Source organism: Tyto alba, unplaced genomic scaffold (assembly GCF_018691265.1).
Source record: "Tyto alba isolate M040663 unplaced genomic scaffold, T.alba_DEE_v4.0 Super-Scaffold_33, whole genome shotgun sequence".
Classification (NCBI taxonomy): domain Eukaryota; kingdom Metazoa; phylum Chordata; class Aves; order Strigiformes; family Tytonidae; genus Tyto; species Tyto alba.
The window spans coordinates 8,678,538-8,748,739 of NW_024881308.1; the positions used below are offsets into that span (position 1 = coordinate 8,678,538).

At 50.5% G+C, this 70,202-nt stretch overlaps 3 protein-coding genes across 4 annotated transcripts; 2 read left to right on the top strand and 1 right to left on the bottom strand.

Moving 5' to 3' along the window:
- Nucleotides 1-12,359: 12,359 nt before the first annotated feature.
- Nucleotides 12,360-21,502, bottom strand: SPATA2 (spermatogenesis associated 2). Its single transcript, XM_042801185.1, is given in 4 exon segments — nt 12,360-15,313; nt 15,316-16,075; nt 17,855-18,280; nt 21,250-21,502. Coding segments are annotated over 3 exon segments (1,569 nt in total). The 5' UTR covers nt 18,173-18,280; nt 21,250-21,502; the 3' UTR covers nt 12,360-14,822.
- A 693-nt stretch (nt 21,503-22,195) lies between these two features.
- On the top strand, nt 22,196-28,348 carry RNF114 (ring finger protein 114). Of its 2 annotated transcripts, XM_042801201.1 has the most exons (6): nt 22,199-22,375; nt 22,996-23,146; nt 24,206-24,312; nt 24,959-25,073; nt 25,974-26,081; nt 26,306-28,348. In XM_042801201.1, exons 1-6 carry the CDS (start codon nt 22,239-22,241, stop codon nt 26,369-26,371), a joined length of 684 nt encoding a protein of 227 aa, XP_042657135.1. In that variant the 5' UTR covers nt 22,199-22,238; the 3' UTR covers nt 26,372-28,348. The 2 variants fall into 2 exon arrangements, with proteins under 2 accessions (XP_042657136.1, XP_042657135.1); XM_042801202.1 differs by lacking the exon at nt 26,306-28,348 and having other exon boundaries at nt 22,196-22,375; nt 24,959-25,156; nt 25,974-26,055.
- A 4,509-nt stretch (nt 28,349-32,857) lies between these two features.
- SNAI1 (snail family transcriptional repressor 1) lies at nt 32,858-36,530 on the top strand. The gene is made up of 3 exons (XM_042801300.1): nt 32,858-32,959; nt 33,633-34,136; nt 35,325-36,530. The coding sequence occupies exons 1-3, from the start codon at nt 32,881-32,883 to the stop codon at nt 35,504-35,506; spliced, it is 765 nt and encodes a 254-aa protein (XP_042657234.1). The 5' UTR covers nt 32,858-32,880; the 3' UTR covers nt 35,507-36,530.
- Nucleotides 36,531-70,202: the final 33,672 nt, after the last annotated feature.

The window sequence follows — 70,202 nt, forward strand, 5'->3', positions numbered from 1 at the left end:
GTAACTTCAGGCAAGTGACTGAAATTCTGCCTTGTTACTTCCATCATGCAACACCAACAATGCACCTTTCACAGCTCTTGGGGCGATATGAACCTTTGTGGCCATAACTGAGATGAAGAATTAGGTCAGTACAAAGCCTCATTCGTACTTCCTTACATTAGAGATAAAACCTTTCACTGACAGAGCTGGTATTTAACTCCCTGTGAAAACCCTGCTATTAAACTCATTTACTAGTAAGCACTCAACAGGATGGATAACTGACATGATTTCCCTGTAGTCCCTGACTGGCCTGAGAATAGAAAACCCCAAAGCTACTGGCACACTGATGTTCTAGTCAGGTCTGCCACAGAAATTTTAAATTAATATCAGCAGCTGCCAGGCAAAATTAATTCAGGACAATCAACAAAAAGATTTTTAAAGTTTATAGTCTTCAGTAAGTGACAGACCAATATCTCACAGAATTAAGTATATTATAAGGAAAGGTCTATAAAAATAAACTGTGATAAGACCATCATTTGTTAAGGAATAGAGCCCATGAAGGACAACTTGGGGATTATTTCAGCTTAAAACAGGGATCTACAAATAGATTAATTTTAAATACAATGAAAAGCACAGAACTGATCCACTAAATAAAAAGTGTGGAACTGAAGAGAGGGCTTTTGGATTCTGCTCAAGTGGCTGTTTTATGCCCCTAACAGAGAGGCTCAAAGGAACTAAATACAGCAGATACTTTGTAAGTCACTTCCCAGCTCCACTGCCATGCATGAGCAGGCTGTCTTAGTGAAACATTATTGTCCCTACTTGGCAGAAAATTTGTGAAGACCAGTTGAGAGGTCTCTGAGCCAGCCAGCTGCAGCTGAAGTGTTGCATACTACCACTCTTGGCCTTCACTCAGACCACAAGAGCATTTAATTTTAGAGAGCAAATGGAGAGCAGAGAATACATGTGCTGATTTCAATTACTTTCATAAAGCAGACAGTGTCCTAAACTTTAAAAAAGACAGACCTACAACGTAATCAACAAGGTCAAAGATATTTCCCTAAAAGTGTGTTCCTAACACTTAACCTCAATAACAGCAGATTGAAAGGTAAGTTCTCTTTCAAAATACTCTTAGTCAGATTCATAAAGACAATCACCATAAATAGACAAAGAAGAAAGTTCTGAAGCAAAATTCTGAACATAGAGTGAGGTTCTTCTGTAAAGCCTCATCCCCTCTCTCAGTACCCTACAGTTACTTGGCTAGAGCAGGGATGTAACAAAACAGTCGCAGTACATCATGCTAATGAAATTAATCTGGAAAGCATTACTTTCCGTTCCATTTCTCTCCCTTTTGGTGAATCATGTCATCTTACTGCGCCTCTGTTTCCCCACCTGCAAACAGCATTGATGGTATTTATTTTGCGCACTGTGGTATGAGATTCTGCTTATTACCTATCTGTGCATGACTCTGAAATCTGCATGCAATAAGTTTTTCAGCATGCCAGTCACATATTCTCCTTTGGTATCTCCCAGGCACATTTTGTACCTACTAATCCTACCCATCAGTCTGTTGTGCCTCACTGTGTCAAGTGTCTTACAGACGTCTGTGTCCATCGCCTCCTCTGTGTGACACTGATTGCTGCATCATCACCTTAAAAAGTGGGGGGAGAAATCCCACTACATTTGTCTGACACGATTTAGCCACACTGGCTGATTTTTATCAACTCATATTTCTCCCACTGCTTTGTGTTCTCATTTCATTTTATCGCCACTAGATTCTTAGCCAGCCTGACTAAGGTCAGACTCACTGGCCTATAATTTCCTGAGTACGCTGGTGCTGAAGAGGCAGCTCAGCATCTTTGCAAGTGGGTTAAGGATGGATTTGAAGGGTAACATTTTGCAAGAAACAACGCTAGGTGATGGCATTCATTTAAGACAGATCTATGCTACAAGCTACACATGCTGTTGCCCAACTTCCTACCATCTGTACACCAAACTTTCAGCTTTATGTTAAATAGACATTAATCCCATGCTTGTATACTGAGATGGAGGCATGAGATAACACATATGTTGCTCCTGAGATGCACTTCCCCCCCCCTCACAATTTGTGCTTGTGACTGTAATGGAAATATATATTAAAATATATGTTTCTGTTCTTGCATTTGGCTTTTCAATGCCACCCACAATTCCCAGTGCCTGAATATTCTGGCTTCTCACATCCCACTTGTCCGCTGTGCTTTGAATGCTGCCTGCTACTTAAAGTCCAGCTGGCCAGAGCTTAACCCTTAACTTTTAAGATCCCTTCCCAGGTTCTCTGAAAATCAGCCTTGTTCAGCTCCACAGCCCCAGACAGGACACTGCAAAGCATCCCGGGGAGCACTCTGGGGGCTGGATCCCACCCAGTGTCAGCAGTGCCGGGAGGAAATGGCCAGCACAGTAACCAGGGTGCTATCTCTTCACCTTCCCCTGCCACAAAGAGCTCATCTCATCCCTTGCCATCGTTTCTCAGCAGTCAAACTTCAGTGAAGAGACTGAAGCAGAGGGGAGCACGGCAAACATCTGTGGAGCAACAAGCTAAAGGTCCTGGAGCAGGTTCTGATGCTGGGAGTCAAGGGTTAGCACGTGCCTTGGGGTTACTTTCTTAGGATCAGACAAAATCCTGGAAATCAAAAGGCATAAAACCCAAATAAAAGTAGGTAGCACTCAGACCAGCTAAGAACCATCTGCAGACTGTAGTTATCCCAGTCACAACAGGAGATATCTGACAGTCACCTTTAAACATCAGTACAGAGAAAACTCTTCCAGCTCATGGCTATTTCATAGCAATGATGAGGGCTGAGCTGTGGGGATGGTGCAACGGGTCTGTGTGTTTCATGACATTATCTCAAAGGGACCAGATGTGCTGATATCAAAGAGCACTTACAGCTCCTTGTGTCCTTCAACTGTGATACCTCCTCTATGCCACATAACTGCTTGCTTTTGCCAACAAAACTGAAAACATTGGCATACTTTTAGGCTCTTACGATACACTGAACGCATTAGGCCTGTAAGACTCACTTTCTGCAAAATCTCTGCAAGTGTGCAGACAGATCCATTAACATTCACCACGTCTCACATTTGCATTGCAAAGTGGAACTGGTGCACCTAGCACTGGCAGACCAGTGCATGCCTCACGGCCTTTACCACAAACACACAGGAGCAGAATCCTAGTGGCACTAAGGTGCATTGGTGCCAAGAACTTGGGTTTGGTCCAGGAAAGGAAAAATTTAGTATTCTAAAATCCTCTTAGGTCTGCCACTTCACTAAACCATTCTGCAAGGTTCTCTGTTTCATTAACAACTCCAAAGGCTGATTTTCTCAATACTTCTATCTCTTCCAGAGGTTCCAAGGGAACATGAGCCTCAGTTGCACAAGGATGTTGTTCAGTCTGCAAATGCCACACGGCCATAAGACAAATCAAGCACCCAATATACGCAAATGTAAGTGCATGGAGACCTGTGTGCTGTGGTTTTGGAAAAGGCTCCACATGTGTGAAATGACCTGACAAGAAATATAACCTCTGTAGTGGTGAATAAGGCTTCATCCTTATAAGTTATGGACTAGGTTCTCAACTGGCATAAATCAAACACAACTCTAAGTGACACCAAAGGAACAATATATAGTGGCTGACAAAGGGTTGCAATGCAAAATCAGAGACAAACGTAACCAGAAAACTGGTTATTGTTCAGTATCTTTCCTTCCCAGCCCCATATCACACACAGATGCCCCAAATATCATCTTCTCTTCTCTGAAGGACACATACTTGTTTTCTTCTTTGCCCTACCTGCTCCTCCCACAGGAACTGAAAGTTACCCACCAGTTTGACAAAAACACTGCAAGATACTATTCTCCTTAGCATACAGTTTGTGCTAACTCATATCTTAAGCTACAAAAGAATCCATATCTTGTTGCTCAAAACGTCATGGAAAGACATGAGAACTTGCATCAATCCCTCCTGCATGTTTGCTAGCTCTGTGTGCTTCTTAGCCCCGAGAGCAGCACTGCTGGCAAGAGCTGCACGCCAAGCACTCGGGCACAGACGAAGCCACCCAGCCCCACACCAGGCAGCAGCGTAGACTGGCCATTTCACATTCTAGAGTTAATTCATTTTATTTTTGTTTTAACCTTTTTCTAATGTTCAAAGTCTATTTTGAACACATGCAGACTTAGTATCTTACCAAGTTACTTTATTTTAGAAAAAACACATGGCAGATTAATTTCCATTAGAAATGCATCAATTTAAATAGATTTTTGGCTGGACTTTCACATTGTTCCTAATTAACATTCACTTTGAAATTTATCAACTTCCTTTGCTACTACCTAGCTTTTCCATATTAGAATATAACTAGTATTTCAAGGTAAAGTCACTTTTGCATGCAAGAGTCATTAGATACCACTTTGTTATCGGGCTCAATTTTTAAGCCAATTTTTTCTCCTCTCCTCTAAAGGACTGTCAGGCCAATAACTTTCTCCCCTTATCTTTCTACTCATACTGCTCTTGGGCACTGGTGTAATTTCTTTCCCACATTTCTTTAAAAACTATCAAGCCATGGAGTAATGAGCCTTTCACACCTGTGGTTTTATCTGGTATTAGTTGTGTACCCTCAGTTCCTATCCCTGGTGCACACATCAGGTTTAAACACATTGCAATCTGTGGTCCTCCACTAGCACAAAACCAGCACAAAGATTATGGTGCGAGGCTTTGTCTTCAATATAAAACTGTGTCAGTCAGGATTAGAAGACAGTGCCTTGGCAACTGGTGCATAAGCTAGTTCAGTGTCTCAATCAAGTTTCTAGCAGACAATTTTCCCTAATCAGACCCACTTAAAAACCTCTTTGTTTGATGGTGATGGGAGAGCTGTTGACAGAACAGAACTGGAAATTGGGCTCCCTTTCACAAAGCTGCTCCTGGGGCAAAGCTGACGGTGTCATGACATTAGTGCATCAGGGAAAAAACTTTTCAGCTATAGCCCATGGGGGAGGTTGGTGACATTTGGACATCCACAGCAGCCAAGCTAGTACTTTTTACAAGCACCATGTTCCAGGGAGTACAGATTGAGAAACTGGGACATGACTTTCAGTTTGACAGGGAAGGTGTCTGCTGACAATGAATGAACCTCCCTGTGACTTCAAGCTTTGCTGGGGGAAAAGAAAAGACAAATTTTAAGTGCCATGGAAATAAAAATACCCCATCGCTTCGTTTTATCCTGCCACTCTGAACAAATGCAGTGTTTGATTTTAAGACTACTTTTCAGATGGCCATACGATTTCTGAACAGAAAATCCACAGTGCTGAGCATCAACAGAAAAATCACTGCCTCTAGTTACTATCTAGTTATGTGGAAAATATTTGACTGAGGAAATAAAGTCCTTCATTGGAGAGCTTGAGTGATAAGCTTCAGGCAGAAAAAGCAGAATCAAATCAGTGTCAAATCTACATTCACTCCCAAGACATGAGAGCATCCTACTTGAGCTCAGTAAAAATCATTTTGCCAACAGGTTTTGAGCCCGTTGAAAAGAAGTAGGAAGTACAATGAAAGAAAAAAAAAAAGAGGATTTTTAAATCAAGCGCTGAAAAGTATCAGAAGATGCCTACAACCTACCCAGAGACTACTAACTCAGGAACAGTCAAGAAGCAAAATACAGCGATTATACCTTAGGCTTGTACTACAACCAGGAACATTTTGTTTCTATCATTCCTAGCAGGTAGAGTTCTTGGTGGCAACATCCTGTTGGTTTTGCACTTCTGCAGCTATATGTTGTTTCCTAGGATCTCTCATTTTTCTTTCCCTCAGATCATGTTTATAGACCTCACAGTGTTTTAACACATCTCAAAAATTACTTTACAGAAAACAGGCTATTTTCTTCCTCAGCTTTACATTGTATTGCAACCAAACCCAAGTAGAACAATGGCCACACACATATTCATGTCTCAATCCTGCTTCTGCTTACCAAACTCTCTGAAGAGCAAGACCAGACAGACACTAGGTTCCAAAGGTATCTAGACCATACATTTACCAGGCTATATTTTAAGCAGTGAGCACTGAACCAGAAAGAAAGAATTTAACTCCAGCTTCAGGCAGAACTATGTTAAAGACAAATTTGTGCCAGAAGTTTTACGTGTGAGTTACTAGTATCTGAATACTGCACCTTCCCTCTTTCATTAGGAAAGGAAGTTCTTGGACAGGAGCATCACTTTATTAAGCAGCACATAATGCTCACTGTAGTATATATATAGCAGCACAGTTATCATGCTCTATTTCACAGCATTAAAATGAACTATTCTCAAAGAAGAAGAAATCTTCATATCAAAGAATCAAACACCACAGGCTTCGATGCTACCAGAAGAGATTCTTTTAATTTTTGATATGTCTCTAAATAGTCCAAGACTTTACAAGTCGCAATGGAAAGTGAATCAGACTTTGATTCCTGAAACAGGCAGAAGTCACTAAAATAGTCCAACCAAAAGGCAGTTTTGAAACCCTAGACACAGTAGGCTCTTCACAGAGCCTGGCAGTGATCTGCAGAGTAGAGAACACATTTCAAATGAATCAGTGCTCCTCTACCTGAATATTGAAATGCAGGAGTAAGAAAGAGGAAAAAAGGGATCCCTGAGACTGACTGTGCACATAAAGCACTTTTCAAGTTTGAACAAACTGAAGATGTAAGACCTTCCCCAGTAAGACAAGGGCTACACATAGAGCACATGCCCCCTTTTACCCATTCTAAATCTTATTTCTGTTACTGATTTACATAAAGAGGTTTTGTATTCTTAGGCTGAAATTCTCCACCGGACACCCAGGAGCAGGAGACAGAGCCTAACGGCATCCTCTGCTCAGCTAACACCTCCCCACTTCTGTTCCGGAGCAGCACCAGGACAGGCGATCCCCTGAGCAGCACCAGCACTGCGGAGCACCATGGCCTCCAGCACTAGTTCTTAGGGCATGGAAAGCCCAGGCAGACACTGAATAAAACATCCCCTTAAACCAGGTACAAAGTTTCCTTAAATCCTTATCAACACAAGACCCAAAATGCCAGATGACCTAGATGGGAGCACTGTCTATAAAAATCTGTAGAGCAGGAAACAGTATTCCTATAACATGATGCTGTTCTGTCACTAGGCTTCATCTTATTCCTTAATTTCTACCCTTTTTATCTTTAACTATACCCTTGATCACACTGTGTGTTCACTGCATAAGATATACATAAATCTTCTCTCAGAAGCTGGCCGAATTGATCTTACTCCTCCAAGACAAAGTCTCACTGTGCTCTGTCCTCTCAGCATGAAAACGGCCAGGCACAAGCAGTAACCAGTACCAGAGTGCCATCTATAGCTATTTCACATGACTTCACAGCAAAGTAGAGTAGAAAATGCACACGCAGGTTCATTCCCCTTCCTGGCATAAGGAATGCCCTTCAGAGAAACTTCTGTCATTAAGGTCTGGAGAATAAGATCATTTAATCATAGCAAAAGACCTAACAGTAGCTGCCCCGAGGGGTTTTAATTCTCCCAGAGTAAGGGACAGAATGTGGGGAATAAAGCCCCTCTCCCCATTCTCCCCTAAAAAGGAGAGGCAGAGCATATGCATACAGCCCACTGATTTCTGCTAAGGTGGCCCACAGCCAGCTTATAAAACAGGCTTGTTACAGCTATAAGAATACATTTTCTCATTTAATACTGTGTGAGTGAAAAGATGCTAGAACAGGTTTGTATTTTTAAGGCCAGGAGCCAAGCATAAAGCAAAAAGAGCTGGAAATGGATTTCTCCCCTTGGTGCACATCCCAGGACTGATAAATGAGCCACCTCCACCAGCTCCTTCCAAGGGAAACTGAGTTCCTGGGGAGGTGTTTCACAGTGGTGCTGAGCTGACCCCTCCGGACAGAAAGGCTTATGGCTAACCCCAGCAAAGCAGCCTGAGGAAACAGGTTTTGAACAGGTGATGTGGCAGATGGCATCCTTGTCCCCTTCTGCTCCTGCCACTGAGTCAACCTGCACTAGCTGTGGCTAGCAAATCCATACAGCCACCCTCTTCCCTGGGCACACCCAAGCACTTGTGCTGCCAGGCACAGAGCGAGCTGTCAGTGGCACCCTGGCGATTCCCTCCACCACCCCTTTGGGGTCATAACCCAACCCTCTCCATGTGAGGAATTACCAGCTCCACTGCATGCTTGCCTGTAGTGCAGTATTATGTCCAAAAACCTAGCCAAACAAAAACCCCATCACTTCAGAGTTAGACAAGCCCACCTACACATCCCAACCAAGCCAGCAAAGTGCTGTCAGGTGTCTGCTGGCTTCTAGTGTCCGAAATTGCCAAGGAACGGTTACACAGCTATTTCCAAGGGCATTGCCACCCAGCCATGCTCCACCTAGGAATGCAGGGGGAATCTTTGTGCCAGGACTCGGCTCTTCAGGAGTTCCTCCGCCCCTGTGCTAATGTGGGTATCTAACAGGGTTCCTCTGCACCCTTTAAGGGACCACACAGATTCTTGTTATTAGTCAGTGAGCTTCTACCAGCTTCTGTGGCCCTGCTGTGGGACCACACACACACCCACCGTTGTGGGTGGTGAGAGGGACACACAGAGGCCACACAGGAGAGAAAGAGGCCTCTCCCCTCCATCACAGAGCTGCCTTGTGGGAAGGTTCACCATGAATATACTACTTAGCATAAGTGCACTAAGACACGGAAACAGGCTGCTCCTTTTTAGACTTGCTGGCTGGTAGCATCTGTTTGGATTAACAGTTCATTTATTAGGGTTTGGGGTTTACACATGCCACTGGCAAGGATCCACAACTGGGTCACTACAGAAGCTCAGTCTTACCTAACTGGAAGGTAAAGTGCAGAGCAGAGTTTGCACATGTGCAATGATGGAGAGACGTGCAGAGGTCATTGCTTTGGTGAAGACAGTTCACCAGTACTGGTCATGCTTTAGAAAGTTGGTCTGTGAAAATCTGAGGTAAGGCAGTTAAATTAGAGCTTGTTGCACACAAGGCTACAAAACAGATTTTACTTACTCTGGGGGAAAGCAACATTTTTCACTAAGGAGTTGATGAGCAGTTGTGGGTTGATTTTTCTTTTTCTTTTTTTAAAGCAGGTTGATGATGAAAAAAATCTCAGAACAGTATGACTATCATGAGAATGATTTCTAAAGCAGGAAGCATGACAGCCCCACACCCACAACAGCAGAAGCAGCTGCCACATGCAAGTTGTCAGCCACACACTGCAGGTCTGATCCTGCACTACTTACAGCTACTTGGAGCTTTGACATGGTCTTCAATGCAGTGAACTGCACAATGCAGAATTAACTAAATGTTCATTATAAGAGAAGAGAAACAAATAGGTGGCATTACCCAAGTCAGGAGGTACTTCACATCCTCATCTCAAAGCAGGAACTGCTCTGAAAGAGCCCAGCCTGAACAGTCGTACCAGGACCATCACTTACACTCGGGACCTGCAGCACTAAGAATGGATCCCACCGATAAGAAATATCAGTAATCAAAACAATCTCTAACCTCATCTGAAGTTCCCTGCAGTATGACTTCAGTGTCTCCCAGATTCTGAATGCTAGAAATGTCTTTTTGATGCTAAGGGGGGGGGGGGGGGGGGGGGGGCGGGAATCAGAGCGGGTTGTTTCATTTTTATCTGGAACATTTCCACCTGCCCACCTCTTTTCTGCACAAAGCCTTTGCAAGTTCAGTGGAAGTCCATGCCTGGCTTTAAGCACCAGCAACATCAGAAGATGCTGAGTGTCAGGAAGATTTCCATAGCCCCTTTGACTCTGTTACCACAGTGGAAAGCCAGACCCACTGCTGCCAGCAGAGAGAGGATCGGAAGTAGGGGCTGCTGGTTGTAGTGGAGGACCAGCAGTAATCATAGCCTCTGACCTTTCTGTTCCTCAGGGTAAGGCAACAGCAAACCCAGCTCTCTCTGAAGGCGTCTGTGGCAGCATAGCCTGGATGGGGGAAGCATTTTGCCTGCATTTGAAAAAGCTTGGAGCAACTCTGACTTACAAAACGGCAGAAACCAACTGGCAGCACCCCACTGTCCCGAGCAAGGCAGCGTCTCCCCTACTTGCAGGGACTCTTAAGGAGATGAGATCCTCTTCTGCGAAGATCAGGACAGCAAAGCAGCCGGTCTTAAAAAAAGCAACAACTCATAGCAATGCCAGAGCTCCCATAGCCTGTCTCACACTGTGAAAGTACCAAAAGCAGTACAGGATGGGAAAAATAAGGAATTATGATGATTGCTCCACTTTGAGCACTGCTACGTGCTGTAAATTCCTGGTTACAGGTCAATATCCCCACAGCTCAATGTAGGCAACCTAGTACTACAATTGCCTTTTCTGACTTTGGCACAGTCTGGTTGCAGGTAGCTGCCCACCAGCTCACCTCTAGTGCTTACACAGCTTACCTTGTCACAGGGCTCCAGGTTCCGGTCTGAAACAAGGACCCACTACACAGTATAAAATATGCTAAGATATTTTCAATGCAGAGCACTTTCAATGCTGTAAGGAACAGCCTTGCTTTCCACACATTAGCACATTGAAATCTGTACAGCAAGCCTGTCAAACAAAGCAGCTGCTCTCTGGCTCTCCTACACCTCTCCTCAGATAGAAGAGATTCAATTATGTGGCATATCTGCAAGATTTTAGAGTTAAGAGCTGCTGACATATCACATACTTTAACCTTATGCCTTCCTCTAGGCACTGCATAAGAAGATCTGATGTACTAGTCTGTTCATTTTCACATGGTGGCTCAATGCAAGAGGTAGCCCTCGGAGTTTGTTTCTCACAGCAGGGGTGTAGGAGTACAAAACCAGAAAGCTACTTAATTCCCTGCCCCTACATTTTCAGACTGGCAAAACAAGTTACAGAAAATATTTTCTAGGGGAATATGATCAACTGTAGAAAAAAAGTAACTAAAAGTAACTGCAATGTATAAAATTAAGTAAAACTGGACAAGAGCTCTAAGACATTTACATATTTACAATCCTTAGATAAACATGACCACATCCCATGATTTTCAAAAGGAAGCATGGAATATCCTTCACAAATAAGAGTCAGGAATATTTGTAGCCCAAGTCAGGTGCCACTTAGATACCACAGTAATGGCCATGCTAAAAAGCCTAATCAACTCCCACTGATTTCAGAGAAGTAACTAAATTAGAATCAAAACAGGTACATCAACATGTTACCTTAACTTGCAGTCACCTGCTTTTCCCAGTCACTCTGGCAACATAACAATTATCACCATGCTCAGATTAGCTTCCAGTTTCTAAACAAATACCAGAAAGGTGAATCTTCTCCTAAAAAGATTCTACAGCACAATTAGCAACATGTATTAAATGCTTGTAATCCAGCCATCTTTCAGAAAAGATAAACTTAAAGGAGCTGTCAGTTCAACCATCAAATCTAACCTACTTGACAGCGCACTGATCCTTTAAACTTCTGTTGAGAGTAAAAGACACAGCAGACACATGTATAGGTCTGTAATCAGAAATGTCAGACAGTAAAACAGCATAAAGTCTTGTTTTATATGCACTAGAAATGCATCCACATAAGAAGCGTAAGCAGGGTAAGATAAGATTTCTTGAAAGAATATTTTAGTTACCTTGAGCCTGATTTTTATAATCATCACTGATACTTCCAGTAAACCTCAACAGATTGTAAGATTAGAGGACTTGTAGAAATGGCACTTCAGGCATTTAAGCATTCACCTGACATGCTTTAACACAAAGAACAAACGAAAAAGAATAGTCTAGTTTGGAACTTGAGAAATTATCCTGCTCCAGAGCTAGCAGGATGATAAAAGAGCCAGAAGGCCTAACTCAAGTGCCAAAAAGTACACCAGTAGTATCACACATCTTCTGTGAGGTGCAGCTTATGTGAGGAAGCTAGTGAGAAAAAGTGCATATGACATTGAGAGTCAAGGCTGGAAATCAATGTAGGTTAGCTTCACATCACACATGAAACCTGCTCTCTACCCCACATTAGTCTGTCTGCTGCAGACTGCTGACATATTGGCTTACATGCTCTTAGGGAACAAACTGAGTCATGCTGCTAAGACTTGAAAATAAATGTTTTTTTAAAAGTTCTGAATTCTGCAAGCAGTACATCCGATTTCATGAAGCTGAGGCTCATGATACATATACTCTTGCCCGTTTTTCCCCCAAGATTACACCTTTGTGCACCAACTCATTCCTGCATGCAAAACGCAGTTGTGAAACAGACAGCTACATGCACTCAACTTTAAGAAAAGTTAAGCCTTTTCTTAAAGGCCTCTTTATTTTTAAATTCCTTCAAAACATAAATTAATGTAAACAAATCAGATGCAAAACACCTGCATTTTAAATTAGCATATATTTTACTGTATCAATCACAGCAACCTCATACAGTAAGATACACAAAAATAGAGCATGGTATCACTTCAATTCAACACAGTTTTGTACTACAGTATTCCATGACATATATACACAGGACTTTTCTTTTTCAAAGCAAGTATAGTCCCTGCTATGTTCACCGTAAAAATTACGTGGCATCACAGTTTTAGTTATTCACTGTAGTGTGAGTAGCCATATGGAAATTGAACTAGTGAACTAGAAGATACACTGTAGAGCAGCCAAACAGGCATGACACTTCAGAAAATGAACAAAACCAAAATAACCACCAAAATGAAAACCACCCTTAGACTGTATTTTAATAGTAAAATTGTTTTTAAATTCTTCACTATGTACATAATGTATCTACATTTGTGTCATATTTATATATATATATATTTATAAAAAACCATACAAGATTTTGAAAACCTTAAAATCATTCACCTAAACAATATTTACCCCAACCTTCAGGGTCAGCAAGGCAATACTTGCCTATAACATTATGTTCAGTTGCAGTCGCTTGATTCAGAAATTTCCCTGATTGCTAAACACACACCATTCACTTTGTTTCTTAGTGCAAACTGTACAGTAACTTATTGTTCTCAGCCCTCTGTAAGACTCTGGTTTCATCTTATTTCCATAACACTTCTGACACCCATTTATGGCTAAAATTATTTTAGCTATTTTACAACATTAGCCTATATAGTTTCCCCCTCTACCTACTTCAAGCCCTCCCCCCACCCCAAAAATGTAAGACAAACAATCATTCATGCATATTTCTGTCACACAGGGATCAATGGACATTTAAGTTTAGAAGCCTAGACTCTAACAGTGTTTAAAAAACCCCTAAGTGTGTAATTTTAGTGCAAAGTGGACTACATAGTTTACATCTCAGCTAGAGTTCTTTACAGATATTTTAAACACATTTAATTCTGCACATCAGATTAGGTTGCCTGATATTTTGTTCTAACTAGCTAGTTGGAATAAGGAAGTTAGAAGGATTCTTGTGGGTTTTCTTTTAATAAAAAACTAAAGCCTATTCATAATCAGGTGTTGTTTGGGGGTCAAACTGTACAGAGCCTAGCACAACGGAGTCCTGGTTCTCGGCTAGGGTTCCTATGTGCTACAGTAATACAGATAAATATTATTATCTGATTCACATCCATAACTGATGAATTTACTTTAACAGGAGTCACAAATGAGCTCTGATTTTTAACCAGGCCAGTGCTTTACTTGCTGGACTACACTACAGACTTCACAGTGAATTTGAAAGCAAGCATAACATTTATACTTACAATTTCCATAACCACAAATGAAAAGCGTGCACTGAGAACCAAAATCCTGCAATTCTTAGACAAGACTCCACTTTGACTAGTGGTAGCCTTATCAGAGGGGAAAAAAAAAATCTCAGATTAAAAACCAAAAATTGATCAGAGCCAAGAACAGACTGCCACAGTGACTATAACAAACTATGAAATACAGTACAAGGAAAAACAAAGAGTCACCTGAACAAATAACCCAGAGAGACTTCATAGTTATAATGATTCTACCACTTTTAAGAACTCAACATATTAAATATTTATTAAAAATAAAAACTGTTTCCAAATTACCTATTTACAGTACAAAGAACAGTACTTAATACATGTGCAACAGAAAATAAAGAAAAATCAGTACTCATCTGGAAGGACAACACTCTAGGCATAATTTAAGTGACATGAACACAGGTTCACCTTTTTAAAATACCATACAGTAAAAACCAGTAGGATGATATTGGCCACACCAGAAAATAAAGCACATATCGTCCAGATTCAGATTATATAAGATTGAGATAAACATCTGGGAGATAAGGGGAGAAGGAAAACATGAAGACAAAAGGAAGAGATGCTGCGGTGTTTGCATTTTGGAGATCAAGAAATGCAGACACACTTCAAAAAGTAGTCCTTGTTGGCAAAACAAGCCATTCACATACTTGCACATTTTGAAGTCATACTTTATCAAAAACCAGCAGTGGTTTCATCACTCATAGAAAATGAGAATCTTAATTTTTAGACTTTATTTTCAAGCCTTGCATGGTTTTATTTGGGCAAGGAGATGACTGCAATGTAATAGAAAGGTGTGATGTCACTTTTCTAATATACAACAGCTGCCAAGTTTTACGGAAAAAATGTGTTCTTCTCCCCCATTTAAATTGAAAATTAACGATCATTTAGGAGTTAAATTATAGCAGCATGAAATCTAATGTATCTGCAGCATCTGTGAAGCCACAAAAATCAAGAACTGGCACCTGATCACTGAACCATGGTTTCAAATATTTAGACATTTCATTTTGGTAAGAGGTCAGTGTATTTTCTTATCAGTGGAGTCAGAACATTAGTTAGGATAGCCCTTTCCCCTCCCCCTTTCCTTCCCCTCCAAAACAGACTAATCAAGTCTATCTATAAACTACATGGGACAGCTGGGATGATTTATAGTTTAACTGATTGTTAGGCATGAATCTGTGAAGCTCACTTTTTCTACAGCAGGGATCATAATAGTAAGCATTGAGGCAAGTGTCACATGAGACTTTTGAGCAAAATGTGCAAGTGTTTGCAGCTCCAGATCGGTTACAAAAGCCGCAGCGTGAGGTGCCTGAAGGTTTGGATTTTGAACTGAATTGAGCAGCTCTCTCTTGACTCTGAGTCTGTGACGTGTACTGAGATTTCTCCCTTAAAGCAGATGCAGGAGACAAGCCATCATTTGGAAGTGGTTTGATTGAATAGGTGCTCTGTTTCACTGCTGGATATTCCTGCCTAGAGTTGAACAGATTGTCACACTTTTGGCAAACTGAAGTGCCACAAGGTACGCCACAGTTTTGGCACTTGAGGGAAGCTGTCTCTTTGGCTAGGTGGGTGCGTTTGTGGTAAACAGGGTTGGCATCATTTTTAACAGCCAAACATCAGGCTTAATAGCTTCTTGTCTTTTAAAATTCAGCATACTTCTAGAATCGGGATCAGTATATAAATCTAAGTCCTCTTGAGCAGAAAAATAGGAGCTGTAAGGGACATTTGTTCTTAGCATGCCATTGTGATGAGATGAACTTGGCAAGAATTCATCTGAACACCCGTGTGGTGAGCTTGACATTGTCAGAAGAGAGGGTGATGGACGGATAATTTCGTCTTTAATGTCATCTTCTGCATCAACTAAAATTGGTTCTTTCCTGAGACTCAGTGAGCTCATCAAAGGTGGTTTCTTACTTTCCCAGTAGTTATCATACGTGTCCACTGATTTAGAAGGCTTGCTCACCTTTGGCTTGAAATAATCTTTAGAGGCTCGTTCACTTGCTGATTTCTGGAGTACCATTCGTGCCATGGAAGTGTTTAAGTTTTCTTTGCACTCTACACGCCGCTTCATGGCTTCTGAGCAGCCTCTAACATCTTCATTGCTATTTTTTCGTTCATTTATGACATCAATCTCTGAATAACCTTTATCCTTCACTTGCAAGTGAATTTCAAGAAGCTGCTCACATTCCACTTTGGCCAAAAAGAGTTCAAATGAAACCATTTTCACTTGAATGGCATCAACCTGCTCTTTGAGCTTAAACATTGTTCCCAGTTCCTGGACATAGCCCATGTAGTTCAAAATCTGCCTTACATCATCTTCAGTTAGAGCAGACTTTACATAATAAACAAAGGGTCCAGTGTAGGTCTAAGGGGGGTGGGGGGGAAATAAAAGGAAAACTGGGTTACACATTCAGTGGTGAACCAGATGTTTAGATAATTCTGTGACAGATAGTATATAATTAAATAGAATAATAATGACAGTGAACACATGCAACTCCCATGGCAAGATGAGCTCCATTTCTGCATCCCTCCTGTTCAGCAGATGGAAATTCCACATGAGGCAAACTCAAAGAAGGAGAGTTTTCATTCAAATTGAAATCCTGATTAATATAATGTCCTCCTTGTTGATTTAAATCACTATGTTCTACATTGACATTAACTTTTACGCATACCAGACACGTTTGCATTTGCAAGCAAGTCTACCATGAAAGGTAAAAAGGCAGAGATTTCACGTATTGCCCCTGGACAGAGGCTAGCTAGAGATAACAGGAACTTAGAATTACTGCAGGAATACCAAAGTCCTCTTCAATTCAGCTTTAAATATACTTGAGGTGCATGCTTTTGTGTACTACTACTATGCAGTTTTAAATGCCTGTTTTATTTAAATCTTATACTAGGTCAAGAACTTCCACTAAAAGAGACCCAAACCCAAAGATATCAGCTTGTGCAAGCTGAAATATCCTTAGCATCTGGCATACCTGACATGTGTTCTTAAACCAGTTCAAAATGTTTTGGATTGCAGGCGAGAGTAGCCAGCCCATCACATCTTTGTACAGAATGGGTACTGGATCCACAGTGCACAACTGAAGTCAGAATCAGCAGTGCATCAAGAGATATCCTCGATGGATCAGCCAACATTTCAAAGGCCAGAACTTAAATGTAATGAAGAAGATTTACGGAGAGATCTTGAAGAAAGGTAGTTTCCCCTTGGGGAAAAAGAACTCTCAATTGTTCTAATAATGTCAAAATTCTCTGCTAAATAGTGAAATAATTTATTTTTAAGAAAAACAAAAAAAAAAAAAATACCCATCACCAGTGCACACAACCTGCAAATGACTTTAGACACCTGTATCAGCAGTGTGTTTATCCAGCTTTCAAGTCTCAAAACTGTTCTTGTAAGTCATCTGCAGCATTTGTTACTGAAATGCTGCAGCAGGTTTGAATAAGCATACAAGAACGGGTAAAAGATGAACCAGGAAAATCAACAGTAGAGAACTCACTATCTGACTTCCAGCACCCAAGCCGAGCAAGATACAAGTTCCTACTTTTCCCTCCAAGTTCCTGGCATAGGTAAATAATCTGAAAGTACATTAGAATCAAAACTTCATGAATTGAGAACTGAAAAGTGGATAAAAGATATTCTGGTAACAATTCTTTCAGAGAAGTTCCTTTATCATTATTATATAGCTTGTAGGAACCTCAGCGAAGCATTCACTTGAAAGCATGCATTGGTTATTAACACTTGTGCTCCATTAATAGCTGTCAAAAGACAAAAATCAAATTTTGAGTGAGCTTGATTGCTCGCCCTAGTGAAAGGGTAGTAATTTCTACCCAAGAAGAAAATAAGACACTGTAGCACAGTAAGCTGAACAAAAACCTTAAATAAGCTTTTCTTCTATTTTATAGTTACATTATAAATGCAGGTAGTATTTGTACTTCTGCTCTCAGGATACTCTCACCAGCACAAACTTCACTTATTTTACATAGAAACTTTCCTCTGGCTTCTGTTTACCAACTGTATATAAATACATCCATCATGCTAATAGGTAGAAAAAAAGAAGTCTGTAAAGGAAATGCATGAAGTGTGTTAAAAGAAAGAAAACCAAATCATACTCTCACTATGGCCACACTTAAAATGTCTTACCTTAATACTTTTGAACTCCTTTTTCCAAGGGTAAAGAAAGAGATTAATTCCAACTGTCTCAAGCATGCTGAATGCATTATGCAGAGAATGTAAACTTGAGGATTTCACAGATCTCAGTGAGTTTTCAGCCATGTCGTAAAATTTTATCAACCGGAATCTATAAAAGGGATCAATTTTGGGAAGGCAAAGCAAGGCTGCTGCTGCCACTCGCAAATACTCATCATTAATAGGACGCTGCTTGTTGTCGGAGGCATTCAGTTTGCATTCATGGAACTGTACATACTTCCTAAATAAATCGTCTTTGTATTTTGTATCCATTGAAATCAGTTTTTATCTCACACTTGGGCAGCTACCTCCTCTCTTTCATGGTTGTTCAGCAGTAGGTTGATTATCTGGCATTAAGAGTCTTCAGTAACGGCAACTCTTCTGGAATAAAAATTGAAAACAAAGACAAGTCATCACAGTTGCATAAATCCCAGATGTCCACAGTATCTATCAGCTTCACAGGATTCTATAAAATGGTTCAGAGCAGCAGCTCCCAGAACAGTCTTTTTCAGGTTTCTGAAAAAGCACAAGAGTCTACAGAAATGCTGTTGTCCTGTTTTTTACTGTCATTCTCTACTCCTCTTCCAGTTGTCTGCCTAAAACAGCACAACAAACCTACATCAAGCAAGGCACTGAGAGTCTGATACAATAAAGCCGGTGTAGGCTCAAGCCCCAACTGAGAGTTCATTGGCTTAAGGAACACCAAGGCAAAAGTAACTCACAGGAAAAAAAAAAAAAAAAACAAAAAAAAAAAACAAGAGGAGAAGCATGTGTTCTTAGGGTCTCTCTGTTTTATTTTGTCCCTTCAGTTCAAACAACTTAAACATTATTTTAATCAGTCACTGTTGAGTTTTGTTTTGGTTTTTCTTTGTTGTTTTTTGGGTTATTTTGCTCTGCACAGTGATAGATTAAAAAAATCCCACAAAGAAGTTTCATTTTGCTCAACCTGTGAAAGCATCTACTTTTTTTTTTTTTTTGTCTCTAGTGGCACAGGAGTGCCCCTAGACTGAGAAGATTAATTAACTTCACCTTTCTCTTTCTAACATTTTCTAGGCTTTTGACTGCCACTCACATTCCACCTGACAGCACACCCAGGACCTCACTGTGCTGGGAGAGCACTGCAGCCATCCCACAGGGAATACACTCCCCTGATTGCTGCAAACTACAGCTGAAGTTTCAGCTGAATGCTGGCAGCTGCAAAGATTGTAATCTTTTCAGCAAAAGCGCTACACCTGCCATTTTTAGCAGCTTTATTAAAACAAAATTATTTCTGTTTTTACATCATTTATACTTTGTTTGCAGGGTTAGTTGCTTTTATGTATATACTGATCTACATTTTCACCTCGCTGAGCTCACATACTGCACAGAAAAAGCTGCTGACAAAAGAAGCTTCCTAATGCTACTTTACCAAAACCAAGGTAATTAACAGGACAACAGACTCTCTCTCAACTGCCTGAGGAACTTGCAATCAAAAAGCAGACCACAGGCTTTGGGTTTTTAAATATAAACACAATCCAATCCTTATGGACTTCCCAGCTGTGAACCAAGGGGAAGAGAGGCAAGAGAAATCAATACACTGTTTCAGTTGTAGTCAGTCTGAAACAGCACTTCAGAAAAGACTTTCCACCCAATATTAATTGCAGATTCTAGAATAGTGATCAATGCCCCCTCACACTCCTGTTAAAATTAAAATCACTGTTAACAGCAAAATTAACTGAATGAATGGAGCCATAACACAAAATACACAAAGGGGAAGAACCATAAACCAACACCCAAGAGACCAGGAAAATAAACAAAAAACCCCAATAGCCTAGCAGTTAATATTACTTGATGAAAGGATGCACTTAATGCAACACCATGTGGGAGAAGTTAACTCACAGTTCAATTTCTGCTCAAAGACACAACATGCTCAGTTTTTCCACAATCAGAAATTGCACTGATGTCAAGAGACAAGCTGTGAATCGCAGGAAATGTGGAGTTCTAAATTAACATCCAAACACAAGGGACAGGAGTAAATCTCTCTCACAGAGATCTTTCTTCTTTAAGTTGTGCAAGATGAAGTCTGTGGACAAAGGCAACAGAATACCTGTTCCTTAGCAAGAAGGGCTTCACAAGAGAATTTCAGAGAAAGATCTTTGTCTGGCACATCAGTAATACACCCACAGGACAAGGAATGATCCTGTGCTGACAAAAAGCTGGATTAAGTGCTACATTTCTTCCACCTCCACTGTTGGTAACTACTAAACAGAAGTGCTTGGTTACAAGTACGAGAAGTCAGGATTAGCAAAGTCCCTAAGTGAAAGTCCTTCATCAAGGCCCTACGGATGGTGACATTCAAAGTCGCTCCCAACTCCGATTTTGATCTGCAATTTGTACACAAGTTAGGGTTCACACAGCCAAAAAGCAAAACACAACAAACCAAACACCCCATCAAACCTTTGCAGAGCCACTCCTCTGCGCACAAAGCTTCCAGAACCAAACATCCCCGTCCCCGGCAGCCCACCCAGTGCCAGGCAGGCTCCGAGCAGCTAACAACCATGGTTACGAGACTCACTAAAAACCTCAGTATGTGAGCAGGCACAGATAAATATAGTTTTAAGAAGCACACTGGCTGATGGAACAGATGAAGTAACAAGGCCGTTTTGCTGCAAACCATTGACTGAAAACCACAAAATTGCATAGAGCGCACAAATAATAAGTTCTGACCAAAGTCGAGATTCAGCTGATGGGGTAGAAACGTTTTCTTCTCTATCTCCTGGGTCAAAACCTCAGCCGAGGGAACCAACCACCCTACCCACCCTGGCCTGCCTGGCAGGGCACAGTCACAGAAATCTTTACGGCAGGAGGGGAGAAACACAGGACAAGTAGAACCTCCTCCTCGCCCACGCTAAGGAGACCAAAAACGCCAGGGCTTTCACCAAAGATCTGAAAAGAAAATCATCCCGAAAACAAAGGCTGTTTAACAGCACAAGAGCACACCGCATCGCTGGGGAATTTCAGGCCACGAAGCAGGGGAGAAGCAGGGAACAACACCCGGATCCAGGCTCGCCTGGCCCCGCTTCACTCCCTCGCTCTCACGGGGACACTTGTTGCCGAGACGCGCAGCCCGGCCGGGCGAGCGGGCCGGGGCAAGAAGCCGCGGCCCCGGGACACCGCACCCGCTTGCCCAGCCTGAGTGCCGGCCCGCTGACCACCGAGCCTCGGGGCCGGCCCCGCGGCGGCTTCCCCCAGCCCCCCCGCCGGTAACGGAGGCACCGCGCCCGCCGGGCCGCCGCCGCCCGCCCCCCAGCCGCTGCGCCGAGGGCCCGCAGAGCCCCCCCCCCCCCCGCGGAGCCGGGCCCGTCCCTCACCGCTCTGCGCCGGGCCGCGCCTGCCGCCCGGGACCCGCCGCCGCTCAGCCGGAAGCGCCCGGTGACCCGGATGCAGACTGCGGCCCACCTCCCCCCTCGGCCCCTCAGACGGTCGCAGCAAAGGCCGCCTCGCCAGAAGGGCCGGCGGCGGTGCCCGGCGGTGCGCGCCCGCCCTCACGGCTCAGCCTGCCGGCACCAGCCCCGCTGGCTGCCAGCGGGAGGGGGCGGCGGACAGCGGCGCCCCGGAAGTGGATGGCGGGGAGGGGGGACGGGGCACCGCCTCCAGCCTGGGGAGCGCTTCCGCCGCGTGACGTCAGCGGGGCGGGGGGGCGGAGCCACCGCCTCCGCGGGCCTGAGTGACACACACATCCACCCCGGGATCGGGCCCCCGGGGGTGTGGGGGGGCCACGACGGACAGGGGCAGCCCGGGGGGTGGGCGGGCAGCGCCCGGGGCCCCTCTCGCCGCTGCGGCGGGATGCCGAGCCGTTCCGCGTGAGGGTGGGGGGGTTGCGCCTAGGGGGTGGGGGGTCCGAGTGGCCGCGCACCCACGGGGCCTGCGGTGCACGGGCAGCCCCCCGGCCCGGCCCTCGGGAGTGCCCCCGGGCTCGGGGAAGGAGCGGAATAGGGAAACGGGGCGGCCGTTTAACTTCGGTGGGAGGTGCACCGCAACAAAGGTCGTTAAACCGTCGGTCGTTTGCAAGCGGTTTTTGCATCCCTCGGCTTGGGAGGGGCGGAGAAGAGCTACGCCGCCCTTCCCTCGCCAAGTCAGTGCTGGGGTGTCCGTGGGTGCGGAGCGGGGTCCCCGCGCAGGGACCGGCTCCCCGGGGGCGGGGCAGCCTCGGGCCGCCACGCCCACTACGCATAACCACGCCCATTGGTGGTGACTCCGCCCCCCTGGTGGGCGTGGTCTCCGCGCTAGGGGGCGGGGTCGCGCCTGCTCACTCGCCGCTCCCCGGTTGGCGGGCGGGGCGGGGCGCGGCGGGGGGAAAATGGCGGTGGCCGGCGCCGGCGGCTCCTCGTCCTCCTCCCGCTCCCCGGAGCGGCGGCACGACCTGCTGTCCCGCTTCACCTGCCCCGTGTGCCTGGAGGTGTACGAGAGCCCGGTGCGCGTACCCTGCGGACACGTGTGAGCGGCTGCTGCCGGCGGCGCGGCGGGGGGGGGGGGGGGGCCTGAGGCGGCGGCTCGGGGCCCGCTCGGCGGGCGGGGGCTGGAGCCGGAGCCGGGCTGCGAGGCCCTGGGCGGGAGCTGCCGCTCGGCTGCCCGTAGCTCTCCCCGTAGCTCTCCCCGTTCTTTCCCTCGGGGGAGGGGCGGGCGAGGCCGGCACTGCGCGGCGGGGGTGCGATTTGGGGGCAGTGGGGTCGGTCAGCTCAGGCTGAGGGTGGGGGGGGCTCCAAAGACAGCGTTGAGCTCCCGCAGCGTCTTACGGCTGGCCGGGGGCTTCCAAGGGTAAAAAAAAAAAAAAAATAGCTGGGAAAGCAGCTAATCTTTCACTTTCGATTCCATTTCCTCCTGAAAGATGCAGAAACCGAGAGAGCAGAGCACTGTCTGAAAGCTGGTAACACTGAGCATGGCGAGCTGGAATCTTATTCCTCCCTTCATGCTCCAGTGTCAACAGGCTGTTGGTTTCTTAGATATCATTTCTTGAGACTCTGCTGTCACTTAGGGCAGAAGACTTGGAAGAGCTCTGCATATTTATGCTGCATGTCTAGGAGGGCTGTTCTCACCACTTACTGGTTTTCTCCTAGGTTTTGCACCCCATGCCTGCAGGAATGTCTTAAACCGAAAAAGCCAGTTTGTGGTGTCTGCCGCAGTACCCTGTCACCTGGTAGCAGAGCTCTGGACTTGGAAAAGCAAATTGAAACGACGGAAACCACTTGTAATGGCTGCAATAAAAAAGTATGAAAGTATTTGGGAATTAAGTGCCTACTTGGCCATACTGCTTAGAGGGAAATAATGTGCTTGCTCTTCAGCTTTCTGCAGAATCAGGTCAAAGTGTTTGTTGTGATAAGTGCTGAAGATTTTTTTATATAGGTAGCACCCAAATGTTGACATTCTTTCCACAGTTTTTTATTGTTACCTCTTCAAGAACTGAATGTCAATTGAAAGATACTGATTTTAAAATTATACTAAAATATTGCTTCTGAAGTTGCTTCTCTGAGTGTGCCTCTGTGGGAGGAATGTTGTAATAAAACAGTGGATGTGGGTTTTAGATAGTGATCTCTTTGGCTCTTAAATACAATTTTTTTTGCTTCATTTGAAATAGTTATGAGTTAAAGTTGTCTTTTGCGTGGTATATTCCATAGACTTACTGTTTCCTAATGTCCTGCATGTTAACACCCTTCCTTGACATTTTCTTTCTCTTTGTAAAATTGGACTTCTTGGTGTTAATTGAATGTGTAAGAAGATATCTTAGTAGATGGCAAAACAACAAGTAAAGGATAATTAGATGCTCTAAGGTGAAAGTAACAGTTCGGTTAATTTCACTTTTTATTTCTGTGTCATGTCTTCATTCCAGCAGATAGCAAACTAGTTCTTTGAATTACAGATTTCCTTACTGTAAATTTGAATTTTCATTAATAGGATTGAACAATTAGTAATCAGTCTATACCAAGATCTAAAAGCCAAATTATTTTGCATATTATCTCTTCTCAGTGATCAGGTAAACTGGCTTTATATGAAGCTTTTTTTATATATATAAATACTGTAGTACAGATTAAAAATGAGCTGTCCTGAGCAGTGTTGTATTTGCAAAATATTACAGGCAGCAAAGTTACAGGTTAACTAACTAATCTATAATCTCAAAGCTTTCTGCCTCACCATCTGAAGTGATTTCCTGATTTAACCCTGTCTGCAGAACGCTGCTTTGGTTTACTTGTTTACTACTTCTGCTTAAAAGTGTGGAAGTAGCTGCAAATAGTTTAAATTAACCTTGCCATGCAATTGTTGCCTGCACAGATGTATCTCTCAAAGATGCGTAATCATGCAGCTTCTTGTTCAAAGTACCAGAATTATATAATGGAAGGTGTGAAAGCTGTAACTAAGGAGCCACTTCACAACACCAGGTAACCAGCTCTTCTCAGAAATACTTGGGGTTTTTATCACCAAAAAAAAAAAAAAAAAAAATTGAGGTAAAAGCAGACTTTATCTCTTTGGTCAGTTTGGGTGTTAATTGTTTTAATCCTTTCACATAGTTAAAAGCTGAGCCTTAATCTTGCAACTGTCTGTACACAAGCAAGCTAGTCTGCTTTCTCCTTAGTCCATGCACAAGACATTTTTAAGGTCAGGGTACTCTGTAAAAGTAGTTATATTTTAAATAAAGGTTTTATGTTTCCGTCCCTTGATTGTGGTAACTTATAATGAAGGGGAGTCAGAATTGGCTGCAGTGCACTCACCTGCATTGTGGCATACTGGGTGGTACCCTGTGTGTTTTTTTAAAAAAAAATGTTGATAAATAGCATTTATAACTTTGTAGAAGAACTATTGTTCTGTGTCAATATGGATGATATTAAGAGTTCTTTAAGCTATTGTTAGGAATTTACAAACTGATATTTTAAACTATCTTGTCTTAATTGCATAGAATAAGATTACTGCTTTGAATAATTTGTATTCTTAAGAGCTGGTAAGACATCTTTTGAGTATTGTATCCTAAAATTTTTACTTTCCACTTTCTTACATTGATAAATAACCTCTTTTTCTCTCCCCAACCAGGAACTTCCCAAATCGCTTTACCTTTACTTGTCCGTATTGCAGCGAGAAAAACTTTGATCAAGAAGGACTAGTTGAACACTGCAAAACATTGCACAGCATGGATGCAAAACAAGTGGTAATAAAAAGTCTTGGTGCAAGAATTGCAATGAAGTCTAGTCTTAGCCTTTGAAACAATGAATTAGAGACTTACTCTTGAAGTTAAGTACATATTTATAATTATTCCTGTTAAAGTCAAATGTGGGTATGGTGTTCATGCATTTAACTTTTACATAATTTTGATGTTGGTTTTCGGTACTTTTTCTGTAGATGACTACTCTCTATTCCTGTTGCAGCTAGGTCACATCCTCCTTTCATATTTGAAAAATGGCAGACATTAAAAGTTCATTAGGCACAGTAACAAACATCAAATTAATAAAATGTAATTTCAAAGAAAGTCAGACATTTAATTTTCCCCTCTGCTGTTTTCAGCAATAAGATATTATAAAACATCGGGAAAAATGCTTGCAAAAAAATGGTATATCATTCTAATATTCTTTATCTGCTGAAGCTCCCTCATATAAGAGGAAAGGCAAACCATGAAACAGAATTTGAAACTTACATTTTTCTGGAAAGTTTTTTGGAATTCCAAATTATTTTGAAAAGAAGTGCCTTTTTTGTCTTGGAAAGAAATGATCTTTACAAAGGAGATCAGGGAAACGTTTCTGTTAGAAATAAAGGCGGAAATCTTCTAAAGCAAACAGCTGTAGTGAATTCTGATTTTCAGAATGCAGGGAGAAGAGTAAGCCATTCCATTTCAGAGATCTAAGACATGACTTAAAATTATTCAGGCTTATCTGAGGCTGTTGTATTAAATGTTCCAGCAAACTATTTGACATCACTTTGCATATAGAATAGCGATTGTTACAAATCTCGAACTTTAGTCTTCCATGCTGTCTCTGTCCTGCCCCTCCTACTGTAAATGTTAAAGCACTTAACCTTTGGGTCTTAATTGGCTTTTTTTGGGTTTTTCTTGAAGGTTTGCCCAATTTGTGCCTCAATGCCATGGGGAGATCCAAATTACAGGAGTGCTAACTTCATGGAGCACCTTCAAAGACGACATCGCTTTTCATATGATACTTTTGTGGTATGTGTTTCCTCACCCTTGGAATACAGCCTGGTGCCTCCTAAAACCCAAATTTTTTTACATAGCCACTGCTGTGAAATCTCATCCACGCAGATGGTATCAGTAGAGAAATTGGATTATTGGCAAGTCGAAGGAAAAGACAGCTTTTTTCCTGTTCTTATTTGGTGTTGTATTAACCAGCATGGCTGTTGCAGTAAAAGAATTTCTGTACCCTTTATTCATAGGATTATGACGCTGACGAAGATGATATGATGGCACAGGTTTTGTTGCGTTCTTTGCGGGATAAATGAACCAACTAGAAGATTAACTGTAAAACCAGACTTCCATGAGGGGGAAATGCCTAGCATCCTTGCACTTCTCCCTGTACATACCAAGATGAACTCAGGCATCCATAAGTATGGAAGACTTTAATCCTTGTCTCAGTTTCAAACCCTGGTTTGGTATTTCTGTACCACTTGGTCTTCTGTTAACGTGGTCTATGCCATTCAACCCTGTTGGTCTAATTTTCTTACTTGTTTCACACAGAGCTTAATTGTAGGTCAACATGGAGGAGACAAATCTTTTCCTTTAACAATGCCTATTTCTTGGTTTCTTTTGCAGTTGTGTTCATTTGACTGTCTAAAAACAAAAAACATTCCAAATGGAGTGACTTGAACTAGTTAATAAACATCTCTTCCCAATCTCATTTACATATCTGAAATGATAGTATGAGAGGTGTATTTGTAGCTCTCTTTTCCTTTAGTGAGACCTCTAGGTGCTAACTGTAATTGTCAGACCAGCGCTCATTTAAAGTGACCTATAATGCCTGTGATTTCATAATGTTTCCCAGTGTTTAAATTCTTATAAGCAACCTCTCAACTATATGGAAAACATGTCTTAAGTACAAGTCTTCAAAGTACAAACTCTCTTACCAGATCTCTGCACCTGTGTAAACAACTAGTTCAAAATACTTTTGTTCTATGCATATTTATTACTTTCTTCCATACTTTGACCATAATTTCTAGCCTGGAAAATAAACTTTCATGTTGGTCTTCTTTAAAATGCATCATTTTTTAACTGTCTTATCAAATAATAATCATATTTGCTGGCTTTATAATTGAATTGGTGGGTTTTGAAACTGGTTTTCTAGTGACTTTAAGCATCACGCTGATAGGGGAATTTGGAAAGTTTTTTTTCAATACTTCTGCTTTCTATTTAAACTAAAGTTTTCATATATATTCCTAGTTTTCTCCTCTCTCAAAGCAAGCTGGTAGCAAAACTTACCAATAATTCATAGCACTTGCATAGCACTACCTTTATGCACTACAGATTTTAACAGGTATTTTGAACTCCTGTTCTTCATTTAAATGTTGCTAAAGTAGCTGAAGTTGTACTTAGATTGTTTTCCATATAATATTACATGTATAGGGATTACATTAAAAACCTAAAACATAAAAAACATTGCAGGTACAGCTTTCACAGAAAAAGTAAAATATAAACCAGAAAGCAGGATGGCAGTTCCCCTACATGGTGAGTGGACACTATATTCAAGTCTACGCTTTTACTATAGAGATTCCTTTTTAGTTTGTTTTCATTAACCACACAGTCAAGATGCTGAAATCTAACGATCTAAGACCTCTAACCAGAATTTGTAAATCACAGTAGTGTTGCGATGTCTAGTCTAATTTAAGCATGCTTAATTGGAGCAGTGGACCTGCACCACCACAGAATTGAGTACTGATTAATTTATTTGACCAGTAAAAATAGTATCATCACACTCTGCAAACTGCAGCATAGCCTCACCCTTGAAACAAGGAAACTCACCCCAGCTAAAACCTCTTGATTAAACTTTGTGTCCAACCAGACCTCTAACATATTTACATTGAACTTGGGTTTAGTGTGTTTTCCCCAATGTGGTATGGGGTCTTACAGACTCCTCTTTAAGTATCTGCTTGGTGACTGGAAGCTCAGTCATGGGGGATAGAAATTAATCTCATGGTACTATGGAAAAAGTACTCTGTTTGGCGTTGGTTGTTTTTAATGCTTGATCTGCAAAGAGATTACAAGAGGTTAGTGGTTGGATGGGGATTTCTGGGTTCTGGCTAGAACACAGTTTGGTTATACCCACTGACCAGAATCTAGATTTCTGATACTATTCTAAGTGCACTTCCATGCAATTCTGTTAAAATGCTTAAGGAGCAGGTAGAAGCTTTGAGCAATTACTTTGTCATGTTTTTGACTTTTGAAAACAAGTTACAAATAAAGACCATTTAATTTATAAAATCCTATTTTTATGTCAACCCTTGTCATTTCTTCCTTGTGGTCCGTACACTTCATTTCAGCACCTCCCTAAAAACACTTCTGTGCTGGCTGTGTAATGCTGCAGGGAGCACAGTAGACCTTGAGAAATGTAGAGACTTCGGCTTTTGGCTTCCATTAAATATTTTGTACTGATTAGTTGCAACTTTATTCATAATCTTTCAAACAGTGGATCCACACAGGTTGTAAAAAATAGTTTGGCTCAAGTTCTGCTAGATCTGGCCAGAATACTGCAGGTGCAGCCTTGTATGCAAATACTCCTATAAGCCATTGGAACAAACGGCCCCCAGTTTCTTGTTAAGTTGGGAACGTGAGACTGTTCAGCAGGGCTCTTCTGTTGAAAGCTTTACAGCTTCCCTAGCTTTAACTCTTCTGGTTGTTAAGTTGGTGATGTTTACATCCTTGTGTTGTCCTCAGTTTAGGTCGCTTCAAATGCAGAGGTGAAGGCTGGCTTGCAGCAGACCAGTCAAATTTCTTGTGCAAAGTGATTGTACCCTAACTGTATGTCAGCCCACTCCTTGGCTATACAACTTGGGTTTGATTTGCATCAATTTATTAGTTGGGAATTATTTCAGAACAGGTGCAGACCAAAAATACTGACTGGAAAATGCATGCTGGTTCTGCTTTAACTTTGATTGCATTTGTGTATGGATTGGAAGCGATGTCCTGGCACCTGCCAGTTTGGTAACAGCAGAACCCACAGCACTGCTTTCTGTGCTGCAATGAGCATCCATGGAACCACTCAGAGATAAACTTGGCCACAGGCTTCCACTTGCCCCAGCTGCTGAAGAGCTTTGTGTCTCTGTGCTGCTGACCTCATCGACTTAACTAATGTGTTTACATGTGGTATACCTTACTGATATTTGCTGGTTGATTTAAAATCACATTCTGTTGTGAGGTGCATGTGTTCTGTGCAGAGCCTTGATTCATCTCATTTGTGTGCAGAAACCTGTGATGGGGAAAAAAAAAAAAAAAAAAAGCCTTATGATAGAACAAACTAGTTTGGGCTTCTAAATCCCGGGGGTGTTACTGCAGAAGAGTGAAGTACTCTGCCAGAGCTGCTCTCACCTCGTCAACAGCTGATCTTGTAGCCACAGCAAATCCCAAGTGCCCATTGTTGGTGATAATGCAATCAGGCCACCTCGGACCTGTGAAATTCCCTGTCTAGCACAGGGAGTCAGCCTTAGGAGGACAATTAGTGCTGAGGGAGAGGAACAGAATGGGAGGAGACAAGCTTGCAGCTGAGCTACTTTTTTTAATTAATCTGTCTCCTGTCAAAGACTGGCCTTAATATGTCTGGTAAATCGTTGTCAGCATTAATTGCCTAACACAAAGGCATTGCTTCATCTGGAATTACAGCAGTAAATGCCCCATGTCTTCTTATGCTGGAGGGATGAGCTCTTGTAAAGGATCCCATCTATAATAAAGCATTAATAGTATATTCTGGGTCCTCATGTCACCTGATTGACAAAGGCACATCAAATTTGCTTCAAGGCCTTTGGCCAGCTATACTGGGTGGTCACTGGTAAAACCAGCATAAGAAGGATTAACCTCTCACACCATATCAAGGGCTATGTTAAATTACAGAAAAGCAAATGAGGGATGTGCTCGTAGTTCTAAAGCTTTTCTGTGGTTTAAATATACTAAAAATGACAACCAGGCACTTGCCTGTTTGGAGAGTGTTTTTTTGTTTGTTTTTCTAACACAGAGCTTCATGTCACAGTTGCATTGGTCCATGATTCGTTCTTGAAAAGCAACTGATTTTTTATAGGTAAACTACATTATTCTTTGGGTAATATAAACAAGGACTGTTGAAGCCACTATGAAAATTTCCGTTTCCTTCCCCAAAACTCCAGAAAATACTCAGCACTTAGTGAAAGTAAGCATCATTGCTACAGGCTTGGGTCTCTCACTTGTTCTATCTTTACCTAGTACTCAGACACTGGGCTTTAAAAAAAAACACAGTGGAGCTTCTGGAGCTTCCCTTCCATAACGTGAGCACAGGGGGAATAAACCCACTCTGGGTGCTGCAGGAGCGGTGGCTGGCACGGCGTGTGCCGACAGCAGAGGGAGGTCTTGCATTTTGGAGAGAATGAGGCTCGCACCTCCCGGCCCTGTACTGGTCCCGGTGCTCCTCCACCAGGCTCAGGGGTCTGTGGTGGGTTTCACAGAGCTTCTCGGGTCTTGCAGTGAGGGTGCACACCTCACCGCCACACCTCATGGCCAGAACTTCCCTTCACCCCATCACAGTCTCCCTTGGTGGCAGGAGCTTTGCTCTGCAGGATATTTGAAATGCTTCACGTAGCCATGGGGCCAAAGAAGGTAAAAAGAATTTGCAGCAGACTTGCTGAAGGTGGTTAGTGTGTGCCTGTGAGCTCCTTGGGTCAGTCCGTGTGGGTCTGGGACTGGAGCTGCACCACAGGCGTGTGGCAGGGCTGCTCTGGTCACCCTGGGGCTCAGCAGCTGCCAGAGCCCAGGGCTGCGGTGGAGAGTGGGATGGCTGACAAACCACTGACATTTCCAGCCTGTGAATCATTGCAGAGCTTCTCCTCCCCTCTGCTCTCCTGCTACCTGTCCTGTAGCTTGCTAGCTCATGGGCACAGGCAGCTCAGGTCATTCTCTCCCTTGATCTCGCTTTTTCCTCTAGCACATGAAAGTTTTTTCCACGCGCGGTGGTTGGAACAGATCTGATTATTAACGTTTTCAAAAAGAACAGAGGAGCAGGCTTTGCTTCTTGAAAGAAAACCACCTAGTTGTGTTCCTCGTACAAGTGTCCCCAGCGTAACCACATCCGTGACAGGTGGAGGAGCACAGGGGGGGCACCAACAAGGCACGGGGGGTGGCACCTGCAGCAGCACCCGGGCTGCTGCCCCCTGCACTGCGGGGTGCTGCACCTCTGAATCCCCCGGTGAGAAATGGGGTGGGCCTGGCCTCTGTGATTTGGATCCTCCAAGGCCTTTGGGGGCACATTTTCCCCTGAACTTCAGGCTGACTCAGGGGTTAGTTGTGCAGATAAACACCTGCTGAAAGTCACTGGCAATTCTGCAGCAAAGGAGGGCCCGATCCAGCTCCAGAGCATGTGGCTGCAGGGGAAGAGTTTGCAAAAGCGTCCCATCTCCTCAGGATGCTGTGGCTGGCAGGACAAGCTTTCCAAGCTGCTCCTGCCCTCAGGAAAGACTGACAGTGAGCTCAGCCCCTCACTGCAGCCGTGCCAGCGGAAAGCTTTGCTCCCCACTTCTGCATTTCATGCGGGTTGTGGCTAAAGTGTCATGTGTGCTCAGAGGCGGCTGGTGGAGCAGTGTGCGATGGCTGAGTCACGAGTGGCCTGGCACCACAGGCCCTTTTCTGAGTGGCAGGGCAGGGCACTGGCCGGGAGTGAGGAGGCATTTCTAGCAGGTCCCATTCCTCCTCCTCCCGCAGCCGCTCGCTGCCGGCAGCTGCCTTGGCCCGGAGCTGAGCGCGGTTCCCGTAGCAGGTGGCTGGACCTGTGCCCTGAGCTCCTCCAACGGGAAAATCCCTGCGTGAGACAGAGGGATGTGGGGCGAGCTGGAAGCTCAGGCTGAGCTTTTTAACTGGGGGTGGACTGCTCCAGCTCCGCTCACCACTGCCCCAGCACCCACTAGTAAGGCCTGGGCACCTTCCCGTGGGCACGTGTTCCCTGAGGAGCGGAAAGCCAAAGGGACCATGTGTCTCACTGGGGCTGTTTGACCCCCCCTACTGCAATGCCCGTGGGGAAAGATTCAAGGAAAAGCAGGGAGGAAGAAAACCAGTGGTCAGCTTGCAAGGGGAGGCTGCGCTGACTGGAATCTGCCCAGCAGAAGGGAGAAGCAAGTCCAGGCAAGTGCTCCTGACCCCCTGCCCGGGGGAGGGAGTCAGCAAGAGCTGTTCTGGATCCATCCCGCTCCTCCACAGGTCATTGCCTCTTCTCAGAGGATTAATAACCTGTGGCGAAGCATCCTCCCCCCCCACGCTGGGCTGTGTCCCAGCAGTGCTTTGGAGCAGCGGGGCACAGTGGAGTCTTGCCCTTATCTGCACCGCAATCCGCAGCGGTGGGGCAGGAGCAAGGACAGCCACGCGTGGGGGGCCCGGGCATCACCCTCCCAACACAGCGCCTTCCTCCAGCCCCGCTGCTGCGGGTGTCCCCGGCTCGGGCGCATAGGCCGTGGGTCTGTCGCATGGCTGGTCCCCGCGGGGAGCATCGGCACAAGGGGAAACACTCGGGAGAGAAGCCAGAAACCGTTCGTTCGGCGGCGGCAGCGGGTTTCCACGCCGGCGCCCCGGGCAGGCAGCGCGGGAGCGGAGCCCCGTGGGCAATCCCCACGGCAGCCGTGGGGCCGACACCTGCCGGGTGCCCGCCCCGCCCGGCCCATTGGCTCCGGGGCCCGGGGGCGGCCCCGCCCCGCCCGCCCCGCCCCCGCCCCGCCCCCCCGGCCCCGGGCCCATATTAACGGAGGCGGCGGCGCAGCGGCCCCGCAGCGGGCGGCGGCACCGGGGCTGCAAGATGCCGCGCTCCTTCCTGGTGAAGAAGCACTTCTCGGCCAGCAAGAAGCCCAACTACAGCGAGCTGGAGAGCCAGGCCGGTGCGTGGACGGGGTGCGGCGGGACGGGCCAGACCACGCACGTGGGGCGCTGCGCGGGGTGGTGCGGGGACTCCGCTGCGGGATCACCTTAAGTCCCCACACGGGAGCGGGTGGGTGACTGACTTTTTGCAGGGGTGCTGGGTTTTTGTTTGGGTTTTGGGTTTGTTAGTTTTGGTGTTTTGGTTTTTTTTTTTTTTTTTTTTTTCGATTTCGTGCACCTCGGGTGGGATGGGTGAGCGGGGATCCCTGGTGTCCCGGGATGTGGAGCCGCCCCCTGGTACCTCCGGGTGGGCGGAGGTGCTGGGGGCTTCCCCCTGGGGTGGACACGGGTGTGCGGGGCGCTCCCCGTGCCGGGGGCGGGCAGGGGTGTGGGGTTCCCTTTGCCCCATCCCTCGCAGCAGGGCGAGCAGGGGCGCCGAGCCTCCGTGGGGTGGGGTCGGGTTTCCTTTGCTTCGAGGTGGGCTGGGGCTCTAAGCCCCCGTGAGGTGGGCTGAGGTCCCTTTGCCCCTCCGGCTCCCGGGTGGGGCGCGGGGCTCCCACGGGACGGCTGGGGGTCGGGTTCTATTGCCCTGGGGGTGGTGTGGAGCCCCGGGGATGGGTCGGGGCCCTCTCCTCCCCACACGCTTCCCACGGGGAGCATCGGGCCCCCGCTGAGCGCTGCCGCCTCCCGCAGTGCTGGCCGCCCCGCTGCTGTACGAGACGTGCCCGCTGCCCATCATCCCCCCGCCCGAGGTGCTCGGCCCCGGTGCCTACTACCCGCCGCTGGTGTGGGACGCGGGGCTGCTCTCCAGCCTCTTCCCGGGCGGCCCGGGCAGCGAAGCGGCGGGCAGCACGGCCCCTGCCCTGGACCTGACGGCGCTCTCCAGCGAGGAGGATGAAGGCAAAAGCTCGGGGCCCCCCAGCCCAGCCTCGGCCCCCGCCGCCGCCGAGCGCTTCCGCTGCGCCCAGTGTGCCAAGGCTTACTCCACCTTCGCCGGGCTCTCCAAGCACAAGCAATTGCACTGCGACGCCCAGGCCAGGAAATCCTTCAGCTGCAAGTACTGCGAGAAGGAGTACGTGAGCCTGGGGGCTCTCAAGATGCACATCCGGAGCCACACTCTGCCCTGCGTCTGCAAGATGTGTGGCAAGGCCTTCTCCCGGCCCTGGCTGCTGCAGGGCCACATCCGGACGCACACCGGTAACGCCGGCTCTTGCCCCTCTCCCTCCCTCCCTTATCGCCTCCCCTCTTCCCAGCTCCCCGGCCCCCAGCGAATCGGTGGGACGGGTGTTATCTGGGAAGATAAGGGCTTCCCAAACCCCCTTGACACATCTCTTTAAAATGTCCTTTAAATATCCTCTTAGCTGGAACTGAGCACAGGGTCAAGGCTCGCCTTGTAAATCTGTGGCACCCCTGTTAGTGCTGTGCTTGCCCGGGAGCCACGGTGTGACAGTGCACGCTTCAGCTCCATGTCATAAACAGGGGGCGGCTATGAGACCGCTGAAGCACTCCCTCCCTGTGCACCGCCATGCCCGAAGCATCCCTCCCTGCCCACACCAAGCCAGGGCAGCACCTCACACCCGGCTGCCCACCACCGTGGCCTCCAGCCTGCTGCCCGGCTCGGGGGCGATGGGGTCGGCGAGGCCTGCGGGCAGGTGCTGGGGGCACCTGTTGGTGCGGGTCCGGCTGCCGCAGCTGCAGCCCACCCCACCGCCCGCACAATGCATCTCCCCGAGCATCCTTTGTGGGGCTGCGGGGATAGTGTAATTGTTACTTGGCACTGATTTCACACCCTCTTAACGTACTAAAGATGATGGCTGAAGGAAGCTGGGAAGACTTAATTGTGCTTTCTAAATTGAGCATACGCATTTGTTTCCTCCAAAAGAGTCTTTCTGGGAGGAATTCGCCTTGGCCAGGCTTTTCAATGCGAGCTGGGCGGGAGAAGGGGGAGCGCGGGGTTCTGCGGAGGAAATAGCTATACTCACCCTGGCGCTGGCGCCTTTCAGCCGCTGCCTGCTATGATATAATTAACACATAGTGCTTGGCTTTCCTGCCTCCCTCCGAACGGTTCGCTTGGCTCCAGGCAGGAGATGAATATCGTGTCTTCGTTTGTATGTGTAACTGCCTTGCTGCTTGCAGATGTTTCCACCATTAATTTTCCGTGGTTCATAGGAGAGGTTTTTCTGGGAGTAGGAAATTCCCAAGTCCGCGGCTTTCCCTGCAGTGAATGCTGTACATACCTCGCTCGGCTTTCCCTCCGAACAATAACAGCCAGCACTTCTTTTCACTGTGCTCTTCACAAACTTTGGCTAATGAATGGCTCCTTCTTTGATATTCCCCATGTGTTGATGCACTGGTTAATTGGGAGCGTTTCTCTTTGTCCCATAGGTGAAAAGCCCTTTTCCTGTACACACTGCAACCGGGCCTTTGCTGACCGCTCTAATCTCCGAGCCCACCTGCAGACCCATTCAGATGTAAAGAAGTACCAATGCAAAACCTGCTCCCGGACTTTCTCCCGTATGTCGCTGCTCCACAAGCACGAGGAGACGGGCTGCTCCGGCTCTCGCTGAGGACTCTGCTCCCCCGGCCTCTCACCACGCAAAAACCTATATTATAACTAGTTTCTGTAGGAGTTAGTTTCCTCCATCGCCATCGCAGTGTGCACCGGGCGGGACGCAGCTGCTCCAGCCCTCAAGACCCTCACACTCCTCGCTCGGTGCCTCCTGTGCAATGCGAAGGCCTGATCCTTCTCCCGTTGCAGCGTCTGGGGGTGCGGGATTGGACTCCGATGCAAAGCGTGGGGGGCAAAGCGGGGGTGCAAAACTCGGGGGGCACAGCCCCTCAGCAGGTGCCCCCCCCTTGCCGCAGGCACTCGGCACCTTGCAGGGTTGGACCTGCACCCTGGCCCCACCGCCTGTATCAAACATTGCAACCATGTAGCTTGTGGGTTTTTTTGTCTTTTTTTTGTTTGTTTGTTTGGTTTTTTTTTTTTTTTTTTTTTTTTTTTTTTACTGTAACCACTTGGTAACTTTTAAGAACCAATATTTTTTTAATGAAGGACAAAATATTACCACCCACCCATCCTGAGTGTATATATGCCGCCTGTAGAAGGTGTAACTATGCAATAATACAGTATCCCAGTAGTTGTGAAGCAGCTGCTTCTCCCCAGCACAATGACAATTTGCAATGCCTGCGAGATTAACAGTGTCCATAAAAGGCATGGGTAGCCATTTCAAACACCAACCCTGTTTACAGAGCAGCTATGCACTCAAGCACCTGTTAATGACTCTTAACAACTGCTTTTCAAGAGAACTGTGACTAATAGCAGGCACTTGTCAGCCGATACAATGGTGGCCTGTCCCAAGGCAGCCCATCGACAGGTGTGTGCCAAAAGCCCTATTTATGGGTATTGACAGGTGCCTCCTGAATGCATCTTTCTTTGGACATTGTTTTCATGGAATCATTACAAAGAGGATGTTTACATTTCAAAGGTACACTGGTATTTATATTTTTGTGCCACAATTTTGTACTGATGAAACTTTTTATATAATTATATACAGTTTATTGATATTCAATAAAATGGTTAATTTATAATCGGGTTTTGTGTGGGTGGGGAGTGCTGTGACTCCCCGCTGGGCTGGGTGGGGGTGCTGGACTCCCCTCTCCTGCTCCCGCCCTCTGACTCCCACCCGGGCCTCTTGACTGCAGGTGAACGGCAAGTGGCATTCACACGAGGGGATCTGCAGAGCAGTTGCCTCTCGGGGCAGGAAAAGGCAGGCTGAGTCAGTTCCTGCCGAAGGGCTGGGGCTGGGGAGGGGGCAGCTGTGGGGTCATGCAGGCTGGGAGGCGGGGAGCAGGCTGTTGGGGGTGTGGTGGGTCTCCCTGGCTCCCCGTGGGAAAGCGCAAGGGCTTGCCCTGTCCCAGCCTGCCCGGGTGGGTGCTGGCTTCCCCGGGGGGCTACTGGAGCACCCATGGCCCAGCTACATCCCTCAGCGCTCCCTGGGGCACGGGGGATGGCCCCGCTGGGGTGGTGGGGCTGCCTCCGGCTCTTGTCAGGCTCCTGAGCATCGCTGGGGATGGTTAAAGCACCAAGCACCGCTCTGAGCTGAGCCGCCGGGGGTGTGTGTGACCCGATGTGGGTGGTGTGGCAGTGGAGGTGACACATCCTGTTGTCACCACGGAGCTCTTCAGCAAGCGCAGGTGGGGCTGACCCCTGTGTGCCTACATCCAGGAGGGGACAGGGGGGCAGGTGCTCTGGGATACCCCAGGTACCTGCCTCCAGGATTTCCATAATTAAACTGTCCCAGTGCCCCAAACCACCTGCCTTGCACCCTCCCAGCCACCTCTGAATTTGGGGTGCTTCAGGAACACTCCAGCCAGTCTTGCTGCCTGCCTCCCCCAGGGCCTGGGATTTTGTCCTTCTCCCCCTGCATTTCCTCAGTGCCATCTCCAGGACGTCTCTTTTAACCAGGGTATAAAAGAGTGTGCCCCCTAGCACTCGTCCCCCCTCCAATCTGCTGGCGTCTGGCTCCCTGTGCCTCTCCCAGGGGCTGTTACGGAGCAGGAAGATGTGTGTGGCTGTAAAAGGGAGCAGAGCTGCTGCTCAGCCCTTCTTTAATTAAGAGCTCGCCCAGTATAAACTGACTTTCCCAGCTGAGTTGGACTCATTACTTGATTATTAAGCAGGGCAGGAAGTTTTGGGTTTGCTCTTGTGTGTGCTTTTTTCTTCCTTTTCCCAACAGGAAGCGGGGGAGGGGCACTAATTACTTTCAGCTTTCCATCCATAAAATCCTGGAGCCGCAAAAGCAGCTAAATAGTTAAAAAAAAAAAAAAAAAAGTGACCCATTTTGAGAATGGACCACCTGCAGGAACTGGAAAGGAGGGTCGAGAAGTAGGTAAGCAGGGAGCAGAAGTCCACCGAGCCCTGCTTGCCAGGGAGGTGGCGCAGGTTGCCCCACCAGCCCAGGTCGGTGTGGGCTTTTGTGGCTCTGGCATGCAAGAGCCCTCGGTCACTGCTTAGCATTAGGGCCGTACAGTGGGCATCCACCCACGCTGCACGCTGAGCCTTACCCCCATCCACACGTGTCATGGCTGTCACCGATTTGGATAGGGACCCTTTCCCGCGTCACTCAGGCTGTTGCTTCGTCCCTGCACTGGCACCCACCAGGGAACCTTGCCAGATCCCTCTCAATGGGCTTCAGCTAATATTGGTTAGGCAGGCGATGAGAGTTGTGAGAAACCTCCTCCTTAGCAATCTTTCCTGCTCTCAGTTGTGTTCCTGGCTTTGTCCAGAGCCTGGCTGGGACACAAGGCTTTTAGAGAGAAGGTATAAAATGGGTGGAGGACAGCCTAGGCTCAGACTGACAAATCCCGCTGGCATTCAAACACAAATGCAGCCTTAAAATACTGGAAAAAAAAGAAATGCTGCCTGTTCTGAATCACAAAAAGCACAGCCCACTGGCACTTGGACTGCTGCTGCATCTGCTCCCTTCCCTGTCCTGCCCAAGCACCCTGTGCCCTGGGGACCCGTGGCTGCTCAGATGCTGTCCCACAGGTTGGGGTAGTGCATCCGACCTCCCCGAGTTATGCCTGGGTCTGGACCAGCTGCTGCCCTGTCACAGGGTGATGGACACTGCCCAGATCCCTCCTCTTCTGACCGGCTGCTCATTTTCCTACAGCAAAAGTATTTCTTCTACACTGAGGGCTATTGGGGTGAGCAGAGGGCTGGGGCCCATGACGAGGACACACTTGGATCCAGCTCAAACCTTCTCAGACATGGGCAATCCTTTCTGTCCTTTCTCTGCCCCCATATACCTTCGGGGCTCTGGGATGGAGAATTGCAACCAGGAGCTGGGCCGAAGGATGAATTGCAATCACTTTTTCATTGAATTTTCTGAAGGAAACCCCCCAGACAATCATCCCTGGCAGCAAGGGCATCTGGCAGCAGTGCCATGGTCCCCTGTGCTTGCCCAGTCAGCGAGTGCTGCATGGTGAATCCAGAGGGTTCATGGTGAAACCTCAGCAGTTTTTCCCCCCTCTCTATTTTAATGCCACAGGAACTAAACACACCGTAAAGCCACTGCCTGCAGCCCGGCTGTTTCATCCAGGTAGCACAGGCTGCTGTTTCAGTGATGGGGGCAGCGGAGGTGGGGGGGGGGGGGGGGGGGCAGCCGGTGATTAACGGGAGGAACCATTTGGTGACCACCTTGTGTGACCATCTGCAACAGATTACGGTGTCAGCGCTCGTAAAAGCCGGGATTCAATCAAGCGCCCGGCAGGTAGCGGGGGGCCCCGCTGGCAGGGGCCGTGGTGCCGGGGTGCAGGCTGTGCTGGCTCCGGGCTGCCGCGCTCCCCGGGCGGCGGCACGGCCACGGCGTCAAGCGTTTGAACTCCGTCGTTTAATTTCCACGGACCTCCACGGGACCTTTAAACAAGCACGTACGTCCCCTCGGCTCCTGGAGCCCTTTCAAAGGCTCCGGGGAAACCACAAAGTGCCTTTTCTTCCCAGAGAGGACTCATTTTTTCCCCCCTCTCCCTCAACCGATGCAGTACTAAGGGTGTTTGGAAACCCATCCTGCCGTGGGACACCCCCCGGGGCAGAGATCTGGGGCAGATCCACGTGGAGATATCAGGTTAAAAAGGGCTTTAGGGCTTCAACACCACTGTTTGAAATCGTTCTGTCCCTGTGGATACCCAGAGCATTCCAGAGGGGACAAGAAGGGAAGTGGGCAGATCACAGCCACCTTTGCAAAGGCTAAGCTTCATCTGCTTGGTGATTTGGAGGCAGTTCCCAAAACTGCCTTTTTCACCCTTTCTGTCCTCATCTCTCTTGGGAATGGGCACAAGGTATGTCTGGCCCTGGTGCAGTGAGGGCAAAGAGCAGCTCTGGAGCCACCCTGCACCCACAAGTCCTTGGCAAACCCCCCATGGGGCATCCAGACATCGGGAAGAGGAAAGGCAAAAAGAAGGGCTGGAAAGTGTTTAAACACAAGGAACACGTTGAGCCCATCTCACGCTCAGCTGAGCTGGGGGCTCCCTGCAGAGCTCACCTGGAGGCGGGGAGCCAGCGACGGGTGGGGGACAGCCCTGCCACTGCCTCCCAAAATGCCACCCCACACCTCCAGGGCAGTAGGAGTGAAAACGTTTTCCACTTTCTTCTGTCATTGCAAAACTGTCTGATAGAAATGTTCTCTTTGTGATCTCCTGGATCCCCCATAGCCCCCGGAGGAGAGTTTCCAGCATCTGAGCGTGCAGTCCCAGGAGAAGGCAGCCAAAGCTCAGCCCATACAAAGTGTAGCAGCCTAATTCTTCTTTTGGCTCTTACCTTACCTAGTAAAAGCTGAATAAACAAACAGAAACCTGGCAGGATCCAGGGAAAGGCCCGTTATTAAAGCCAGTCACTGGACGGCTGTTTCTGATTTGGGGAAGGGAATGACCAGAGCTTTGTGGCACAAGCTGGGATGGCTTGTGAGGCGATCAGCAGAGACAGCACGGATTTCCCACTTGAGATACCTGGGACTGCAGGAGGCTTTGGAAGATGCGTACATTTGTTTTTGGCTGGACAAGAAGGGCAGCAGGTGCCGGTGCAGGGCTCAGTGAGCCCCTGTCAACAGGCAGTCCTGGTGAAAGCCTCCATCCATTAACAGTTCGCCATAAGGAGCAGGGTTCACAAACAAGCTGCAGGTGTAGCTATTGTTTTTCTGACTCTAAGCTATTGACACGAGCAATAATCTCAAATTAATCTTTAATCGGATGATGAACTGATAGCTTGGGGCTGGGGAGGTGCGAGGCTTCCCATGGAGACAAAGAGCATGGCAAATACGGAGAGAGGGAGCTGGGGAGACCTGGGGAAGGGACGTGAAACTAGAGGATTAAAATAAAGATGGTTTCTCCCTGTGGTCTGGGTTGCAGCATCACTGTGGTTTTGCCGCCAGCTGCTCTCACCTTTCCAAGGGCATCGCCTCTCCACGGCCACGCTGCCTGCGAGTCCCTCCCTGCCTACCCCCGTGCTGGTGGGGTGTGTGGCGATGTCCTCCCCGGGGCTGCACGGTGCCCCAGCAAAGCATCAGCCACCTGCAAAACAGCCAAAATCAGGCCATAAATCCTCCCAGCTGGGGCCGGCTTTCTCCTGGGTGAAGTGAGCACAAACTCCTCGCCCTGAGTGCGCAGGGCAGCTCCACTCACCCTGAAGGGTTGAGCAACACCTTCCCGGGGCTGTCTCACCCCCCAACTATTTATGTCCCCTGTGCAAATGTTGTCACCAGTGGGAGGATGGGCAGGGCCTGGCTGCGCTCATGGGGCTTTGGGAGACCACACAGGGGTGGACAAGACCAACGTTGTTGTGTGTTATGTGGTTGTCTCTCCTCTCTCACTTCAGCAGGTCCCGATGACAGTGAAAGTTTTGGGGGCTGCCAGAGCTGCTCCCCAGGTGGGTGCAAGCTCATGTGGGGTGGGAGTGGGTCTCTGTCCCCGGGCTGGTGCGGGCAGATGGATAACACTGAAGCAAAGAGCCCAGAGTGGCCACAGGGCCCTCTGCAGAGACAGCCTTGCCAGAGCCCCAAGCATTTCACAACCCGCTCCATTAACAGCAGTGGGTTAAAAACTAAAGCCCTAAAGCTGTTATATTTAATTTCTTCACCTGAGGATGAACACTTTGGCACAAGGGACACAAGTGCACGCACAGCAGTGACCCCTGTCCTCCCCACAATAAGAAGTGCAGGAGTTACCAGCTTGTGCTGACGGCTTTACAATAGCAATGCTGTGCTGTAACTTATTGGAGATCTGCCTAGAAAATCATCAGAAAGTATTTTAAATCCAGCATAACATACATATTTATGGATCACCTTCTGTTTTACTGGGCTCCCTGAAAGCAATGCGAGGCCTGTTTTACTTTTCTCAATAAAACGGCTCACATTTCACATGCAAGGAGATTGGCGTCTCCCGAGCTAATTAATCCGGGTTCCCCTCCACCTCCGCATTTTCCACGCAGGGTTATGCTGGCGACACTTTGTCTGTGGCCGCTCCAGGGAGGACGGTGCTGCACATTAAGCCTCCTTTGCCGGCGATGCGCTGGAGGCAGAGCGGGGCAAGGCGAGGAAGTGGCGGTGTGTCGCGGCACAGAGTCATGGCCCGTTATAAAGAGCTTCAAGGGCCTGCATTATGTCATTACTCAATTAGCCTGTTGGTAATAGCACTTCATTAGAGAGACAGTTCCTATTCACTGGCCCTAATCCACTTTCTAAAGACAGGGCTGGAGCCATTGATCGATTTTCCCGCTTTCCCGATGAGGCAGAAAGTGGGTTTGGAGAGTGGCCCCGCAGCAGGCGGGGTGGGGGGAGCGATCCCACTGCCGGGGCAGCTCCCCAGCACCCTAAAACCAAGACAGGGGTGGCACCGCCCAACCCCAGCAGCTCGGGGCTGTGTGGGGGTGCAGCGCACCTGCCCTTCTCACTGACCTCAGAAATCAGGCTGTTAACCAGGAAACAAAAGAGTTTTGGTGTCAAACCATAGGCGACCACAGCTGGGGACACAACCCCTCCTCACCCAGATGGCTGCGACGGGAGAGCCGGTGCCAGGGGTGCTCTCAGGGGACTGGCTGTGGGGATGTGCACTGCCTGCCCAGCCTGCACCTCGCTTCGGTCCATGGTGGGAACAGAAAGAAAAGCTAGAAAAGCGACCTTTTTTCTTCTTTTTTTTTTTTTTTTTTTTTTTTTTTTTTATTCTTCTTCTCTTTTTTCCCCCCTCCTCCTCCACTCTGTGACATTCGGTGCTCAGTGGAAACAGAAGCGGCGTAGGAAGTGGCACGAGAGCCGCGCGCAGGAAACCGATGTGTGTCAGGAAAGGATGTCAGCGCTGGTGGTGGGACCGAGAGGCCAACAGCCGGTACGGGAGCTGCCCCTGCCCCACCGGCGACTCGCCCAGGAGAGGGGCAGGAAGCGAAACAGAGCCCTTCCTCTATAAATAAAAGTATCTGCTTCCATTCGAGGCGGTGATAGTGCAAACCCAGAGGTGTAGGGAGCTCCCAGCCAGTGCCGAGGTGCCCAGCTGGGGTAGCACCACAGGGCTGGGGGGTGTTTCTCATGTCCTGCTCGCCCCATTGGCTTCAAAGCCAGTGGGCTCCTGCACCCTGCAGGGACCTGGTCTCCCAAATTCCCCCACCACAATGGCCAGAGCATCCTCAGCTACCGCCCTATGTGAGGCTGCCACATGGCTAATGCCTGGGGCCTCATCCTGCTGCAGGACACCAGCCCACAGGCATCCCATGTCCTCCTTACTCGGGGTGTCCATCAGCCAGATGCCCCCTTCATGCTGTGTTGCCACAGAACGAGCTGGGCTTGGGGGTTTTCCCTCCCCCATAAAAAATAACCATTGCTCAGACTACATAAAGATGCAGCCTAAGCACGGAATTTATTTTCGGTCAAAAGAAGTACCGTGGTAGGAAAGTTTATTGCCCTGGTTACCTCATCTGCTGGCTGTGATCAATATAATCCAAATTCTGCCCCCAAAACCTCACGTTACAGCAATAGCCTTCCATCATCACTTCCACTGGGATGGAGGGCAGCAACATGGGGCCCCCATTTGCTGGAAAAATTAATGGTTAATAGTGCTTGTGACTCAGGCGAGGACCCAAAGGCCAGTTTCTAAATGCAGACACTGTGGTAGATGGCCACTGGTTTCCTTCAAACCATTTTCAGAGCATTTCAGGAGCCAAAACAGTGGCTGGCATGTGCCTGAGGGACAGGGACTGTGATCCTCATCAGTGGCAGGGGAGGAAGGGAAGGCTGGGGCATCACACACCATCACACATCGGAAAGTCCAAATCTTCCACGATTTAAGCAAACACCTTGTTTTCATTCAAAACCTTTTGCCATTTCATAATACTGGCTACCTCTCTCTGAAAGGAAATAGCTGTCCCATAAATAAAGGAAGGTGGGAGGGAGTGTGGGGGAGGCTGTGTGCGCCAGCGAGGCAGATGCAGAAAGCTTTTCCCGGCGTGCTCCAGCTCATGGCCGGAGGATAACACCTATAAGCGGAAGAACACCGAGGGTCCATGGCACACACACATGCCAAGGAGCCGCTCACACATAGCCACACCCGAGGAACCCCCCAGCCCTCCCCTTGTCACCCTCTGAGCACCCTCCCCGTGAGCATCCTCCCGGCCAGGCAGCCCAGCGTGGCAGGGGCAAGCTGAGAACGGTCCCCACGGTGAGCCCCATACACAGAGCCCCAAGTCTGGGCTCCTGGGCACCCAGAGCTGTTTCCTCACTGTGGCAGGAGCCTTGGATGGGGGGGGATCTGCAAAACCACCTTGTGGCACCGAGTGACGGCAGGTTGGCAGCACAGAGAACAGCCGGGCAGGTGTGGGTTTTGCATCCCGGCTCCGACACTGATTCTACATCCTTGGTCATGGCACATCATCTCTACATGTACTCTCTTCCATGCGCAGTGGGGAATATCACACTGTAGCTGCAGCCCTAAGGAGCTCTCTGAACCCAGCGGTGTGGCCAGCAGACAAGCCAAGATACGAGAAGACGCACCAGGACCAGCACCCTCGCAGTGGACCCTCACCAGCACCCCCACGGGGAGGCCTGGGACCCACTGGCCCTGCATACCTGTGGGTCGGAGCTCTGCCGGCTGTGGATTTCTCTCTGCTGGCCTGGCCTCAGCACTGAGCCATTAATAACCAGCTCTAGTTGTGTCTCTCCAGCCCGCAGACCCTATTTTCTTTCAAAATCAAGCTGCGATGGGAATGAATTATCTCTCTTCATTTTCATTTTCCCTCTGTCTCTGCTGCTGGCAAATTAACAGCTTCCCTTGATGCCAAACGGTCTGCAGTTTATCTCCCAAAGCACAAGTTTCACTCCCAATCTGCACTGGGGAAACTTAAAGTAATTGCAGAAAACTATTCTGAAAGCGATCCAGCAGCAAAAAAAGTCAAATAAATAGGGACCATATGCACCATGCCAGTCAGAGGCGCCGCACAAAGATGCTCTCATTCCCAGTGCTCAGTCCCACCCCAAGCTGGCGGTGTGGCCCGTCTGCCCCGCACACCGGGCTCTGCTCTGCTATGAGAACTTTCTCGGGGGTGGTTTGCAGGGCCCGAAGCTGACTGGGTTTGCAGACTGAGCTTTGCACACACACTTGGCATGTGTATTTTTGCCCAGGGCTTAGCTGGCTCTTGGTGGAGGCTGGAGAAGAGACCTGGTTGCTAGCCCGGGGAACTACCACCAGTGGGTATTTAAACTGGCCTCTGGGTGCAGCACTGCAGGAGGATTTCCAGTGCACCATGAAGGACTCTTTGCAAGGGTCCCATGTGCTGTTGGGCTTCGTGGGGTCTTGCCAGCATGGTCTCATTCTAGCTAAGGCAGAGACCTGAGTTTTGTCAGCTACACCAGGCTTGTTTGCATTGCTTCCCATGCCCCATTTTCCCCCATTAAATGGGGTACAAACACTGCAAAGGCTGTCAGCCTGAAGCCAGGCTCCCAGTGCTGGTCCTGTGGTGTGCTGCCAAGCAGGACCTGGCCCCAGCCACACACCATGAAGGTCTGCCGTGGGCCTCAGTGGCTCTGTGAGGGAGGGCAGAGGCGGATGCAAAGCATCCCCTAAAGCAGACAACATCGGGACCTTTGATCCCCGCGCAGCCCAGCCCTGCCCAGTCATGCACACTCATTTCGGGTCCCCCCCTCGGTCCCCTTTGGCAAGGACAGTGCTGCCTCGCTGCTCGGCGCCGCGGGGGCAGCCAGCCCTGTTCCTCCTCGGCTGGGAGAGGCGGCAGCTGAAAGGCTCATCCCACAACCGCCTTCACCCAGTCCCTGCTTTACATCAAGGAGCCCCAGCGCAGATCAAAGTGCTCTGAGGTTTCCCTTGCGCAGCCCGAAGTGCTCTCAGAGGGTGACATGCTGCTGCCAGCAGCCCCCGGCCGCGGGGATGGGGTTATCCCCACCCCATCACAGCCACCTCCTCGCCGCTCCTCCCGCGAGCAGGAACTTGGCCAGGTCTGCGGACCCCCGGCATCGCTCAGCACTGAGCTCCTGCACCAGCTGCCCACCCCGGTGCTGGGTTTGCAGCGCTCCCCTGCCCCTTGCTAGGGCACTGACGGGTCTCTTGCTTGGCATCGCCTGCGCTTGCCCATGGATGGGGAGTGATGCCAACAGGAGCAGTAACAGCCACAGTGTGGGATCTGGGGAGGGTGACACTGTCTGGCCCCTCCTGGGGGGGCATGAAGCACTTGGACGCCTGTTATCACCAAGTGTTGGGGAAAATACAGTGATTAGACAGAAAGAAGGGAAATAATAATGGCTAATGCTTCCAAAAGTAATTTGGGGAGCCTCAATTTAGAAAGCCAAAATTGAGCTCCCTTGAAGAGGCTGTTTTCCAGAGGCTTCTCCAAAATGTCTGGAGGAGCTATCCATCGTTTGGCACCAGCAACGTTTGCCATTTCTGTGAGTTGTGGCCGGGAACTGCTAGTTAAGATGCCTGCCTGGCGCTGGGGCTGCCCATCACCGAACTGCGAGGAGTCGTCTCACAAAACCCTCTGGCTTTTGGATGGGTCAGCCCTTGCCAGCTATATCAGGCTAGCGCTACCCCGGGCTTGGGATGTTACCATGAGTGAAGTTTCTGAAAATAGTTTCTGGCACCCCTCCATGCTGTCGGGCCAGGCCAAGCATCTCTGAGACTTGCTTCCAGCTTCCCCATAGCCCCAGCGGGAAGAGGAGCCTCTCTCCCTTCACACTGCCTTGGCCCCCCTCTGTCCTGCTCCCCCTGCCCGGGGCAGAGCCCCTGTCCCCCCGCTGCCGCCCAGCCCTTCAGCTCTCCCCAGGACCATGCTGAAGGCAGCCTGCATATATAAAATTAGCACCCTCACAGGAGGCTGCGAGGGGAAACCTGCCCTGGGCGGCCACAATAGGAAGCAGATGCTCTATGATTAAGCCCACATGCTTGGGGCAGTGCTGTACTCCGAGCAGGGCCGCAGTGCCCGGGACGGGGGGATGGAGGGCACGTGCTGGACCAAGGGCTGCTTTGGGCAGGAATGGATCGGGCTGGGAGCCGGCGGGGGAGCTGGGTGCAGCCTGGCTTCTGCCAGCCTGGGCTGGGGAGGGCTGGCGGGGGGGGGAGCCAGGGGAGCTTCTTCTGTGTCCCCCATGAGTGATGCTCAGGGTGGAAATGGTCTTGGCCACAAGTGCGGCTCCTCTGACAACAATGCCCTGCGCTTGCAGGAGCCAAGCTGAGCTTCTTTGGCTCCATCAGGCTGAGAGGACTGTGTGAGATGAGGGCTGGGGAGCTGCGTCCTGATGGTTTGTGCTGCTGGGGATGAAGCCCTGGAAGCCAGGAGGGCGAGGAGAGCCATCTCCAGTGCAACTCCAGCACAGCGTCCCCAGCATTAATGCCATTTGTAAGCCCTCTTGGAGGAAAAACCGCCCAGCTCCATCCAGCAGCTCAAATCCCCCAACCTTCCCCCTCCAAGTGGCCTCAGGTCACCAAAACTCTGTATCTCCTCCCTGCAGGAAGGGATGCAGCAGAGTTTCAAAGTCCAGGGGCCGATGACCCCGGCCGGGCCTCTCCTGCACGACTGTGTTGGGAGGTGCAGAGGGAAGACACGGGTTTGCTGTCTGCAGTCAAAGGCCCGCACGAACAAGCTGTGTAACCTGAGAGCGATGTTCTAGATAAGATGTAGGCAAAGCGGGGGGAGTTTGCAAGGTCAGGTCACAGGGGGCTTGCTGACCCCTCTGAACACCAGCCCAGGACCCCAGCACCAGCAGGAGAGGGAGGATGCTCATCGCTGTTGCTGGCTTCGTTTCTTCTTGTTTTCTTCCCTTTCATGGTTTTGTCTCTGAAGGGGGGGGAGTCCCCACTTATCTCCTGGCCTCTCCAGTCTCCCCAGTGTGGTTTCTCCAGCCTCTCAATAAGGGATGGCCATTTCTGTTTCTTCTCAAGACATTTTTCCACCTACCCTCTCTGGCCCTGGTGGGAATTGTCAGCTTTAAGATAAGGAGAAGGATGAATTGTTCATACAGGATGTTGCATGAAGCCCAAGTGCTATTTACAGGCAATTTTAATAAGTAATAATAAGGAGAGAGAACTCCAAAGGAAGTAACCTGGTACAGCAGACAAGGCAGATTTATCAAGGCAGGGAGGAAATACTCCCCAGAAATGAATCTGGCATGAGTTCCTGCACACCAGTCCCACGATCCTGTCTGCCACTACAGGCAACTCTTATCTGAAACAGTCCAGTGTTTAAAATAGACTGGAAAATAAATAGTCTTCCAGCACAACTGATCCTCCAGAGCCTGCAGTTCATCCCAGCAGCATTTACAGTTTTCTCTGGAGTGTTTCCGACATGTACTTCAAGGCCTTCCAACTTTTTTCTCCTCCCCTGCTTGTGACATTAATGAACCTTAAGGGATTCTTAAAGCACGTTTTACGTGGATGTATTTTTAAGCAGGAGAAGGAGAGAGCGGTTCCCAGCCCTCCGTGCCTGGGGTGGATGGAGAGCCGGTTTGAGAGGCGCGCTCCAAACAGGAATCCATCAAACGCCAGGGCTAAGTGTTGCTGCGGCAGCTCTGCTAGCCGTGAAGTTGTTTAATGTTCATTGTTCACAGCTGTGTCACCCTAATAGAGTATTTTATTGTTTTTCCAGTTGTACTTAAACCCATCATTCATTATCCTGCCCAGCCATCGAGTGCCTCACCTTTAATTGATGACACCAGATGAAACGCCTGGTCAAAGTTTCCAGTGTCTCCACCACAACTGGAACTGGCTCCCTGCCACCCCAGACCCTGCCAGCACAGTTCAGCCCCAACCTGGAGGTTAGGGGGACATGGCCACCGGTCCTCCGTGGTGCAGCTCCCAGGGGAGCAGGGGCTGCTGCAGTGGTCCCTGCACAGAGTAATGGTTGTACTGGGGCTGGGGCACCAGCTCGGTGCAGAAACCCTTAGGGGAGGGATGACACCCTGAGCGGCCAGGGATGCTGCAAACCACCCTCCAAGCTGTGACAAGGACAAGCCTGGGCCACAGCAAAGCCCATGGGGCCATCCCTGTCTGCCTGGAGAGCAGGGCACCCATGGTCATCAGCCTGCCCTGATTTAATCAGCCCTGACTGGAGCCTCTTATCGCTCACGGCGGGCAGGCGGAGGCAGAGGTGAGGCCCAAACAGCCCTGGCGCTGCGCATCCCACTGTGCCCAGCGGCAGCATCAGTGTCACCTCCCATGGGTACACCCTGCTGGGTCTAACAACCCCAAAATGCACCTTTTTGGCCAGCGGAGCCACCTCCTCATGTTGTCCCTGCACGCTGGGCTGGCCGGTCCCCCATCCTGCCCCAAGCCACCCCGACGCCCACCCGCCCACAGGCCGGTACATGATGTTAGCCTATGACAACTAATTACAGTGACTAATTTTTTTTTGCTGGAAAACAGCCCTTTTCACAGGCAGGAAAGTCTCTCTGTGCTGTGTAAGTCCTGACAGACTCTCTACGGTAGTTAAAAGGGACGACATTAAAGAAAAAGAACTTAAACAACCCCAAAGTGAAGGGCCTGTAATTTATTTACTCCCCCCAATGAATGCTGGTTGCAAATCACTCTGTATAAAAATAACTCCTTTCTCCAACTTTTGATCTCTGATATTCCTGTATTTCCCTGGGGAAAATGTAAATCTATGAACTTATTACTAATGTTTCCTGTCCCTGACAGTGGAGCCAGTTGATATTTTACTTGAGAAGCTGTAGAGGAAAAAAAAAAAAAAAAGCAGCATAAACTTAATGACTGCGGACTGTTTCCAATCTTAGTTTCACTTTTCAGATGGAGAGTTTCCATCTTACAACAGGGAGAGGGAGATTTTTAAATAAAACATGATTTAACTTTAGCCAAACTTCCTCCTAGTGTTTATGCTTTTGGCTAGAGGCTTGATCCATTTAAAGCTGGTTCCTTTTGAAGCAGCCCCGGCTCATCACCACGCACCAACACGACCGCGTGGAAATTGTCTGTTCCACTGCTGGATTTGAATTCCCCAGCCTCTGCCTGCCTTGTTGCCCTCCTGCCTTGCCCTGCCTCCAGAACGCTCCTGGCTCCTGCTCACCTATGCAGGCAGCGGGCAGCAGGCAGGGCTGGGTGACGGTGCTGTGGTGACACCTTGCACTCACTGGGCATCCCCTCAGCACTGCTGCGGGCACCTGGCTTGGCCATATAAAGCCTGGCTGTATAAAGCAACTCCATGTCGCCGCTGTCCCTGACCATGCTCATTTTGTAGTTCCAAAGCCATAGCCAGGAGGTGGGGAGGCACGGGGCAGGAGCTCAGGGGTCCAAAAAATGTTTGGAAAGTTTCCGACTTGTCTCATTTTGGCATGTTCTCCCCCAAAACTAAACATGTTCACAACATGCTTTGCTTGGAAATATGAGCTCTTTAGTAGAAGTCTCTGCTCAGCCTGCTGTGCTCCTGCCCAGGTACAGCACAATCTCTGTGAGGTTTTTCAGGTTTTTTCCTATTTCAGGATAGAAAAAATAAAATCAAATCCCCCAGAAAATCTCAGAGCACAGGAAGACCATTTCCTGGCAGTGCTGTCACTGGGATGATGGCTGCATGCAGGCAGCCCAAACCTGGCTCCTGCAAAAATGGCCTCTTCAGCTTTTCCCTCCTGGCTCGGGCTCTTCTCGCCCTGCTAGAGCCGGGCGCCCTCTGAGACCTGGGATGGCTGCGTCGAAGGGGACCATCAGCTCCTCTCCTGAGTGATCTGCCCGCACCTGCAGTCCCTTTTGGGGCTGCCCATCCCTGCCCCTCTCAGCCCCTGTGGCACCCACTCCCAGCCAGGTGCTGGGGGTGCCTGGGGGTGCCTGGGGGTGCAGGGGAGATGGGCGAGGCGGAGGCAGCTCAGCCCCACGGCTGCTGGCCGGAGCGAGCAGCAGACCTGACGCCAGGCGTGGAAGCCGGCTCCCGCAGGAGCAATTCAGGCGCTGTTTTAACGTCAGCCAAAACACAGGGAATAAAAGGAACTTTAATGGGGTCTAAGTTGAGCTGTGCACCCTGGAGAATTCCTGGCTGCCTCTGTTCGTGTCAGATAAATAGCCCTGTGACTGCAGTAATGTTTAACATCCCCTCTCATTATCTTGCTGGCATCCCTGGGCTCCTGCAGGGATTGCAGCCAGGCCCCGGCCACATCTTCCCCTCAAGTCCTCGTCCCACTAGCTGGGCTGGAGCAGCACTTAAGAGCATTTTTGAAATGCAGCTAGATCCAGGGCTTAGGAGAAGAGGCTGCGAGCTGAGCTCAGTGCTGGTCCCACCACAGGTCGAGAGCCCTGGGGCTTCTGCTGCCACCAGGAGAGTCCCTGCGGGCCAGCACTCTCCTGGTGCTGCCGGCTGGCCAGGCAGACACAGTGTCGGCCTCAATCCCCTCCTTGCCTCAGCTTCCCCATCTGTAGTACAGCCTCAGTGACCCTGACTAATTTTTTCTAAAGAGCTTTAAAGTTTAAAGCGGGGGGAAAAAGGCGTCTTACACACAGGCGGTCACAGCATTATCATTATTAATAATTAATACTTATTAGACCTAATAAGCATCAGCAGCCATTCCAGCATCCTAAAGGGTCTGTTGGAAAGAAGGGTCCTTATGTCCCGTGTCCCATATCCCACGTCCCTGCCCCAGTGGGTGCTGTCGGCCATCACCTCTCGCTTCTGCCCAGTTTGATTTTTCTGCTGGGGTTTGATTTTTCTAAGAGGGAGGGCTGGAGAGAAATATCACCTTTGGAAATGACCCCAGGTGTGGCGCGGGCACCTGTGGCCCCGCTCCGCCAGCAGGTCAGAACAAGGCAGGATTGAGCCGCGCAACCTGCCAGCCCTTAAAGGGCTGCGTGTGCTGGGGACGACCCACACCAATGTGCTGGGGGGGGGGGGGGACTGGCCCCCCGCAGCAAAGGAGCCGTCTCCAGCTAACCACACATTCCCCATCCTCCCAGCCGATCCGCGCAGCCCTCGCCTCCCCTCAGCCCTCTGATCCCCAGTGCTGCTCTCTGGGGATGCTGAGCATCACCCTCTGCTTGAGGAGAGGACCTGTACAGCTCCCGGGGAGGGGGGGGGGTGATGTGTCTTTCCCTGGCAGGTAAAGATGTGAATGCACAAATGCTTTCTTGGGATGCTAATCTCAAGCAACCCCTGCTCAATGGGGGATGCAGCACTACAGAAGCAGGTGAGACCACCACCGAACTGGCCCCACTGCCTGGATTGTCCCCACAGGGTTTGGGTAAGGCATGACATGCCACTTCCAGGCAGGTCGACCCTCGCACAGACCCCACCATGTCCCCGGTACAAGGGCAGAGGAGCCAGGACAGGGTCCTCAGGTGGTGGCTGTGGGTCCAAAGCTCAGTTCCCTCCAAACTCATCCCACAGAGGAGTTTGGGGGGTGCATCTAGGGTTCAGGGCTGTGGCAGCTCATCTTCAACATCTGTCCCAGTGGCCAGTGTCTCCTGAGCCCCCAAAACAAGCTGGCCAGCCAGGGGAAGAGGGATGGATCTGGGTTACATGGCTGCCCAGGCTCTGGGGTCCCTCTTTGTGTGTCTGTGTCCCCCCTCCCCATGAACTCTTTGAGCTATTTTTTGGCACTGCAGGCTACTCATGTTGCATCAACCACTAATACGAGGCTCTGCAGGTTTGGGACCCCAAACAAGGAGGGAATTTTCCACCATCTCCCTTCATCTCTGAGCAATTCTATTACCTACATCCCAATAGCGCTTCATTTTCCTCCCTCTCTGGGCTGGGCTCGGGGAGCAGAGCAGGCTCTGTAGGCATGCTGACGGAGACAGCCATCCCACCACATTTTCGGGCACATCAGGAGATGGTTGGAAATACCATGATTTTATTTTCATTTTCCTTCATCATAACTACAGCTTGACACAAGCCCACTTCCCAGCTGTGAAGCCTCCCTGCATGGGCAGTGCCGCAGCGGGGTCCGGCAGCACCCACAGTCACCCCTCGCCAGCTGCACTGCTCTGCCTGAATTATTCCAGTGCTGGGGGCAATGGAAACCCAGCGCTTCTCCCACCTCTCCAGCGTGAATGGCTAAGTGTGTCTCAGAACAACCCTACAGCTCCAGGGGATGCTTTAAAGTCAGATACTTCACTGTGGAGACCCACAGCAAATGAGAAATTAGGATGACAGTGCAAAGTTTCCAGGATCCCACCATCCATGTGTCAATCTGTCCTGCCCACAGCTGTAACCTCTGTCCTCTAATGCCTGGCAGCAGTAGTGGGGGGGCACATGGGGCAGCATGGGGCTCTTGCCTGCAGCCCCACTCTTCTGGGAGAAGCCCTTTTTTCTCATCCAAGTGTATCCTTCCTCCATCTGATTTCAGACCAAGTGTTACCCACCAGCTGTCTGGCTGGGGCTGCGCTGTCAGGATCACTGTGAGCAGAGCCAGCCCATCTCTGGCACAGCCAGGGCAGGATGCTGGCACAGCTGATTGCCCGACAGTGGTGGGGGTGGCAGCGGGTGCCACTGAGCTGGAGGCTGCTCTGGTCCCCCTCGGTGCCCCCCACCTTCAGGAGACCCCAGCGATACTTTTCACCCTCTCAGTGAGTCCCCAGGTGGCTTCCTGGCACTCAGGGGCAGGATTAGCTCTTGGCACTTGTGAACTAGCAAATGTCCTTATTGTCACCTCGGTGGGGATGCGAGGCTAGGCTGGCACTCGTGGTGCAGTGCCGGGGTCCTACCTGACCCCAGATCTGCCTACAGCCTGCCTGCCTGTCTCGCTTCTCCTTTTGGGCATTTAACACTGTCTGAAAGATGCATCAGGGGAGAAGAGGAGACAGACAGACGGACGGTAGCTGCACTGATGTAAAACAGAGATGGGGAAGTGAGAGGGGAGCCTGCAAATGCCCCGGTGAGCAGCCCAGCGCCGGGGACGGGGTGAGAAGCACGTTTGTGTCATTACTCATGGAGAAGCTGGCAGGGAGGAGTGTGGAGAGGGCCAGATCCCTGCTGCTAAAGCACTGCTGACTTCACACAGGCGTATCAGGAGGGAGCGCAGCCCAACCACCGCGCCAGGATCCGGCCTCTTCCTGCCGTGGGAAACATGAAGCGAGCTTGAAGCATGGAGCCAGGGATGCTCCGCAGCCCTGGGGCTGGTGCGGGGTTGGACTCGCTGTGGGGATGTGTCTCTGGCCAAAGGGAGAGAGAAGAATGTGGGCAGAGTGGACCCACATGAAGAGGTCAGCACTGTCCACCCCACACCAGGACCCGAGGCTCTCCACAGCCCCTGCCCCGTGCCAGCTGAGCTTTCCCACACTAATCTTTCTAAAGAAAGTGAAGGAAAAACCCAGGGGAGAAAGCAACCCATCCACAGCAGCACTCAGCTCACGTCTCCTCTGCCAAGCCCCCGGGAAGAGCTCAGGTGGATGGCAGGGCTGTTTCCATGCTGAGTCTTGGAGATTTGGCTCTTACTCCTGTTTTCCAGCTGGGAGACTGCATCTTGGCACGCTGCGGTGCGTGAAGCACATCAGCTCCCCAGGTTTACTAGCATCCCTTTTACCATCCCTGCCTGGATCTGCAGCCGGAATAACCAGGCAGGCCACTCTTCCAAGGAAGTGGGGCTATGATACAACCCCTACATAGGCTCATCCCCCAGCTCTTTGCAGCCTGGATTTCCTTCTGAGGCCATAAAATGAGCTGGGACTCTCATTGCATCAGTTTGGGCAGAGGGTGGGGTTTCCCTGGGGGGCATGTGCCAGCAGCCTGGCAAGCAGGGCGGCAGCCGGCACACCATGCCCTTGCAGGGGAACACACGGCTGCTGAGGAAGAAGAGCAAAAATTCCACTCCTGGCTCCCAGTGGGAGGGTGCTGCAGGAAGCAGCACTGGGAAGCAGCACCGTGGGAGCACATGGGGTGGGACAGAGCAGCATGAGGCACCCTGCCCATGACCAGGACTTTCCCAAATTGCCAAGGGTGCTGGCTTCACAGCCAAGGTGTACCTAAAGGGAGCCTACAAGAAAGCTGGAGAGGGACGTTTTACAAGGCCATGTAGTGTTAGGAGGAGGGGTATTGGCTTTAAACTGAAAGAGGGTAGATTCAGATTATATATAAGGAAGAAATTCTTTACTGTGCAGGTGGTGAGGCACTGGCACTGGTTGCCCAGAGAAGCTGTGGCTGCCCCATCCCTGGAAGGGTTCAAGGCCAGGCTGGATGGGGCTTGGAGCAACCTGGGCTGGTGGAAGGTGTCCCTGCCCATGGCAGGGGGGTTGGAACCAGATCTTCAAGGTCCCCTCCAACCCAAACCATTCTGTGACTCTATGAAGTGGCCCTGGCACGTGGCAGTGGCTCAGGGAGCAGCCAGAGAAGGCTGGGGCCACGCTTCCCAGCCCTGGCACCCACTCCCACCTGGGGCATTTGGAGACAGCTCAGAGCTTTGCTTCTGTGTGTGTTTGCATCCCAGGGAGGGGTAAACCTGGAACCAAAACCCAAAAGCTTTGAGGATGCTCATGGGTGAATCCTGCGTGGACTTCATAGCCCAGCTCCACCTGCCAAGGCCATCTTAACCACCACCATGGGCCTGGGGTCAGTTTTTAGCTTCCCCCACACTGATTAGTTGATGCACAAGGTGAGTGACACCAAGCAGCTCTGCTTGCCAAACCCGAGTTGGCTCTTGTCAGGTCCTCAAGGCAGCCTTGGAGAATGGATCACTCTTTGAATTAACACTGCTAAATTGTCACAAGAAATTCCTGGACAAGTCTAAACCCTCTTTTTATAGGTGTGTAGAGATTCCTGACTTAATTAGCAATCAAAATCACACCTCAGCACTAGCACGGTGCTGTAGCTTGGTGCAAAGAGCATCGTGGGGTAACCCAGGACAGTGTGTCATGAGCCCTACGTTAGATGGACGTTGTCTACTGCAGCTGTTGAAACACAGAGCAGCAAAGGCAAATGCCATCCGCAGTGACAGTGACAGCAGCAGTGACAGTGGACCTCTCCTGCAGAGCACTGCGAGTGCACACACCAGTGCTTTATGCCAGGACGGGGCAACAGTGAAGATGTGGGTCACAGCTGGTGGCAGGTGGAGGCTGGGGGTGTGTGGGGAAGCCCCCACTGCCTTTCCCAATGCACCCCACCACCCGGACATGAAGGGAGAGGATTCGTGAATGAGCCTGAGCTCAGGCTGGGCAGGAGGGAAGGAATCATTCCTGAGTCACCCACAGGCTGCACAAAGTGGGGCCAGGCAGGGACACGTGGGCCACCCCACACCGGTGCTTGGCTCCTGCCTGCACCCGCCACCTCTTCTCCCTGGCTCCTTCTCACCCCGTGAGTCACCCTGGGAACTGCTGTGGCAGGAGCAGGGGACCGGGGTTCGACAGGAGGTGGCTGTGCAGTCTGGGCGGGGGGAGCTAACTCAAGCCGAGGCTTTTTTCTGGTGCATTGGTCACTTAGAAAACTCATCACTTCACAGGCATCCCCTCATCAACCCCCAAGTGGGGCACAGGGAATCACAAGGCATCTGAGAGAGTTGCATTTCCCCAGTAATAAAATTCTCCCGAAAAAGAAAATTCCCAAGTGGGGAGGGGAATGGGGCAGGAGAGCGGGGACCCCCGCTACACCCCACGGTTCAGGTGGGGTGTAGCCCTCACCCCGAGGGGTTCACAGACCTTGCTGGTGGGGCGGCAGGCGATGGAGCCGCGACGCTGACGTTAGCCGGAGAGCTGGAAAGTTTTCTACATACCAGCGTTAGCAGGAATGTTATTTACTGAGCGAGGGAGAGGTCTGACAGAGGAGAAAGCCTCTCGCCCGGCTCTTCCCCATGTATGGATGTGGACCGGTGTTACTCAGCAGGATACGGCACAGACAGAGGCACCGGCGCCGTGGGATGGCTCTCCTCGGAGGAAGCTGGATGCAGGATGGGGGGCACCCCCCCCCCGCACCCCAGAGCAACGGGCTGAGCTTTGCAGGGCAGAAAAACACCATTCACCCCCTGTGAGTGATGGCTGGCCCCAAGCTGTGCCGGGGTCACATCCCAGGGCCCCCACAGCCACCTGCCCCAGCTCAGATGGATTTTGTAGAAGCAGGGGGGGACACAGGTGGGACATGGTCACCAGCATGTGGCCCTGGGGACACATCAGGGTGTGGGCAGGCTGCCTTCACAGAAAGTAGGACAAGCAGAGCATCACACTGAAAAGAAACTCAAACCTGCCTTTTCCCTTAATAAGCCTCTTTACTGCTCAAAGCAAATATTTTTATAAAAGTAGGATTTCACTTCCCATTTGTATTTCTGACATTTGGTGAAAGCTGACAGTGAACGTGTTCAAAGAGAAACACCGTTTCCCAAACCCACGGACTTTTCCCAGCCCCACTGTGGCCCCTGGGGAAGCCCATCCATGTCCCTCCTGCCACCCAGGGCTGCCCGTGGGTGGGGGGGATACCCGCTGCCCCCTCGGCCTCCTGGCTCCCGCTTGGGATAATTATTGGTCATAGAGGGGGTGGATTTTCCTGAGTCACAGGCACATCCGAAGTCCCTGCTCTTCTCCCTGACGACTTCAAAGGCTTTGCAAACATAAATAGGTGCAGCCCCGGAGTTAAGTCAATAGAGCCTCCTCTGCCGGGGAAGGGGGGGGGAAAGGTGGGGGGTGCGGGTCTCAGCTGCCTTAAAAGCACTCAGGGTTGCTGGTGTCTGCCGTGCACAGCCAAGTGATTAAACACAGACACTTGTCTTCTCCCACGTGCAAATCCTGTGCTGTTTTCTTGCTTCTCTCTGTTTTCCCTGCACCCTTGTCCCTGGGCTGCCGATATTCCCGGGAGCAGCCCCAGCTGGCACTGGGAACGGCGGGAAGGGAGAAGTGGTGGGGATTGTTCCCAAGCAGGGTGGCCGAGCAGATGCAAGTGTGTTTCCCAGTAGTGACTGGCCGGGGAAGTTCACAGCATGACTCATGTGCTTTCCCAAGTCCCTGAATTACAGCATTGTGCTGAGAAATCAGAAACACGCCGTCACCGTCCCAGCAAGGCAACATCCCTCCTTGGTGCCTGTGCCACGATAGCCTCTTTGGAGCACTGCAGCTCAAGCCTGAGAGGAGCAATCTGGGGAGAAAAGAAGCAACTTCTGTGGAAAATGCCTCCTCCAAGGGCCAGGCTCAGTGCGGAGCTGATACGCTTTGGCAGATCAGAGGCCCCAGAGCTCTCAACTAGCTACTTTAAAATGCCTCTTTTTGCTTGGCATCCTGGGAAGCAAACAAATTGCACAGGAGGGCATGCATACATGTGCTCCCTCAGCAAACACATCGGGAAAAAAAAAAAGAAACCAAGAGGAGCTTTTTCCCGGCGCCCCTCCGCCAGCACCACACCTCTCCCTGCACGCCGAGTACACAGTTTATTTTCCTTCCCATTAAAGTCTCCCCACCAGCCTGGCTCTGGGAAACTCAATTTATGCTCAGAGCTCTGGATATATTATTCCTAGCGGGAACAGAGAAGGGCAGTCAGCGCGGAGGCGGCTCAGGCAGCCGAACAAGCCGGTCTTTGGTTTCGTGCCGGCAGCGCCGTGATGGGACGGGAAGTCCCCGTGCAGACAGAAAGTCTGCAGCACCGTGGCGGCAGCCGCCCCGTGCCACCGCGGGGCCGGCCAGGGCCAGGGCCAGAGCCACGGCGATGGGAGGGCTGGGGGGTGCAGTGGGGCCGGAGCAGAGGGAGGGAAGGGGGTTGCTCTGGGGCTGGACCCTCAGGTCAGCACGTGGCCCTGGCCAGAGCAACGGGCACCTCCTGCCCATCCCGGGATAATGGCCCCATCGGAGTCCTCCATGTCATGGGGCAGGCACCAGGGCACAATATGCCACAGTTAAAAAACTGAGAGGCTCGGAGGGTGGTGGGATGAGGGAAAGGCTCATGGTTTTGTCCCCAAGAGCCCGCGCCAGCCCCTCCACTGCTCAGAGATGCTCCACAGGCTCCAAGCCACCCTGTCCCATGGCCCATCCCCAGCAAATGCCTGCTCTGGGGACCAGGAGGATGGGATTGAATGGGACAGATCTGTGCATGGAACATTCCCAGGGCTGTGCCAGGTGTTTTTCAGCTGTTTCACTATACCTGAGCTGGCTGCACCAGTACCTGTTGTACTTTCCCCCAGCAGGGCTGGTGCAATAGACAGAAAGGCAATGTCCATGTCCCCACCACAGCTCCCCACCCAGCCTCCGTCACCTCCTTCTAGACCCATTTTATGTGACCTCAGACAAGTTAACCCCCCAAATGTCTGGCGTGAGCAGGAGGTGACCTGCCATCCCCGCAGCTGTTTTTTCCTCTGCTTTGCAAGGTTACAATAGCTCCTTGTTCCTCATACGCTCCACTCCTCTCCTGTATCACATCCTACACAACCGCTTCACAGTGACCTCATCTTTCTTTTTTCCATGCCTCCTGCTGAAATCAAGGCCACGCTGCTGCGTCCCAGCCTCTGCCCTGTGCCGTTTCCTGGGGATGCCAGAGGGGGTGGGGGTCCCCAAGAACCAACCAGCCCCCCTCATCCCAGTGCCTGCAGGTTAGCGCCAGCGTCCAGGGACCTGCTCAACCAGAGAGTGTGACCTGTGAAGGTTTGCAGTTGTGGCTAAAGAGCCATCTGTGAAATCCATTTGCAGATTTTTTTCCTGGATTTTTAACCCCTTTATCCCCACCTAGCCTTGGTCTGTCCCGTGATGCTGAGCAGCCCACCCAGCTCCTGCCTTTCTTCTTGGGCACGCAGCGACTCCATAGGATGCAGCTCCATGAGGGACCTCACTCCAGATGTGTGTTGTCTGTCAGACACATCTTGCATTTCACACACCATAAATGTCTTGGAAACCTGTGCACCGAGGCTGCTCAGTGGCCTTGCACACAGGGCATCTCTTGCCCGGGTGGTTTAGGACAACCTAGCATCTCTGGCTGGGCAGCATTATTTTGGCTTAGCAACATGGCCCATTTCCAGGGTGGAAAGGTTTTTGTCTTCTTGGGACCTTTCAGGTGTCCTGTCCCCCTCTCAGCTCTTACATGTGGTGTTCACAGGAGCACGGCTTGCATGAAGCAGGAGGAAATCACCAAAGGCTTTCCTCCCCTGAGGGGCTGGGACCTTCACATGTGTCAGGGGCTGTGGTTAGCCAGAAGAAAACATTTGTGGTAGCCAAGGGCTTGTGAGAAAACAAGAGAGCTGTCTGCTCCTCCTGGCCACGCTCATCCAGCCCAGGGTGCTGGAGGAAGGGACCGCCTGACCGTGGTGGGTGCCAGCAGCAGATCAGGGCTGGACTTTTCCTGCCTTACACCCAAGTCCAGCCTACACACTAGGCTGAGTGTCAGGGACTGGGACAAGCCTCCCCTTGGGTGCCACCCAACTGATTTCTGCATGCCTGGAGGAGGTCCTCCTTGGTGACACATGCACCCCGGGGTGCCACCCTGCCCATGACCCTTTAGCGGGAGCTCCAGGGCTTGATTGCTCACATCCTGGCACAGGACCAGCTGAAAGCTGTCTGCCTTTTAGATTCCCGCTGAAATAGGACCTTCCTCTGGCTCTGCCCCTGTCCTGGCTGCCCCAAGGGCAGACTGGGACAGGCACGAGCACTATCCCAAGGACCATGCTCCATCTGTGGCACCCCAGGGCAGCAGAACCTCTCTGGGAAGATGCTTCATGAAACCCCCTCCCAACTTCTGTGCTGGTGAATCACAAACTCGGTGATGTTGCAGGACCTAGGGCTGTCCCCATGTCAGCAGGGGATGCCAACTCAGAGTTTCTCCTGTGCCCCCAAGGTGAAGGGACACCCACCGGCTAATATCTCCATCTTCAAGTGAAATATGAAGATACACTCAAGTAGGCACAAAGGACAGCCAGGTCCTTTTAAGGCTTTCCTATTTAAAACCATGAGGCCTTAGGAGCCATATGGTAGGTGGGGGGGATTCACCTGTGACCTCACCTTTTGCTTTACACGTGGTGCTCGCCTGGCGCCTGCTCGTGCAGTGGGGAGCTGGGGGAGATGTTTTGCTGTGGGTGTAAGCCTTGGAGCAGGACGGCACATGCCTGCAAGCATCAGCATGAGCTCACGTCTGCCGGCAGCGACGCAGCCTGAAGAGCCTTAAGTAGGTGTTGAAAATTAGGAGTTTCTTTCAAGAAGCTCTCAGGGTGGGAGGCACCGCGTGGCTCAACGGTGATTGATAGCGTGCAGCTAGCTTGCGGCTGGACACCACCACTCCTGGCCATGAAGACCCTGATGCTGACAGCACAGGGGGGGATGGAGGCTCTGGGGGCATGACTGAGCCCTGCTTCTCCCCCACACACGCAGCTGGGCATGGGCCCACCAAAATGCTCCTCTGGCCCTTACCACCCAGACATGGGGCTGGGAAGGAGAAGGAAGAGGTGCCTCTGTGCCAGACTGTGGTTGACGGGGACACATGGCTGACTTCTCCTCGCTGCACGCTCTGTGGAAGGTGGGCACTCTGCTCAGTCCTGCTCCGTGTGCTTCAGAGCCTGGGAGCTACCCTAAACCCCCTGAGTATCAATATTCCTCCATTACCTGTAACGGTGTGTCCTCAGGAGGCTCTGTAACAAGAGCTGCCTCACTTTCTTCTGCTGTTGTAGTTGTTTGGGGTTCATAGATGATGCTTAGAAACTAAACCCCTGCCTTATTTTACAGCCAGTCCCCCAGTACGGTGACTGCATTTGAGAAGTGGAGCTGGACTGGCTCTGTGCCCGGGGCAGGCATGGGGCTCCCCGCTCCAACAGCCTGGACAGCTTCTCCAGCCTCGAAAATAACCTCCATTTGCTCTCATTTCAGTGTCTGTCTTTCCTTCAAATAGACCTGTTCTTGAATTACTCCCCAGAGGGCCAGGTGAGATCACAGGGGGCTGTACTTTGTCTTGGTTGCCCAGCTCTCCCATGGGTGCTGTGAGGCTGCGTGTGCGTGCCGTGGCAGAGCACAAGGGCCTTCCCGCAGTGCTACCCTGCAACCGCAGCAAACAATTGTGATTTTCCCTGACAAAGTTAATAGCAGAGCGAGGGGAAGCATGCCAGCCGCTTCACAGCCCCTTGGTCAGGCCAGAACTCGTTCTCCAGATGCATACAGCTTTGCAGGTCCCTGTGGCACCAGTGCAGCTGCTCCCCGAGGGTTCCCCACAAATATTTAATACATGAAGCACAACCAGACCCTTCCTATGCAATGCTGCCTCGGCAAGTGTCTGCCTGAGAGGACAGCCAGTTTTCCCTGTGAGGGGGGAAGGTTGGGTTTGGACAGGGGTGTTGTGGTTAACACTCTGCCCGGGGAGGTGGCAGGGACCCCCGCTCAGCCCAGTAGGCTGCAAACCCTCACCCAGGGCTTGGATCGCAGCTGGGTGGGGCGGAGAGCAAAGGGTGAGAAATGTGCGGTGCAGAGCCCATGTGAGACTGGGTGCATGGCAGGATCAGACCTTCCCCTGGGTGTTTTATGCAGCAATTTCCACATCCAGGCGGCAGCTCCAGGTGCGGGTCCTGCCATGCTGCGGGGGGATCATGGTTTGCAGGGTGGTGGGATCCCCCGTCCTTGCAGGCTGCTGGGAAGGCAGCAGTGTGCTGGGGGGGGGAGAATGCCAAGGGCGAGTCATTCCCTGTGCTGGGCCAAGCCTTGGGATTTCTGGGCTGTTTTCCATGTGTCTCCGTATGCCGGAGCTGTTGGCTTGTAGCGCGACAGTGCAGGCTGTTCCCTCAGCCTCGGCGCCTGGCTGCAGGCCGGAGCACTCGACAGCCAAGAGCAATCCCCATCCCCGTCCCTCGCTGCACGCCACCACTAAGCCCAAAAATATGCTGATAACAGCCACTTGTGCAAGACACTGCTTGTATTAGCCTGCCCGGAGATTAGGTAACCCTGTCCCGAGACCTTGGAGCAGGTGCTCTGGCAGAGCCGGTGCCCGGCAGGCAGGACTCCCTGCTCCCCCCAGGCACGCCAGCCCAGGGTCGTGACTTTGAGCCCCTTCCCCTGAGCACAGCGTGCCCCCAGTGGGGTCTCAGCCCCGGGGGCCGGTAAGCATCGCCTGCCTCTGGCAGCGAGTGGTGGGGCTGTGCTCGCTCCCTGCTGCTCTTGTGCTTGACCTCAGGAATTTCCCGTGGCAAGGGGTCCCCCCCGTTATGCCTGTGTATTGGCTTCAGTGGGAGTTTCAAGTGTTACCAACCACCTCCTTTTGCATGGCGAGAGGTATGAAGTAAGTGGTGCTGCTGGATACAGTTGAGAATGTTTTAAAGAAATGCTGTAAAAGAAAAAGGAAATGCAGAAAACTTGAAACTGTCAATGATCTGCAATCAATACAGTGGAAAAGGATTGATTTTGATTAATTTCTCTACTTGAAAACATGCCCCCGCTTTTGCAGCTCTGTCAAATCTCACTTTTTCCAATCCCAAATGATTTTTTTTCCCTCCATGAAATACAATCTAATTAAATGAGCTTAAAAACATTCTGTATGTTCAAAGTGAAAACAAAATATTTCAGAAGTGTCTGAAGGAGGATGGAAGAACTGACTGAGGCTGATCTAATTCAAGACTTTCTGTTGGGAACGGGCCTTGAAATTTCATTTTTTTCCTCCAGATTTTGGAGGGGAGATTTCCAAAACCTCGACTACTCTTCTGTGTTGTCAGCTGACCTGGGCACCATGGTGGGTGTTTGTTGCCACCTATTCTGGTCTGGAGGTGCCGGGCTGTGCAGAGGGGACGCAGCCAGAGACAGGAGACACAGTGATGGTGGGGCAGGGGCCAGTGTGTCAGACTTCTATGGGGTCAGCTCTGAAACGTGGCACTGAAGGCCACCTCCATGGCCCTGAGGAGGGGGCAGCAGGTGCCTGGGGGTGGGAGGCAGGGGAGATATTGGGGTCCCATGGGGCAGCCGGGATGCTCGGGCGAGGTGCAGGTGAGCCAGCCCAGGCCTCGCAGGGGACTTGCCTGGATCTGCTGTTGGGTACACGCCGCTGACTCATATGTTACCAGCAGAGATGCCCCATTGGCAGATGTTTTGAAGGCAAGCCTGGATAAAAGATGATTGTAAGCACAGCCCAGACTTTACGTTGTTTATTAACAGACTCATTTTATTGCAACATCTCGGGCCCTTTCCAGGGCATTGCAGTACAGCAGAAAGCTCCATGAAACAGGCTCCAGAGAAAGCAATGGTCCCTGCCCTCCCTCCGGCACTGGAAAAGCTGGTGCCCTGGCCCTGGAGAAGCTCCCCTGCAGTGAGGAGATATGATGTGCAGCACCCAGGGATGGGGCTGATCCCGCTGCTCCTGGTGTCACCGCTGTCCCACACATAACAGCAGGACCGACGCTGTATGGCAAAGCTCCTTTCCAAAATTTTGGGTTTGCAGCGAGCTGAAGCAAAGTCACCTGTACCCTGGTGCAGAGCTTGTGTCCCCCCAGCACCCCTTCACGTGGTGACAACTCTGCTGGGACACTGGGTGCTGCAGTGCTGACCCCGGCCAGGCTGGGTGCCTGCATGGGCTCCAGTCCCCAGACCAGGTGGGTGGCATCTGCTTCAATATACACTTCAGCAGGTCAAAATAAAGCAAATTCAGACACTTGGGAAGGGAGAGCCACTCTGCAGGAAAACCTGGATAGGCTGGAAGGGTGGGCTAACAAGAACCTGATGAAGTTCAACAAAGACAAGTGTAAGGTCTTGCACTTGGGAAAACATAATCCAGGAGTGCAGCACAGGCTGGGATCTACCTGGCTGGGGAGCAGCTCTGTGGAAAGGGACCTGGGGGTCCTGGGGGACAACCAGCCCAACAGGAGCGAACAGTGGGCTGCTCCTGCAGCAAAGAAAGCCAACAGGGTGCTGGGTTGCATCAACACAAGGGCATCAGCAGCAGAGATAAAGAAGTCATTATCCCACTCTACTCAGCACTTGTCAGGCCACACCTGGAATACTGTGTTCAGTTTTGGCCACTGTTAAGCAAAAAAGATGTGGACAGATGGGAGAGGGTCCAGAAAAGGGTCACAAAGATGATCAAGGGATTGGGGAGCCTGATGTGAGGAAAGGCTGAGAGAACAGGGTTTGTTCAGCCTGGAGAAGAGAAGGCTTAGAGACCTTATTACCATGTTCTGGTATTTCAAGGGTGGCTACAAAGAAGATGGAGACTGTTTTTACAAGGGATGACATGGAAAAGGGGAGGGGTGATGGGTACAAGTTACTCCTGGGGAGATTCTGACTGGACAGAAGTGGAAAATTTTCCCAACGAGAACAATCAGCCACTGGAATAATCTTCCCAGGGAAGTGGTGGATTCCCCCACATTGGACACTTTTAAGATTCAGCTGGCCAGGGTGCTGGGCCATCTTGTCTAGACCATACTTTTGCCAATAAAGGTTGGGCCAGATGATCCTTGAGATCCCTTCCAACCTGTTATTCTATGATTGAAATCTGGGGCTTTCCAGGACTTTCCTGTTCCCCCCTTCCTGAATGTGTATATCTGCCAGGTCAGGAGGAAGGCCAAGGAACCTGATGATGTCCCAGGCTGTGCTGAAAGCACAGGTCAAAAAGCTAATTCCTGTGGGGAAGGGATGGATCTGGCCTCTGAGGACCCTCCCATCATCTCTAGTCTAGATAAACATCCCAATAAACATGGGCTGATGCAATTAGCACATGCAGGGGGACACCAGCCTGTCTCCCTCCTGCCTGGGGAGGGGGAGCGGCCAGGGAGAGCAGTGGGGTGCTGGGGGGGTTGGGGGCCTTGGGGACCTCCAGATCACCCTCCCCACCGGCCTGTTAATATCCAAAGTGGCTGTGATAAGAAGCAGTTGCTGGGGCTGCAGGTGGGAAGGTGTCAAGTCGTACGCACGGAGCTATAAACAGTGCGTGCCCATAAACCAGATCAAAGCAGAAAGAGTTTATTTTCAGAAGGTCTGCTTCCTCTGCAGAGCCTGGAGACAAAGAGCTTTTGGGGGAAGGGGGGAAGGAGAAGGAGGAAAAAAGGGAGAGAGCTCAAGGAGGGGAAAGGATCGCATCAGCTGTGCTGATTTCTGGTGGGTGGATCACAAACTCCCCAGCGATGTAAGCAGCTGCCCTGTGGGATGCTGTGGTTGGATCTAGCAGGTTCAGTGTGTAGCTGGTGCTGAGGGGGATGGTGATGGCTCTCCAATCCCTCCTGCAGCATCCTCGGTGCAGCTGTGCCCTCCACCCCGGCAGCATGAGCTGGGCTCCTGCGGGCAGCCAGGCTGGGGCTGCTCCCTGCCTGCCTGGAGCACCTGAGCATGAGCCTGCAAGTCACAAGCCATTAAGCAAACTATTGTGAAACCCGTGTTGGTTTGCAGAGTCTGTCCCCACCCTCCAGCCCCCAAACCACAGGGCTCAGCTACCGGAGGGCTGTGGGGGGGAAGCGGGCGCCCACGGCTCCCACCTGCCTCTCGGCCACGGAGATCCTGGTCTCGGTGGGCAGGAGGAGGAGGAGGAAATCCAAGAGGGGGAAGGCAGTCGCAGCAGGTTTGTCAGCAATCAGAGCTCAAGAGGTCAGAGAGCAGATGTCGGGGTTGTAATGAGTGCGTGTTAGCTCAGAGACGCCTGTATCCTGTGCTGCCTGGGCTCCCCTCGCCTGCTTACTTAGGTACAAAATTCCCAATCCTTTCCTACTGCCTGGCTCTGAAAAGAGATAAATGAAGCTGTCTGAGATCTCAAGCTTGTACAATTTTAATTCTAGTTGAAGATAGCCCTCTGAATCTACCCATACGCCACTGGTGCCCCAGCTGCAGGCTCTCACCATAGTGTATTCCTTGGGAGAAGGAGCAGCATTGCCACAGTTCATTTTCTGCTCCTTCCTGGTATTGATGGCTCAGAGGGTCAAATCCTGACCATCGTTCTCCAAGGGGAGAGCAAAAGCTTCTGGATCTGCCCCAACCCCACCAGCATATCCTTTCCATCAAGACCTTGGTTGCAGAGTGCATCAGGCCCACACATCCCCACATGCTCTCACACCCCAGCCCCCTCCTAGCAGGCAGGGGTACATCCACAGGGGAACAGCCCACACCAGGAAATAGGTAACATCTGGCCCCAAGTAACTGGCACCCACTTCCACAGGCACAGTCTGTCGCTGATGGGGGCTGTGCCTGCAACACTGCTGGGGGGATGTGCCCCTCAGGACTTTTTCTCAGCCAGCCTTGCAAAGTGGGGGCACAGCTCTTTAGAAACTTCATGCTGGGACTGTAACAGCTTTTTCTCTGTCCCAGCAGCATCGGGTACAATGTGCCAGTCGCGCAGTCCCCCAGCTCTCCTGGGATGGGGTGTGCTGGCCCCGACTGTGTAGGTCTCCCGTCAACCTTGGGTTTAAGCCACAGCAATTAAACACCTAGATGTTTCCAGAATTGCTTTTTCTGCAGTCCCCAGCAGCTCTCTGAGCCTACCTTCTTGGTGAAGTAAGAGTAACAGGCTCACTTTCCCCAGGAAGGCGGCAGCACCGGTCCCACACCACCCTGGCAGCACCTGCCGCTGAGCCGGCCGTTACCTTCCCATTCATAACCACCGCGAGGGAAACACATTGCATGGCCTTCAAGGGAAATTTCACTCTGGTTTGCACAAATATTTATCCCACCTGTTTCCTGCCTGGGCCAGCTCTGGGCCCCGAGGACGCGGTGGGTCACAGGCAGCAGGGCAGAGGAAGCAGCGGGGAACCGGCTTCTTCTCACACAAAGACCTTTGGTCTGCAGGGCTGCGCGGTTTGCAGCGGCCGTTGTTTCTCTCTGATGCATTTTTATGAGTGGCTGGCTATGGATGTAATATCTGGTGTGGTGTCCCAGTGTTTGTAGGGAGGGTGTGGGCGAGGGCACGGTGGGGCTGTGTTGGAGAAGTAAAAGCCATTTACAACTTGTCTTTGGTTTGCTTTCACCCACTCTGGAGCATCTCTGGGAAGAAGTGAACTGGCTAGGAAACCAGCACACATTCCTGCCAGACTGTCACAAGCCTAGTTTTAAATGTCCCTGTTTCTTCACCCCTAAGGGTCCCTTCTTTGAGCTAAAACGGCTCAGGGCTGGGATGGTCCCATGGCAGCTCAGGCTGGATCCTCTTCCCCATCGTGCTCCCTGGCTACTCCACAAACTGCTGGCATTGCCACCTGAAACACCGGCAGCGGGTCACCACCAGCTCCTGCTTTCGGAGGGGACAGAAGGGGAAGCAATTCCCTGGCACGGGGCTGGAGGGGTCGGCGCAGGCGCCAGGAGCCGGCCGGTGTGCGGCCAGGCACGGCCACGGCCACAGCGCCGCATCCACCGGCAGCCGTGGGGGCACCGCCCTGCTCAGGAAATCCCTGGCCCACGGCTCGGGGCCGAGGCGCCGGGAAGGACGGCCGGGCTATTCTTACCCTCGCCCCTCGCCTCCCTGCCGGCTGGCCGCAGGGGACAGGATACGGGCTGGGGGGCTTCGGCTCAGCGCACCATGCTACCGGCGTCAGCGAAGGCGTGAAGAGCATGGCCCTGGGGTGTCCTCCCAATCCCACCCCTAAAATTAGCCCTAACCATCCCGCAGGCAGCCATTCCCAGCACAAGCAGCACGGGCACAGCCTCAGCTTCCTCCGGGGAGCTGCTGCAGCCCCCCCTGACCTCCCAGTCTCCCTCTGTCATCACTACATTTCTCCGCCCTTCCCAGCCAGCCCGTGATTCATGCACACAGCTCATCAGGGCCTCCCTGGAAAGCCCCTGAGGAGGTGCAGCTCACGGACACATCTGTGCAGGCGGCACAATTGCCAGCGGCACGCCGGGCCAGCCAGCACCTGTGCCGGGGGCCGCCGGCCACATTGTTCTGCCTTCCTGTGCCCACCCTATCGCGCAGCTTCCACCCACCAAGAAAAGAAGCGTTTGCAGAAGCGGCCGTGCCAGCCGGAGGCACCATGCCGGGCGAAATGCTGGCAGGAAGGGTTTGACTCACGCTGGAGTCAATGAAAACAAAACTCTGCAAATAGCATTCGCACCGTTTCCTCACCGGAACGGGCTCCAGTTTCCTATGCAGGGTATCTTCTGCCGTGTGCATGCCGGCGCTCCTCCTGGTATTTCACCTATGGGGACTGATCCTGCTGCCACCAAACTGCCTCCCCCTCCTGTTGCTGTCAACAGCAGCAGTGCCGTGTTAACCAAAACCCTTTTGGAGTTTATCCTTAGCTGAAGTCAAGCAGCAGCAGCAGCGCTGGAGTCCCTGTGCTCGGTCGCTGTGAGCAGCCCCCAGACCTGCGGGTTTCATCACAAACCTGAACCCCAGCCCAGCTTGAACTTCTGGCAACCTCCAGCCGCGCTCAGCGGAAGCCTGGATCCCATTATGGACTCACCTGGGCTGAGTTCTGAGTGAGCGCAGGCTGTTCCTTGAGCAATGCATTTTGTTTTGCAGTTGGAGGAGAGCACACAGGTTTTACAGCGTGGTTCCCATCCCTGCGCCGCAGCTGGGGCTGAACTTTGCTCTGCAGAGTTCGAGCCCAGGATCACTTCCTGCCCATGCTGGGCTCTGCCAGCTGAGCCAGGCTCTCTGCCCTTCTGGCAACCCTGTATTTCATGCCACTTCTAACTCAGGGGCAGGCAGGGGCTAGGGGTTGCTGAGCAGCCCCGTGGGCTGCCCAGGTGCCTGCAGCGGGGCCAGCAGCTCCGCAACCTGAGCAGGATGCTGCTTTTCCCCAGAAATGCATCACGGTGTGGATGGAGAACAGAAACCAAGATTTTATGTCAGTTTTTCCCATCCTTTTCCCCAGTTTCCCAGATAACTTGCTTACCACTTGAAAAAGGCTAAATGTTAGTTACCAGGACTCGGAAGCCAAAATACCCCGCTGTGGGATGTGAGAGCTAGCCTGAACCACAGGGTGGGTTCTTCTGCACCGAGACTCGCTTCAGATCCCTTTTCTTTTACCCATGTGAGAAATCAAATGACTCAGTGTAGGGTTGCTGCAGCCGCTGTGGGTGAGCTTCTGTGCAGCAGAGTCATCCCTCTTCTCCGAAGCCCCTGCAGAGGATGCCCCTGACCAGGACTTCTCTGAACCTCTTCCCTGGCCCCCCCCTCCGGGCTCCCGCAGCCCTCAGCTATTGCGGGGAGCAGCAGCCCATGAGCCGGGAGACCCCCAAGCATTTCCTGATGAGGCAGCACATTCCCGGAGGGAGGAAAGGTCACGGCGCTGGGGCTGCCCCGGCTTCCTCTCCCTGCTCCCAGGGACACTGTCTGCTGCTGCAGTTTCCTCCGGTTCCTGCCCAGCCTGTGCAAGGTGCAAACCAAAATTTGGCATCAACGGTGGTCCCACTCACCAGGTCCCCACGCCCGAGAGCTTCCCACCTGCCCATACCGAAGTGGCATCTATTTATTTAGCTCGTGGATGTCTTTAGGTTTTATTTGCTTGGCAGAAA

Coding starts and splice junctions, on each gene's coding strand:
- RNF114 (XM_042801201.1), top strand. CDS start 22,239: ATGGCGGTGGCCGGCGCCGGCGGCTCCTCGTCCTCCTCCCGCTCCCCG. Junction 23,147..24,205: donor GTAATGGCTGCAATAAAAAA/GTATGAAAGTAT, acceptor TTGCCTGCACAG/ATGTATCTCTCAAAGATGCG. Junction 25,074..25,973: donor GCATGGATGCAAAACAAGTG/GTAATAAAAAGT, acceptor TTTTTCTTGAAG/GTTTGCCCAATTTGTGCCTC.
- SNAI1 (XM_042801300.1), top strand. CDS start 32,881: ATGCCGCGCTCCTTCCTGGTGAAGAAGCACTTCTCGGCCAGCAAGAAG. Junction 32,960..33,632: donor CGAGCTGGAGAGCCAGGCCG/GTGCGTGGACGG, acceptor CGCCTCCCGCAG/TGCTGGCCGCCCCGCTGCTG. Junction 34,137..35,324: donor CCACATCCGGACGCACACCG/GTAACGCCGGCT, acceptor TTTGTCCCATAG/GTGAAAAGCCCTTTTCCTGT.